The sequence below is a fragment of the Molothrus ater genome, chromosome 1, assembly GCF_012460135.2.
Source record: "Molothrus ater isolate BHLD 08-10-18 breed brown headed cowbird chromosome 1, BPBGC_Mater_1.1, whole genome shotgun sequence".
Classification (NCBI taxonomy): Eukaryota; Metazoa; Chordata; class Aves; order Passeriformes; family Icteridae; genus Molothrus; species Molothrus ater.
Genome location: NC_050478.2, coordinates 146,334,528 through 146,406,616, shown reverse-complemented (window position 1 = coordinate 146,406,616; position 72,089 = coordinate 146,334,528). Strand labels below are relative to the sequence as shown.

Here is a 72,089-nt window from a genome sequence, read left to right as displayed (position 1 = left end):
CCCGGTCCTCATTAAGGATCCGGAGACCTGGAAAACGGAAGGGCCATTTGATCTCGTGACCTGGGGTAGGGGTTACGCTTGCGTGTCCACTCCCTCAGGTCCGAGATGGATTCCATCAAAGTGGGTCAAGCCCTACCGCCCTAAGCGGGGTGCAAAACCGGAACCGGTCCCACAGGTAGCAGAGGCGTGCTGGCGGCGGAAACGGCGGAACTGGTGGGCGAGCCACCATTGACCACGGTCCTGACCCCCCCCCTCTCAAGCCAGACCTTCTTAATTTATATTTCTGTTTCTTTTTAGTTGATCTCCCGCCTGCATGGACCCGATGACCATCATTACCCTCCTGACAGTCCTCCTTATCGAGACTCTACCACCACCTGCGAACCCCTGGATAGTTCCCCAGCCAAAGGCGAACGTGTGGAGGACCCTCGCTCAAGCCATGGGGCAGGAGCACATCTGCCTGGACCTTGGCTCTGCTGAAGACCCGATGTCGTCCTGCCTAGTGGGGATCCCTCTCCCTCCTTTTGAGTTTCCTTACCCCTTTAATGTTACTTACAATCCGCCCCTCATGGTAGACGCCCAGAACGCCTGGAGGGACGGGCTCAGGAAATTGACCCCCCTGCAGTCCGACCCCCCAGAGCTCCATCTAGTCGGCTCCGCTAGAGCATCGGCTTGTATCTGGTTTCAGTATTCCCCCCTTTTCGGTTCCTCGAGGTACTCCTTCATCGGGCCGCCTAGCCCGGAGTACCAAGCAGCGCAATGGTGCAATTTCACCATCCGGTTGCCCTTTGCATCTACCTCAGACACCAAACCGCTGGCGCTGCCCCGAGGAACATTTTTCATTTGCGGAGACCGGGCATGGGCTGGCATCCCCCCTCGTCTGGCCGGAGGCGTCTGTACGTTTGGCAAGCTGACGCTGCTTAACCCCAACGTCACTCAAATTAGGGATTGGAAATATAAGAGATCGCAGTCTAAATTGGCAATATCCAAAAGAGATCTTCGTGATTTCGACCCAGACTGCGACTCCAAAATTGAACATTGGGCCAAACCAAAATCGGTCGCGCTCACTCTCTTTTTGCCGTGGGTGTCGATCGCGAAGTCTCTGGGTGAATTGGGCCGCCTGGAGTGTTGGGTGGCAAAGCAAGCAAATTTTACCTCGGCTGCCTTGACTGACCTCCTCGCAGACGAGGAAACAACTAGGAAGGCGACCTTGCAAAATCGGGCGGCCATCGACTTCCTCCTGCTACTCCACCACCACAGCTGTGAGGAATTCGAGGGCCTGTGCTGTTTAAATCTGTCATCCAAGGCAGAAGATGCGAGGGTCTCCATACGCAAGATGAAAGAGCTCGTCCACGAGGTTAAGAGTGAGACATCGGACTGGCTGGGGAACCTGTTCAAGGGCTGGGGACTGTCAGGATGGGCCGGGTCCATAGTTCGGTCCGTCTTATATTTTGTTTTAGTTATATTCGCAATTGTCATCGCCTGCTCCCTAATGTGGGGATTGGTTAAGAGACTTCTGCTGAATGCCTCAGCGGCCAACATAAACCATCTGGAGCTTTCAGATGTCGAGGAGGACCCTGCCTCGACTTCAGACTCTGAAAGCGTGAGCGGTGGAAGCCTGGACTTTAAAACAGCACAAGAGACAACTGCCGCCTGATTATAAGGGACTGTTTGTTTTCTCCCTTCCTTTTCTTTTTAAAACAAAAAAGGGGGAGATGTTGTGGTTTGTGTTTGGTTTGTTCCGTTCTCCCCTCTCCTAGCTTGGCAAGTTGGTCTGGCTCAAACCCCCAGTTATGTCAATCACGGTTTTCCCCTCCTCATTTTCCCTCATTATCCCTTATTTGTCCTTGTATCCCCTCCCCAGGCCTTCTGCCAATCACTGGCACCCCGCCCCAAGTTCCAGAATCTTCCAGCTAGGGTGTCGAGTGACTGGCTGGTTGGCCTGGGCTCCTCCCCTGACCTATCCCCATTGATCCACACCACCCATCAGTCTTCAATGTATGCAAATTTTCGTTCTGTGATTGGTTTCTTGTGTACCCACCCCTTCCCTGTAAAACCTGGTCCCCGGAGGGGCCCGGGGCTCCTCCTCCGCTCGCCACCTTTGGGTGGCCACCCTGCACTTCCCCTACCCTGGATTAAACCAAGTTAATTCACCCAGCAGAGGAGGGCCGTCTCTTTTCTTCACTCCTGCGGCGTGGTTGCTTCAATATCGGTGACTGTTTCCTCTCACCCCACCCACGGTCGGCACATGCTTCTGGCTTCGTGCCAGGGGAGTGCCGGTGTAGCTGAAGGTGGCTGGATTCTCTAAATCCCTTCAGCCGGGCCCCCCTTAAAAACAGCCACAGCTTCAGACCATATTAGGTCTTAGAGCACAAAAGCAGCTGTCATTCATAAATTTCTCTTCTCTAAGAGCTACTCCATGAGGTGACCTGCCAAGAAAGGAATGGCTGTTATGGAAAAGTGCTCTATTTCCTGTCTCCTTTCTTCTGTGCAGAGGGCCCTGCATCCTGGCATGGTGGTAGCTTGAAAACATGACAATATACCCTCATTGCATTCCAAAGAAACAGAACACATGGTACCCAAGTCAGAAGCACACAATTACCTTTAACTCCTTCCCAAGAGCAGTTTTCCTGCTACCTCACCTTGGAATTGCAAGTGTTATTGCTGGGATGGCCATGATGTAATCAGGCACCCAACACGGCCTCATCTTCCATTCCCTTCCTCCTAGCTCCATTTCATAAGTTTCCTTGCATCTGCAGACAAAATCTACCAAAATTCATTATATGGAAATAAAGATCTCCCTATCTGTATCATAGGAACAGGTTGGCTTGTTCTTGTTTGGTTTCAGGTTCTTTCAGTAGCTTGCTATTTGTGACTTACCTCTAGGCTTGTGTTTCCTATCATGCTTCCTCTGGTGTGTAAAGAACATTTCTGGCAGCTCCTTTGCCCTAATAAACCCCTGTGCCAGGACTCCCAGGTAAGGTGCCTCATCTAATGCACCAAAACCAGAGCTCCAGGGCCAGATCTGCCTCTCATGAAGGATAGAGAGTGTGCTTAGTTACGGTCCAAGCCATATATCTGGTCAAAAAGGGTCAAGTGGAAATTCAAAGAACAGTTTCATTAGCCATAAAGCACTACAAATCCCACTTAATATGTGGTTCTGATGTTTCCCAAAACATTGCTTTGGCTTTGGGATTTTTGCCTTATTTTTAACCTGGTATTAATTTCATTAGCAAAATTTTGATAACAAAAATTTTGTTCTTTGATTTACTTCATCCTGGAGGTGATGCCAGAAAGGCAGCAGTGCTGTGTGATAATGGCAGTTCTCAAGCATAACCAGGGTGATTTTAGGAATCAGATGATACTTCCAAACCCCAGATTCATTTTTATGAGTTATTTCCATACTGTTCTCATTCAGAAAATTTCCTTAGCCTTTATCATGATATTTCAAATGGCAAAATGGACTTCAGGAGAAAGTTGCAGGAGCACAAGTGGGTCAAAAGAAAGAAGCAGCTATGGAATTTTCTGAGATAAGGTAGAAAAGTACATCATTAAGTGATGGTGAGAAAAGTTAAAAAAGGAATACCCTTCCTTGAGGTTTTTTTTTCTCTGTCCAAGTAATTAATATATTATTGGCCTCAAAAAAGAATTGCACAACCTTATCTCTTACTCAGAGCAACCTTGCTAGTAGATATCTTGCCTTGAAAAAAGCTAACACTGTATATCTCTAGAGCTTTTCACCACAAAAGCACATAGTTGGCAGTCCTTATTGCAACCAATAGGAAGAGCAAAACCCTTATGCACCTTTGAAGGACAAATATTTTGGCTGGGACATAGCAGTTAATTAACATTTTTCTTGTTCACAGCACTGCAGTGTCCCAACCAAGGTCAAGGCTGCATTGTGTGAGGCATTACACAGATTCATGGAAGGAGCAAGCTGCTGCTCAAAGCTCAGAAGAAAGCAGTGATAAAAGTTAGAGGACAGAATGGGAGTGCATTCAAAACAAATGTAGAGAGGGCTCATCATGTGAGTTTTAAGCTTGGGTTCTGCCCAAATTGTTGTGCTGCCTCATGGCATGAAAAACAACATGTAATAAAACCTCAGTGACTTCAGGTTTTTCTCTGAAGAGGAGAGGTGCAACTGCAACTAAATTATTCTCCTGAAACAGGGATTGATAGTTATAGTCACAAATCAGTTGGAGCTTGCAATTGGGCAAAGTGACCATAAATGGCCTTTGCTAAGTTGAATGCAACATCTTTTATTCACAGCAGAACAATCTAAGTTGTGTGTGGAGGAATTGTATGATTTCCTCAGACCTAACACTCTTGTGCTGAAACCCTGGCCCTGAATCAAAATGAGGTTTGCAAGCAATATTGAAATGGAGATTCTTATATAATGTATATCTCTGGGAATCTGGGTAATGAATGTAATACAATTTTAATGAGAATTTCATTTTATGACTCAGGATACAAGAAGACATAACTTCTCCTAATATAATTACCTTTGATTAATCTGTGGGAGTTATTAATTTCAGACAAAAGTTTTGCTTTTCTGAATGTCCAGACTAATGAAATTACTCTTATTAGTTTGACAGTAGATGATGACACAGATACAATAGGCACTGAAACAGATGTATTGGGCAGCTTACTGGAAATTGAAAATTTAGCAAATGAATATTGCACATTGACCCATGAGCACAGTGGTCACTTTTTCAACAAGAATTCTTTTATCTCCCCTCTGTTTGCACTTTAACATACACACAGCACAATCTGCTTCAAGCCATCACCAAGCACCTCTCAGAAACACAAAGTGGGAATGAGATGGAAGCACCGTTGAAGGAATATTCAAGTATTCCACCCAGGCATATCAACATTATAATTTATATTCTGTTATGATAGTGGTCAAGGGAGTGAAAGAAAACTGGTGTCCATTATGAAAGGAGTTGTTCTGACTTGCCAGAAAATAAGGTCTGCGCTCACAAAAATTCAAAATCTCATTTACAGCAAAGCAAAGAAATAAATATAAGAAATCGTGGCAGGGAATTCCAAGAGGTCTGACTAGGGAGACAGTGTTAAGGAAGGACACAGTGATGGATTGAACTACTCCTTAATCTCCTTTCTTGCAGTCTGATCTATTTTATGACATGTACTCTTCTGCTGAAAAGGGGTGCAGGAAGGAAAGCTGCTCACCTGCCTAAGCCGACAGATACTGCCTGCATGAAGTGCTGCTCTCTGGGTTCAGGGGAATTTGTGCCCTTCCTGAGAACAGCCTGAGTGAAGCAGTTAAAGTGCAGAGACTGTTTAGGGCAGCAGGAAATCTGTAACAAAGAGTGAGACTTGTAAACTTCTAAAGGATGAGTGAAAAGATTTCCAAGAACCAAATGCAACTTACTCATGTGGAGTTTGTTACAGCCCAGAAAGGTTCTGAAAACCATTGGGCTGAGGCCAACATTTTAAGAAAGAAGAACAGAGGAATCTGATTTCAAATCCTTTAATTTTTAATGTATTTTACCCAAAGGATCTTAGATCTGAAGTATCATTTCAAAATTTCACTTACAAAGTTACTTCTTTCTCATGTTTCCATAAGCATATCTGAGATGATGGAGAGCATGCTTGGTGTTTGTGGTGTGCTTCAAGTCCACCTCAGAGCTCTGACTTACTTCAGGTCCCCTTATACCCATGCAAAATTCAGGGGCAACAAATAATACAGAGTTTCAGAATTTTTGCACCATACTTGCACATAATGCATGTAGAAATCAAATTAATTTTATATATTTCATATGTAAAGGACCAAAGAATCTGCTTAGAGGATGAAAGGCCAAATGAACATGTTACTAAATGAATTAGTCTCTGAAATAAACTAAATTCTCAGGTCCTCCCATACACAAATCTTGCACTAAATTTTAACAAGTTTGACTATAAAGGGTTGGGAGAAAATCAAATACTATTTTATTGGATTTAGCAGTGGATGAATATTTCTCATTCTGTCACAATAAGATTATTTACTCACAAAGAGGTAATAAAATAAAATATTATGAAAGATAAATGCTTATATATAAATGGCAAATACTTTCCCTATATATTTTTACTTTGAGGCACAAACATTACAAATATGTCTTCTGTTTTAAGCATAATTTTTCCTCTAATGTTTTTACCATTATTTTCCCATATTTATCATTTCAAGCAAAATCCCTGTGCAATTACATCTGCAGTCCTGGATGCCCTACTTCCTCCTTTGGTGAAGATAATACCAAAGTCAGGTACTTGCTTTCTTTCTGCCCTTCATAGCAGAAGCTTTCTTTTGGGGTCCAAAGCCAAATCACCAAGAGATGTTTTCTGCAGGGAATATTACCTAGATTTATGCTGTTACATGCTTCTTCTAGGTGCCTACAAGGAAAGGTGAAACTAACCATCCTACTTGGAAAAATGCAAAGATCTTTCATTTCTACCATCTCCCTAATAAACATCTCACTGGCACTCTCCCTCCTGAATTTTAATTATGGGTCTTTTTAAGTTCATAAGCATTAAACAGATACAATTTCTTACTTAGGAAATACCACTACAAGTGATTCACATGTACCTCACAACTTTGTGATTAAAGCAATTGTGAATTTTCCTTGTCAGACTCGAAAAAAGCATTGTATAGAACAGTCCTACTCTGTTTTCCAAATTACAGGGCAATAATTGGCTCGTGGTTCCAAGTCACGACTGAGTTTCTGTATCTCCTACATTGTTTTCTTCTCTCTTTCATTTCCATATCTACATCTTTACTTTAAGAAGAATTATTCATCAGCATAAACCAGCAATTTCTCTTCACTGTAAAACTTTCTTTGACATTTTAGCACAGTATTAAAGATGCTGAAAAGTGTGCATTAAAGACTGTATGTACAGAAAAACAAATCTTAAATCTATTTTTCAGAATTTGTGTCTGTTCTTCCACCCCAAAAAACAACTAAATGGCAACATTTTATTCCTGAATATAGATGGTGAAAATTTGACAAGTAGAATTAGCTGCAGATGATGTAGATATTAGAATAGTTAAAAGCATAAGAAAATATGCTACCTTTAAGATATCACACTGATTAGGATGGCCCTAAGGCTAACTAAAGATGATCTCCAATTATAAAAAAAGCACTGCTATGTATAAGAGATCTTAATGAGCAATGAAATTAGACAGTGTAGCTCAAAAGAAAATGATGATATATATGCACAAATCTCATTACTGGTACGGAACATTCAACATAGAAACATCTGAAAGTGAGAAGGTAATAATTTATCTCTAAGTTTTCCCTTCAAATTAAAACTTTGTCACATGCTGATTTTTTAAGACATCCTGAAATGCATAATTGGCATCATATCATCAAATGTGTAATGCCACTTGTTATAAAAGGTATATAATTTTTGTGTCCCACAGTGTCACTCGGCATCATAAAATTAGCCAAGGATTTTTTCTTTCAAAGCAAAGGACTGAGCTCCAGCATATCAAAGCCATCTGCTGAAAGAATCAGACAGAAACTGCCACAATCACCAAACCTGAGACACTGCCAGCTTTACCTAAAAGGAAACACAACATCACACTCGTCTGACATTCCCTGTTGTCAAAGAATACAGCTTGCATACTGATCCAGCAAGCATCTGAGCAGCTTCAGGCACAGAAATGATTTAGACTGATTTTGTCATTTGGATCAAAATAGAAGAAAAGGAGAAGGATCTAGGATCAAAGTGTTCCAGCACCAGATTGTGGAGCTACTATTCTCAGCAAAGGCCATTCATCTTGCATGCCTTGTTTCAGGCAAAGGTCCCAAAAATGAAACTCTAAAATAAGTTACAAATTCATCACCTTTGGAAAAAAACCATCTATTCTGTCATGGCACAGTCACCAAAGAGTCTGAAATAAAAGCACTGAACTGAAAAGAAATTGTCTGGCTTCATTATGAGAGGTTTACAGTGTTGGTTCTTTCAGTTTTGTCTATCCTATAGATTACCCATGGCAGAGACATGGAAACAAAGCTGGTCCATGCTCATCCACACTTTTTAATGTTGTAGTATTCCTGTGCCAGCTGGCAGATTTTCCTTGTTCAGCTTGGTATTAGCATCAGTCATGGTCTCTTCTTGTTACTCAGTACAGTCATCCTATTTGAGGGAAGAAAGAGAAGGGCTTTATCCAGACAGGTATGACCTGTGCCATGCTACCTGTCCACTCAGCCAAAGAACAAGCCCTTCTGTATCAGTAGATGTGTAGCCTTTCTGTCCACAGAGAGAGGAATTGCACACATGGTTCTGTATCACAGCTCAATGGTATCTGTGTGTTTCCAGGGACAGGGCACCCACCACCCCTCTGGGCCACCTTTTTCAGTGTTTCTCCACCCCCACCATACAAATTTTTTCTTTATATTTAGTTTAAATCTACCTTCTTTTAGTTTGAAACAATCTGCCTCTTGTCCTACAGCAGCACACCCTGCTAAAAACCTTTTCCCTGCCTTTCTTGTCAGCCTCCTTTAATATTGAAGGACTGCAGTGAGGCGTCCCCAGAGCCTCCTCCAGGCTGAGCAACCCCAACTAGCTCAGCTTTTCTCCATAGGACAGTTGTTCTCTGATCATTTTTGTGCCCCTCATCTGGGCTTGCTCCAAGAGATTCAAGTCTCTCTTGTGCTGGGGACCCCGGAGCTGGATGCAGCACTGCAGGTGAGGTTTCACCAGAGCAAAGCAAAGGGGCAGAATCTCCTCACTCACCTGCTGCCCAGAACATGGGAGGTTTCTGGGGGTTTCTGGGTCATGTCCAGCCTCTCATCCACCAGGTCCTTCTGGGAAGGGCTGCTCCCAATCCCTTCATCCCCCAGCCTGGACTGATAAGGGGTTTCTCCAACCCAGGTGGCAGCACCTTGCCCTCAGTCTTGTTAAACCTCATGAGATTCTCATGGGCCACTTCTTGAGCTTGTCCAGGTCCTTCTGGATGGCATCCTGTCCTTCAGGTGTGTCAACAGCACCACTCAGATTGCTGTTGTCTGCAAATTTGTTGAGGGTGCACTCAACCCCCTTGTCTGTCATTGATGAAGACATTAATTAGCACTGGTCCCAGTGGGGACTCCTGAGGGACACCACTTGTCACCAACCTCCATCTGGGCAGTGAGCCACTGACCACCACCCTCTGGATGTGACCCCCCAGCCAGTTCATCATCCACCAAACAGCTCACCCACCAAATCTCTGTTCCTCCACACCAAACAGCCCATCCACCACATCTCTGTCCCCCCCAACACGGAGGGAAGGATGTTGTGCAGGGCCATATCACAGGCCTTGAATGTCTCAGACAATATCTCTGACTTAAGGAAAGTCTGTGCCCAGTGTTTTCAATTTAGAGAAAACAAACATTCCTTACATTTTCAGAAGAAAATATTTCTCATCTGCAAATCAGTAAAAAGCTAGAGACTTTTCCATTCCTTGTGTATTGTTCCAGTGACATTGCTGTATGTTCTTTGGAAAATGACTGAGCAGTGAAAAATGGCCTTGTAAGAGCATTGTTTTTCATCTGCAGCACATAAGTTGAACATCTTGTGCCTAAAATGGTGCTGGCCTATGTCTTCTGTATTGTGAGCAACTGTTTTTCCCCAAGAAAAGAAAAAGAAAAGAAAAAGGAAATAACCTGTGGAGAAGCTTCATTAAAAGACACTAAGCAATGGGTTACAGAACAGTCCAAACCAGGGCATTATTGAATTTGAGACATCTCTGTAGCTCCCAATGGGCCAGTTTTGTACTCTTAGAACTCCTTGACAGCACATCATGTGTCTTGATTTTCTTCTCTCCATACTCCAAGTTTTCTTTTCTGTAGTTACTCCTCTCATCATGTCAATGAAATAAAAGCATGGAGCTATTGCCACGTGCTGCAGGGCTGCCTGTGCTGCCAGCACTCTCCTCACTCCCCTGCATAAAGCTCTTAGCCTCACCATGTCTCTGTTTGAACTTTAAGTTCTGTAGGGCAAAGATCTCCTACCACTGTATGCTTGTAGAATGCTTAACATAAGGAAACCGTATCATTTATTGGCTATTAGGCATGACTGTAATAAACATAATAAATAATAATAACCTTTTAAGCAGTCCACCAATTACCAAAGATCAGAGTAAAACCTTACAGGAAATGGGAGAGCTGCTGGCCCTGGGGTACTTTCTGTGCCATTCTTAGCACAAATTATGACCAAAAAGAAAATTGTTCCTAATGAGATCTAGATGAAAGTCTTCACAGGGAGGGAAGAACTATTCCAGAAACTAGGGGGAGGGTTCCTCCTGGCCTCATCTTTGCTATAGGCAAATGGTCTTGACCTAATTACATTTTTTTTCTCTTAGATTTTGTCAGCAATTGTGGCAAAGAGCAATCTAAATGGGATATTGTTAGTAGTGCACTCTTCTCCCCTTTGCCCAATTTTTTTGAAATAGGGTTGTCTTTTTTTTCCCCTCTGTGTTTTCTCTGTCTCTCTAACTCCCCAAACAGCTCCTGCAGTGTCCTTTCCTCTTCCCTCCTTGATCTACTTCTGCCTCACTTCAGTCTCTCACTCTGCACCCCAAAATCATCAGTCACACCTCCACACAACACACAGCCTCCCTCCCCTCTGCTTTTCCTCACAAAAGCTCTGAGATGGTGTTCCCAGGTGGTGATTAATGAGAGTTCTGGCTGCAGCTAAAAGCTGGTATGAGTGTAGATATAATAACAAACATTAGTGCAGGAGAGGGAGGCAGAAGCACACGTTTCTCTTCCCCAGGCTGCCAAAACTTTTACTATTTCAGTACAACTGGTTTGAAATACTGAGTTCCTGGGCCTCATTCCAGCCAAGGATGCCTAAAGGTCCTGATAACTTCTGAGGTGCAGGAGAAGATCCAGACCAATATCACATTTTAGGAGAGGATCTACATTTCCCCACATTGGTTATCATGTTAACTCTGCAACAGCAAAGGGATTTTCTTACTGTTCAAATGCCACAGAAAAAAAATAAAAAAGCAGGAGAAGTTTCTGCATCTGATGGTGTGGTTTAAATCCAGCTGGGAACTAAGCCCCACAAAACAGCTCACTCACTCCCCACTGGGTGGGATAGGGAAGAGAATCAGAAAGCTAAAAATGAGCAAATCTGTGGGCTGGGATACAGGCAGTTTAATAGGCAAAGCAAAAACCATACAAAGAAGAAAAACCAAAAAATTCATTCACTTCTTCCCATGGGCAGGCAGGTGTTCAGCAACAACACAGCCTAATACTGAATACTATGAATAAAATTAACTTTATCCCATTCAAACCCAGCACAGATGGTAACAGTCCAAGTAGAACATCCCTCCTTCCACATGGTGCTGCACAGGGCCTTGTTCCAGGGGTCTCTGCTGGGGCAGAGCTGCCTTGACCTGCCTCAAACACCCTCCTGCCAGTCTCTCCTGGTGCTCTCATCCAGTGAGCATGCCTGCATTTCAGACAGAAACCACTCAGGTCCCATCCTGATGGGCTCCAAGGGAAACGGAGAAGTGTGCAAACAGAACAAGTGACATTTAATCCCCACTTCTGCACTTTTATCTGAGAAGCTTGACAATATACTGTGATTGGGTAATGATTCAGGGAGAAACATTGTGGGGAGAAAGTGCAAAGAAATATGTGAAAAGGAAAAAAAAAAGCCAAAGGAAGAACTGTGTTCTAAAGTAGATATCCATTAGGGCTAATTTTATGCTGAGCTGGGAAGGAAAATTTTACACTGTTATGAGACAGCCACAAAGCAACAGCTGAGTTTCTGTATCAAGAAGAAAAGTTTTCCTATGGTTGCACTGATAATGCTGAATTAAAGTAAAAGTCATTATGTGAAAAGGTTATTTCTATATAGATACTGAAACATTTAACAGGACAGAAAACATACAAAGCGCAGACAAGGCTTGCATTTATAAAGTACTTTAGATTTGCAGTTATAGAATATCCTAAGTTAAAATGGATCCACAAGAACTATAGAACCCAACTCTTGGCCCAGGACACCCCAAGCATCCCATCCTGTGCCTGAGAGCATTGTCCAGACAGTTCTTGAGCTCTGTCAGTCACTCTGTCTGACTTCTTGAGCTCAGTCAGCTGTGATGACTTCCTCAGGGATCCTGTTCCAGTGACCAACTCACCCTCTGAGTGAAGAGCCTTTTCCCAATACCTGAACTAAATCTCCCCTGATGCAGCTTTATTCCACTCCCTTGGCTCTTGGCACTGTCACCACACATTTGTCCCTACCACCAGCCCCAGGGCCAGGCTACACTAAAACTGCTCTATTGTCCAGTACAGAGCCTGGTGAATGGCCACACTGCCCTGCCCGATATTCCATCCAGCCTGTACCCAAATGAAGACAGGATGTGAGTAAAGCACTAACCATTGCTCTGGATTGCTTTAAATTGACTACATTAGATCCTCTCACATAAGTTCTAACCTTGTTTTCCTATATCTGTAGTTGTCATATCTGTTATTGGCCTATTATCTTTGCAGTTTGGTCTCTCTTAGCTAACCCTTATGCCTCATTTTCTTCCCTCACTTGCACTCAACACTGACTTTGGAACATGGATTTGAGATAGATGAGAGCTGAGCAGAGATCAGAATCTATTGTACTCATTAAAGAAACTTTCTGGCTGCTTTGCTCTTCAAGTAAATAGTGTATAACAAGTTGTCTGCTAAAAAATGAAGGTCTGGGATAATGGAAGACCTTGTGCTGTTGTGAGAACAGTCAGCAAGATGATGAGTCAATGTCCCAGCCTGATACCAAGGGACACACAGTTTAGTCTTAGCCCTTATGTCACAAATCACACTCATGGCTGTGCCCAGGCTGATCCTTAGGACAGAGTAAGAGCCAAATTACATCCCCCTTAAGGAAAGGTGTGATGGGGTCACTGAAAACCTGGCCTTGTTATCCCAAGTACTGTAACATTTATTCTCCCCTGTGAACATGTCTGGATGGATTCTGATTGCATTTTGCTTTCCTGCTCCTAAATAACCCCATTAGGAGACGACTGCAAAAGGAAATTGGGTGTTTGGGGCTCAGGCTCCCTCTGCTCTAGATGTGCACTGGATGCTTTAGCTGTGAGGGTCCAGGAGGGCTGAAGAATTTCTCTGCTTTTCCTCTACACCTACCTGAGTCTTGCTACTCCTTAAAAACAGTCCCTTCCTATGTCCTACTCTTCAGGCTGCCAGCAGAGGGATACTGGGAGAGGGGAGGTCAGCAAGAGAGGGAAATGGGCTAAGCATTGCCAGAGGAGAAGATTGCTGTATTCTTCCTGTGGAAGCTATGGCCTGGCTTGAGTCTGAAGGGAGGCAGGGAGAAGGAAATTTGGGAACATCAGGGCCTGTCTGGAGAATTGTGCAGGACTTCCTTTTCTAATATCAAATTTTTTTCGTCCATTAAAGGCCCAAAACTACTGAGAACAGTCACCACCTCAATTAAAATGCTTTATTCCCAATAACTTCACTGTGGAATTGTCCATCCAGTTCAGGAGAAGAATTTCTATCCAGGCCTGAGAACTTTGGCCTTTCCAGAGCAAATCCCGTGCCAAGGGCTGTACTGCCTCAGAATGCTTTTCTCTACATAGCATTTGACAGATACACTGGTGCCTAAAAAAATATTTCCACAATTTTATTTAGACACATCTCAATTTAAAATCTGAATCTGATGAAAATATTCTCATCAAGGCAGATATGTCCAAAGCACAGCTTCAGCCCAGCTGGATCATTTAGTTTTTCCCCACTGAGTTATATGATCTTTGTAATGGAAATGTCATTTCCACCTTAATTGTTGCAGCACAAGGAGAAGATATTATAATATCTATCCATGACAGCAAGTAAAAATTTACTAGGTTCAATAGATGGGAATATCTATTTTCTAAGATGATTAACCTCTGTGATAGAGGTTTTTGGCAATATCCAGTTCTGGAATTTTTAACAGTGAATTCCAAAGAAAAATAAGCAGAGAGGAAAAGCCTTATTTAAGCATTTGGTTTTGAAGAATTCAATCAAAGATTGATTCTTCAAACACATAGTGTTTCAGTATTTGTTAGAATCAGGCACTAAAATTCTTCAATCTTTTCCTTGTGGCTTGAACCTATGTTTATAAAATCTTCTTTTTACTCCATTGCATATCTAGACAATAAATAGACACTTTTTGACAATAAATATCTACTTTTACCCACTTCAGAGCCTAAATTCTGTCTCTTTCTATTATGCCCTGTTTTGCTTAAAGACAATGGCAGATAATTTTACTTATTTTATAATATTATTTTATATTAATTCTGTATCCTTTGAATATTACTGATTTTTTTTTCCTTCAGTCTGATGGTTTTTTTTTCCTTCCAGTACTTCAAGCTCACTGTTTCTAATCACATCTTTTATCTTTCAGATTCTTACATTGCAATTAACCTTCCCCTCAGTCGTGTAAAGATGTAACAATACTGGTTCACTTTGTCCTTCCTCATGGACTATTTATTCCAGACCTCCTGAAAAACCAGCCTGAAGCAGCTGACAAAATTGCCCCTTAATGAAACTGCCCTATGAAATTACTCTAGAATAAGCTCCACAGTCATAGGAGGATTCAAGCTTTATGAGTGTTTTGCGTTAAATTTATTTTTAATGTGAGCATTTTAAATAAATCATTAAAAAGAGAGTAGTGTATGGGAAATGGAAGCTGCATAAAGGTTCTACACTAAGAGAGTCATCCTACCATAGTAAAAGAAAATCAGCTCCTACTTCTTTGTGCAGCTTTATTAATCAGTTATTTGAATAACCTCTATCAGAAGCAGCATATTGAATCTTTACTAAAAAGGTACCACAGAGAAGCACATTACATTAAATGACATAGAAGATTCTCATAGATAAACAAATACTAAAATCCAATGGAGATAAAATACTACTTTTCACATGTGTATAATCTATGCTTATTTATTGTCAGCATACAAGCTCTGCAAACAGGAGAGTAAGTTTGGGCTGGACACAGCCTATGTGGTTAGTTTCCAGCTTACTCTTTCAGATTTCCTAACTGGTAATTATTCAGACTTTTTCCATGTCAGGAAAACAGCCATGCTTCCCACTGGAGAAAACACAGATCCTTAAGAGGGACTTTGAACTTGTAAACCACGTGTTGACTTCTCTCAGTCACCTTTCATGACAGCTGTTTAGGAGTAGTCCATCAAACCACCAGGTTTCTCAGATCACAAGTTTAACCCTGTGTGCAGATATAGTCTAATAAAAAGGCTCATCTAACCCAGAGAGTAGTTTGCATTTGGTTGAAACAAAGCCATTAGCACTTATGAAAAAAAAGTTACTAATGGCTTTGTCTATTATTATTTAGCAGGTTTTTTGTTTGGGATTTTTGTTGTTGCTGCTGTTTTTTTTTCAGCCTGCTTTCCTTTCCAGACTTCCCCTTAAATCTGACCTTATACAAGGAGACAAGCAAGATATCCTTCCTGTTATCCTGTTTGCTTTGCACTTTTAACAACACTTTGGCATGTGTTTGCACTGTGGGGACGTATCAGGTCGCCAATCTATCACCTACTGTGCTGAACAAAAAAGGAAAAAAAAAATTCTGCCCCAGATTTAGCACAGGTACAACACAAATTATACCAGGTATGTGGTCTGGAAAGACAAAGCAGGCAACAGAAGAAATGGCAAAACAGAATAATGAATAGGCTGTACCCTGTATCTTCTTCTGGCTGTTTGATTTCCCCTCTTGTCTGTGCAGGTCTCCAAGCATTGCTAAAGAATAAGAAAATAGGATTACAAAAACCTGCAGAAGTTGACTACAGATTTTACTGAAGACCTGTTAAAGCCTAAAATACACATACAACAAGCATGGGTCAGGTACATAAATATGAATGTAAAAGACCACCTACACCTTTAAACAGGATTTTCAGAGCATCCCTCATTCATGTGCATGCCCTGCTGTACCTTTGTGTGTATTTACCAGAGAGACTAACACAGCAGATATAGAAAGCTCTCACAGACAGGTATTTCAGTGGCCTCTGTGCCTGCTGCCCCAATTTATCCTGCAATGCAGTTAAAGTTGTGCCACCAGCTCTGTGTTATCATCTGCCTACTGGTGAGTAACAAACACAGAGACACACTCTTCTGGCTGTTCTTATACCCCCTGGACTGGAATATCAGACCTGCATGTTTCTGCTTGAAATGCTTGAAATGCTGACAAATTGAATCATTATGAACCACCCTCAGGAATTTCATTGTCTGAGTCCTGACAAGTGCTGGTGACATGAAAGCATTAACTCTAGCAAGAGGTGTTTAAATGGTTTTAAATCTCCAGTTCTCCCTCCTTCTCACTTGAAATATAAATGGTCAGCTGAACTTTAGTGCAGACATAATCAATAGCAAGCGAGCAGAAAGGAGGAGGCTGCGGCAGAGTGGATGGACACTTCAAAAGAAGCCATGTCAATATGCTTATCTCTTCCTCACACTGCACAAAGACCAATCTCCCTCATGGATAACAGAGTATTCTCCATCATGAATTACTGTCTCTTCCACTGTGGTTCAGCACCTTTTTGCTAGTGCAGTGATATGTTTGCAGTCATGCTTGTTTAGCCTTTGAAAATAGGGAGCACGTACGTGCTTTGTAACACTCCGAGTTTCCTGAAAATATTCAGCTGAAGCTTCAGGCACTCTCACTGCAAACAGAATTCTCCAAAACTGTGGACAGTTTTGAAGAGTGTGGACTGTATAAAAAAATCCAGATGAGCCAGTCTTGCTCTTTAGCTGTCAAAGGGTGTAAAATTTCTCCTTTTATATCTGTATGTTTATTTCTACCTGTCAAAATCATTTTCCTGTCATACAAAGAGATTAATCTCTGCAAGCTATTAACATGAAGACTTTCTCCCATGTTCCAGTTGGACTTTCATTGAAAATGAGGTATGTTTGGCACATGTACAGAGGCAAGAAAAAGTACCCTTCAGTGGTTACTGCAGGGCAAACACATTTTTGTACCAAAGGCATCATCCAAAGGAGCTCACCTGCACATCAGGGTGTACAAAACCTCAACAGAAAACTGAGAGATTTGCCAGGTTAAGGATAACAGATCCTCTTTTCGCATCTGCTACCTGACCAGGCAGAAGAGTTTTTTATCAAAAATTCTTTCCTGTTGCTGTGGGAGCAGGCTGCAGGTACTCTTAGCTTTCCAAATGCTGCTGAAAGAAGAGTTATCCTTGCACTTCTCCCTTCCATGTTGCCAGAACTCTAAAGTTTAGAATTCCAGAAAATGAAGATTAAATACAGCTAAATAAGACCCAAATCTAGCCTGAATTTATCTACATATTAGTTGCAAATTTGTTTTCCTAGTACCAGAGCTGTATGTAGAAGCTGATGCCTTATATTTTTCAAATCCTGTAGTGATCCATTAATAACTCTAAACTCCATATAAAAAGTGTTAGTTATCTGTCCTCACATCTGGGTCAGACAAAACAATCCCTCCAGGCCTGAGATCCAAGGACACTCTCAGCCTCAGGCCCTGAAAAGCATAAACAAAAGTGAAACTGGTGGGGGAGAAGCGAACTGGGGGTACATGACTTCATTACCTGAAGCTGTAATTGGAGGATTAACTGATGTGCTACTAGACCAAACTTATATCTGTCTGAAAAACTCATGGCCTCCATCCACCTTGGATGTAGCCCCTCTGGGAGGCTTTTGACTGCCCAAGGTGTATCTATTGAAGGCCTTCAATAAATATCCACTTTATTCTGTTAATCTTGTCTATGCTTGTTCTAGATAGCCACTCCAAGGCATCAAAGTGTTCCTTACATTATCTCATGTTTGTATGTGTTTAGACAAATTCTGCCTGCCTGTGCAATTCTGCTTTTTCTTTTCAGATATGTAGTGCCAACCACTTATAATAGGTATAAAAGATCAAGAACAGAGGAAAATCAGAGGCAACACCTATGAAAGAAAGGGTCATACAGACATCAAAACCTTCTCCTTAGTGCAAGTTGGTAGAATGTAAGGTGAAGAGGGGGAATAACGGTGTTGACATGGCTTCCAGTTTTACCCCAGCATGGTTATCTGGAGCTTTTAATTCAGGCTATAGATGTCCACCCTAATTGGCTGGGCAAATAGTAAAGTTAATAAAATTTCCAATATAAATGTGAACTGGTCTTCCTTTCCTCATAAAGCCTTAATCTTCTTCCTCTTCAATGATCTCATCCTCCAGAAACATAATTTTGTCTTCCTTGATAGCTTTTCCCGTCTAATTCTTGTATTTTCTGTCAACAAAGTCTTCACAGTATCCAAATCACTCTAGCTCTTTGTAACATCTTCATCAAGGGAGAAAATTTATATTTTTAGTATTTCTTCATGAATCACAGCATATTTGGAAAATTACCCAACCTCTCCTACTTAATTTTGGCTCACTTTTCCCCTGAGATATGCAGGTGACTGTATTAGGAAAAGAACAGATGAGGTCTCTCTGGGTACCCTGCACTCCATCCAAAGCTCAGACTGTGCAATGAGAAGAACTGATCTTCCACCAGTGAGTGATGAGGCCATGGAAGTGTCTCTGCAAAGGGCAGCACACAAGCTTTGAACACCGAGAGATCAGAGTTTGATATTCCACTTTCATGGTTTTAAGAGTGAGAATGAAATGAAAGTGTAGGAATGGCTATAACAGGTCAGACTAAAGGTGTGTCTGGTCCAAAATTCTCTGTCCAACACTGTCCAAGAAACACAGGGACATGCAGGGACCACATACCACAACACCCAAGGAGAATTTCACAATCTCTAGTCGTTTGTAAGTCTCAAACTGCCTGAGCCAGTTTACTTGCATTTCATAATTTGATTTTAGTTGGTTTTTTTTCTACTCCTGTTAATTTTTCCAATGGTTTACTGAAATTGTTAACTTTTATGATCAACACTTCAGTGAGGAGCTCCCATACTACAGGAACATGCAGATTGCTTTGCTTTCTTTCTTTAATCTGTGAGTTCCTTTTGATGTTTCCTACAGCACTCACTGGAAGGCGCAGTGAACATCATTCATCTTCACCTGCCACTCATGGTTTTATAGACCTTTATCACCCTTTCTGTAACTCATCTGCCAGCCTGAAGAGTTGCCACAAGACCCTTTCTGTGGGTGACACAAGTGCTACTGTGATGTGGGCACACAGGATCAGGCAGAGAAAGGCGCTGCCATGCTGGGGCAGAGGCTCCTTGGCACTGGGATGTGCCAGGCAAGGAGCAGGGTGGGACTGAGGTAATGCACAGCTGAGCCTTTCAGCCAAGCTGGGGGCACAGGGAGGAGCAGCCCAGAGAGGCTGACAGGGACTGAGCACAGCCCCCATCCCACCTTTGCTGTGTCTTGAAGCATGAGATTTCTCATCCTGTTCCCCCCTGTTCCAAGGAGAAGGGCAGTGAGGGAACCCTCAGCCCTTAGCCAGGGTTAACTACCACAGGGGTCAGGATGAGGCCTAGGGAGTGGAAATCATGTCAGACAGAGCCTGGGATGGCTGGGAAGAACTCCTGGGGAGCAGACTTTTCTCTTCAGGCTGGACCAAAATGGGGTTTGACACCCACAGGAAGGGAAGAGAGAGGCACCAGGTGGGGCAGGTCAGGGCCAGCATGTCCTGGGAGTGCCCTCAGACCCAGGACACACTTCCTCCAATTCAATATCACTTGGAAGGAGCCCAAGTCATGGCCTCAGAGCTCTGCCCAATGCAAACCAAAGGGCACAAAGTGGAAAGAATGAGATTTGCTTCAATGACACACTCTCAATGTAAACCTGCTAAGCTCTGCACTCCAAGATGTTTGGATATGACCTCATCCATCCACCCAAGTGCAGCCATAGCACCTCCCAGCTGCTCTGACCAGAGCTGGGCAGTTTAGCAGTAATTCCTTACTCAAGGCTAGGTCTATTGAGCATCCCCACGCTCCAGAGCTGTTCAAATCCTTTTGAAAAACCAAGCATGTTCCCTTAATCTTACCTTCCATAGCAAAAATGCAACATAGTTCTTCAAAATAAATTAAACAAGACAGTAGCAATAGCAACAAAATCATCAAATATCAGAATGAAATGGAAAACAAAGAAAAAAAAATAGACCACAACACAAACCAAACATTACCCTGAGAAGGAGGGTAAGAAAATAAGGAACACATGAAAGGTAATGTGCTTCCCAGTGTATTCCTGGGAGACACTCATGCCACAGGGAGAATGGTCTGGATGCTTTGGCTCACACGCCTGCTCTCAGCAGAGGAAAAGTGAGATGATAATAACCCCTCTCTGATGTATAGGCAAGGGACATGAGCTGACAAACAGTGTGATTCATGATCCTTGTGTTAGAGAGGAGTGACAAATGATTGATAATATATTTCCACATTGTTTCTGACAGGTGGCTTGTGGAAGGAGAGATCAATCCCTTGCTCTGAAATGCACTGAGATCTCAGCACAAGGTAAGAAGGAAGCAGCTAGCACTGTGAATTATGCTCCACAGTGCTTGAGACGGTCTGAGCATCAGCTATGCTTCCCTTTGGGCATTTTATACAGTAAATGCTCTATTTTCCAAAGCATTCAGCATCCTCTGCTTTTCCCTGATGCTCCTGTGTGTTCAGGATATTGAATATCATACTGGAATGGACCTTCAGAAGACCATGCATTTTTTAGCAGGGATTTTCAATAATTCACAGGATCAGGCCCTAAGTATGCATGGTATTAGACAAGAAATTTTCCAGTCTCTTTACCACACAATTTCAAATGCAAAGAGCCTCTGGTTTCCATGTAGTAACAGTGTTTCAATCTCTCAGCCATATAAAATGCCTGGCTAATTGGACTGGTAGAGGAGAGGGGGATTTTTGTGTTTGATAAATTAATCAGTGAGCACTGCTGTACATTTCCCACTAAAATCCTTAATTAGACATAAAATGCCGAAGAATGAGATTCTTTCTTTAGTTTTTAATTGAAGGGATGACTTTTGATCCTCCATTAGTGAGAAGAGAAGAAAGCCTTTCAAACAGAAGCGGCACCCCAGCTGTTGCTCAGCGTCTGAGAGGTTCAGCACTGCACTTCCAGGATTCCCAGGAGACTATTGATACTTAGCATGAACATGTTAAAAGGATCAAATTGACATTCACACAAACTAGAGTTCACCAAATCACAAAAGCTCTTAATCCAAGGCTCTGTGTAAAAAGATCGCTTCTAATTACCAGTCTAGACTAATCATCAATGTTTAGCTAATAAAAATGAAGCTATCAATAACAAAAGAAAATTCTGAAATACTGGTAGAGTCCAGGCATAAGCTAGAAGATGATTTAGTCATTCATTGCAGCATTTCTTTCTTACTCAGTTTTTCAGCATTTCCAGAGCTTTTGTTACCAATGAAGACAGAAATCCCTGAGGCTTCATTGGTTACAGGTTTCACACAAACACACACACAAAGGCAAGCAGGGCAAGAAGCAGGGCAATTGAGGATATCCTGTTAGAATTCTCTGTAGGTCTTTGCTCCTGCCTTGTACTGCTCAGATGGAGCTAACACTTAGCTGGACCCTTAGGCAATGTTATAGGGCAGCTGCAAGTCAAGGTGAAATGCCACTTCTGCTCTTTCATTAACCCTCCCGGGCCTGTCATTAAATATGGCAGGCTTAGCACTTTTCAGTTCAGATGGAAAAGCTCTGCCAATCCCAGGAGGCAGAATTTTTTCGATGCCTAAACTGATGAACAAGACAAGGTCAGCAATTTTCAGTTTATTGACAGAACTCTATTTATCTTTAGAAGTATTGAAATGGTATTCCAGGTGCCCTGGAGCAGAACTGTGACCAAACCAAAAAGAGAGGGTTTATGAGAACCAGTACCACTTAACTACCTGAAGTACTGTGAGGGGCTTTAATTTAACTTGCTACACTAGGAGTTATTTTGTGATTAGAAACATTTTCATAAGAAAAGAACTCTAATAAATGCAACAACACGCGATAGATGGAGACAAACACAGAGAAGCAGAATAACAGAGAAAGAGCAGAAACTGCAGCCAACCACCCATTTAAAGTTAAATATAGGTTCTCATACAAAAATTGTGCATGGACTATGGGGTTTGTTTGTTTGCTTAGGAATGATTATCACTAACAGGCTGACTAACTGATCTAGATCTCAGTGGGAGAAACAGAACTGACCATTTGAAATCTGTCCATCATCATAGCAATTCACTCATGACAGATACTGAAAGCCACAGCTGAGCTCCACTTTTTTTTTTATAAACCTAAATAACCTCAGTTTATTCATAATGAAGAATAATAATAATGGGTAACATATTGCTGCAGGAGCAGTTTGCAAAAACTGGATTTTCCCCTTTAACCATTGCTGGAAGGGGGTTGCTCTGAAAGGCTCTGCCTTCAGCTAGAAAAAGTGTCTTTTTTTGTCTCCCCAAACAACTGCAGATTGTCTAAAAGTAGGTCAAAAGAGAAATGGAGGTAATAAATGTTTCTAGCAAAGACTAGAAAGTTTAGCTAAAATCCAAAGCCTACTGAATTTAGTTCAGCCCACTAAATCAATGGCAGACAGGTCTGACCTGAGCAAGGGACCTGCAGCAGAGATGATGTGACTGCATCTCTGCCACTTGGGCTGCTTCATGAATGAACACTTAGCCTTTGTTAAAACTGCAAATTAAACTGTTGCCTTCCCAGCTTTTGCTGCAAGTGAACTAATTTCTGCAAGTTAAAATGAGTGAAGACCACACTTTTGTCAAGGAAGACAGAGTCTAAAGACACACCATCTTTTCATTAAACAAACTTTATATATTTAGGGAAAAGCAAGCTGGGATCCCACAGTACCACTAAGTTAACTTCCTTGGGTGAGGTTTTATTTTTTGGAGAGGTTGTACTGCAGAAACCCCAGGTGTCCTAACAGAAATGGTCTGGTTAGTCAGCCTTTGAAACAGGCAGCATCTCTGCATTCTGCAAAAAAATAAACTCTTCTGGGTGCCAGCAAAGAAAGCAACACCAAAAGTGTATGGAAAAGCAGATGGGATTCAATCTCTCAAGGCTGAAGCATGATTCCAGGGATGCTCTTCTGCTGCTCACAATGATAACTACCAAAACTGGGGCTTGAAATGAATGTGGCTGCAGGGCTGCATCTCCAACCGCATCCTCAAAACCACTGAGGACATTTAGAGATAAGAATGGGTCTGATGAAGTTCTGTAGAATCCAAGCTGCTAAGGCCCAACAATTTAGATTTGCACAGGAGCAGGAATTTCTTGCTAAAAATGCAGGCATTAGCAGGCATTGAGCACCCAGGGAGCCAGAGAACCTGGCAAGGTTGCACTTTTCCCCAGTTCGCCCTTCAAGGACCCCAGATGGTGTTGAGTGGATGTGTATGCATGGAAAATGCCAGTTGGCAATTAATCTCAGCGAGATTTCTGAGGAGGAAAACATTACTTTCATCCTAGAAGACTAAGGATATTAATGATTTAAACTGAGTTTCTAGGTAACCCTTCAAAGTAAAACTCTTATAGCTCCTCCAGACTAGATTTGCAATTTTTAGAAGGTGGTCAAAGGATCAGTACCTGAGATTTGTGCTTTGAGCAGAGAGTAGCTAAGATTTTATTGATAATGCCAGAGTTTCCTGATGACAGTTTCCTTTATGTCAATTATTCATGTCAATTTTAGCTAAATTCTCATTCCATTTACCCTAGAGTACATCTGTGGGCTTAGCAAGTCCATGTATTTTTCATTATATCTTTCACATGTGTGTTTCACATGAGCCTGCTCTCATCTGGCTGCAAATTCAACTTGGCAGTGCAAGTGTTAGCCACCAAGTGATGTTTCCACCAGAAAACATGGCCAGCATCCCTCCTACTTCCTGACTCCTCTCCTCCTGCTGCATCAGCCTTCAGTCCCCACTCCCAGCAGCTGTGCCCTGGGTAGGAAATGCAGTGGCACCTTTAGGCACAACTTCTGTGCACAAGGAGGTCAGGTGAAAGGCACAGTATCTCACAGTTTAATTAATGTAGCCATAGCATCAGCCCCCAAATCAGCCACAGACCCTCATCTCTCACTGCACACAGCCACTGACACCTTCACCCCACTTTCCAGATGCTTTACTCCCCTTACCTCTCCAGGCATGTTGGTGTGGCTCCACGCTGTTCTATGCCAATTTTGGTTCTATGCAAATTGCTTATGGTATGCAAATCAATGCATTAAATAACTAACATAAAGTGACACACACAGAGATGTGCATAACTTGGCAGCTATAAATCTGGAATCATTCCACTGACGTCAGTGGTTTCACTTCAGATAAGCTCCAGCATGGAAGGTGTTGAAATCTGGCCCTGTGATATTTTCAGTCAGCTTCTAAACACAAACTCAGGAATTAATGATTTCAAAGGTGTCATAATTATTACTGCCTGTGGTTTTTGTTGTTATTTAGGTTTGTATGACTGAACATACACCAAAATGGGGTTGCAGAATGTATTAAAATTTCAACAGGGCTCACGTTGATGATAAATAGAGCACCTGTGGTCCATCAGAACTTCAGGCAGTTGGAACCTGATCCACTTTGGTCCTAGTGGCATAATAGTTTCTATTTTAAAGTAGCCAGGGCCTAAAATGCAAGACTTATGCCAAAAAAGTCTTCAGAGGCAGATGTACACCCTAAAGTATTTCAAATCAATTTAGAATGGGGAATGAGTATAGATAGTTCCGCGCTACATTCCATGTATTTTTGATCTGGGACTGGGAGCCTGGAAGCATATGCACCATCTTGTGTAACCACCCCCTGACAAGGATCTGCTGTTATTGTGTGCAGGGAAAGCAGAACATGCTAAAGGTTAATGCTGCACATGGCAGCACCACAGTGCTGAGCAGGGCCCTGGCTGTGACTGCTCCAAAAGCGCTGTGCAGTCATTTGCACATTCGCAAATGTCGCTTTCACATGGCAGAATTTCCACCCACTTTTGCCTGAATGTAAATGACTTCAAGAGATGCCAGGCATTAAGTGTTCTCACAACTGCCCCCAACATCCCACTGCTCAAAAACAGTGCTTCAAAACACTCCTAGAAAATCCTGTAAGACTTTCAAAATAAATCTGTTTGTGTTTCTGAGCCTTCTTGGCCACTAGTGGGGTTAGGCTTAGATTTACCAGGATATACTGAATTACAGGACATGTGAAACGATGACAAGGAGATCCAGCAAAGCCTGATAATGAGAGACTGGAAGAGCCAAGCTCTGCTCCTGCTGTCTATTTGATCTGTTCAACTCACCATAAATTCTGTTCCACGCTGCATGGGTAAAAAGCTACAGGAGGTTTGTATTGCATAGAGAAGCTTCCAGATTTCTTATAAGTCAACTGAAATAGCATCAGAGATTATGGATTTAAATATAGAAGCAGTCTAAACTGGAAATGCCTGTGTCTAACTGTACAAACAATGCAACAAGTGTGTATTATGTTTTTATCAATATTTTCTTTTGGTTTTGTGTGTGTGGTTTTGGGGTTTTTTGCTGACATTTTAATCATGATATCTGCATGTTTGTGTTGCTACAACTAACTTCAACTGACAAAATTAGAAATGCCTATTATAGCCATTGCTCTGGAAATGCTTTTCAGTTTGTTTAGGTTTTTCTTTTTTAATCATAACAGCCTCCCTGCAGACCTGAACTGACATCAATTTACCAGTGTCTTGACATCTTAAAGTTGTTTCTTATAAAATTTGCATTGGTGTCATTTTGTTTCAAGCTGATATTGTGACAGTGTCTCCCTGGATTTATACTGACAATTTATTTTTATTTTGACATCATGTCATCCCTAGAGCCCTTCACTAGCTTCTATCCTAAGTCTTTGGGTTTAAATGAAAAGAGGTTTCTTTGTGCAAACTACAGTAACTAACTGAACTTTTTCAGTAGCTACTTTTCTGACCTCAATATCTAGCTATTGATTGCACTTGGGTTTTTATAGAAATGTCAAAAGCTCCTGCCTGGTGCTTTAGGCAGCTCTTCCATATGTACCAAATAAGGAAATGAAACCAAAGCTCCCCTTGAAACTAAAAAGTAATTGCCTATAAAAAAAAGGTGAATGCATGTTTATAACACCAACATCAAAAAAACAACTGGGCCCCGTGGGTGGCATTGCCTGGAGATCTGCTGATCTTCCTTTGCTTTCACTGAAATGTTAGAAACACCTTTTTGGGACTGAACATAACATCTGCTTCCAGGTGTTTCCTTGGAAAACACAAAATCCTCAATATCTATATATTTAATATGCTGTTGCTACTTCATTAAATATCAAAAATGGCATTAGGCAAGATCTGGTGTGGGCCAGTGGAGGTGAGATTTTAGGAAAGTTCCCATGTGATAGTTATAGCTTTGAACCTGGTTTATTTTTTCAGCTCCTTCATTTTTAAATTCAAAGAGGCAAAAAGGATTGTAAGCAATGTCACAAACACCTTGTGACCCTTCCTGAAGTAGAGCCATTGCATGGTAGAGCTAAAATTCCCAAGGGGATATTTGTGAATTATAAAGCAAAATCCTGCCAGTGACTATTGAGTGTTCCAAAGATTATCCATGATCCTGACAGAGTGGCCTGTGTATGTGATTTTGCAAAAGCTATTTTTCATCAGAGTATGTGCATGGTTTAATGAGATATTTGCAGCAGTAACATCATTTCTGTGCTCTGGTATAAATGGTTCAGCTTCTATATATCATACCTGGTAAATCACAGTATGGGTTCAGAGAAAAGGAGCCTTCAAAAGCAAATTTTTCTCATTTTTATTGGATCAGAACATAAATTCTGAGAGATGGTTATGGTGATTTGCTTTCATTAACGTCTCACCAGCTGTGCCTAGGCAGAAACCCCTCATGGTTTAACCAAAATTAAGAACCTGGATGTGAATCTTACGTGTGTGGGTGAGTTTATTTATTCTGCCCCATTTCACAAAGAGTGAAATTTGATTGTCTGAACAGGGTAGTCAGGCATCATTCGAAAGGACTTCCAGCTCCTGTTCTAAAAGCACCCAGGTCTGCCAGAGGCGCTGTGTGATACCTGTCAGCCTCACGTGGAGGTTTGGAAAGCACAGCAGGAGATCTCACCTCCAGGCAAGGAGATCAAGACCAGGACAGGAGACATTTTGGCAGCAGTGGAGATGGAGACCTGAGAAGACAGTGTGTGGACACAAAATTTATTTTTAAACTCATCAAAACAAAAATTATGACTTCATTATAAGTTTAACTGACACCTTGAAAATTAGATGGGAATTACTTTGAACTTTATCACCAGAATTCAAAGGGGAACCTTGGGCTTGAAACTACATAGACAGAAACTGAATGCAAGACCTGCACTAAATGTAGATAAAATTTCAGATATCTATAAGAGCAGTGTCAATTTCTATAAATTATTCAGAAAAGGAAAAATCATAGTGTATAAACCTATCAGTGAAGTTTCTTCTAAATCCTTAACTTTTTATTAGGTATTCTCTTTGCACCCTTCTAATATTGAAATATGTTGCTGCCGCCGTTAGAATTAAATCAGTATTTCTGTTTATCTGCAGAAACACTCAATCTGCCTTTGACTTCAGCAGAGTTTTATATGTAATTAAACATCTGTCAGATTGGAATGTCGCTTTCAATAATTCTTTTGGGGAAGGGAAAGACCACCGCTGGAAATAGCGCTGTGTGCATTAAGCATGGCAATGAGCACTCATATTAATCTTGCATTTTAAGTCTTCCAAGCACTTCTTACCTGACTTTAAAGCCGGTCTTACTGGGTGGACATTTTGCAACTAACTTTTGTTTTTTGGTGCCTGTCATTATGTGCCAGTTTTTCATAACAGCCAATTAGTCAATCATTCCTGAGCGATGCTAGCTCTAAGCATGGTTTGAGGACTTCAGCGTAGTGCTCAGGGTGTCCAAAAATGTAGGACCCTTTTTGAAAATGTAGCTTTGCTCAGCTGCTATTGAGCTTCCTGCCTGTGGACCATGGTTAGTAATACTGATGTAGTTGCAAAGGAGGCTCTATGATGCTCTGCATCTTGCTACAACCTGTACGTGTCAACAGAAGCACCTAGAAATTTCTGGCAGCAAAATCAGTGATTAGAAACTTAGAAAGTGTCTCAAAAGGTATGATTGCCTGAAACTTGGTTTTTCACTGCCTTGGGCAGTCAACACAGCCAGACTCACCCTACCAGGGCTGGAACAGTTCTGTGGATTCAGAACTGGTTAACAAGGGATCACAAGTTGTGAATAGTCCCAGATTTGGGTTTCATACCTGTGTGACAAGATACAGGTGAGGGCTGGTCTTGTTATGCTTCCCACAGAGATTTATCCAGGCTTAGAGTTTATTATCCTCAAAATGCACAGCTCTAGAGATTACAGTTAACTGTTAATTAGCTGCTCTAAATTGGGAGTCTTTCTTACTGGGAGAAAAGAGCTGACAGTGGGTTTGCTTATCCTCTCTGCAGAGGGTATGCTCCCTTTATAGAAATTCCATGGTGCCCTGTGAAGTGAGGCACTGAGAGTTGCTGCTCATCCCCACATTTGGATGAGTTTGAATACAGATTTCTGCTTCACCAAACATGAAGGGTCAGTCAGCTATTAAACCAAGGGCTAACACCACTGGCTGTGGAGGGCTGCTTGATGACAGTGGTTTGTAATGCTTGGATAAGAGCAGAGGTGTTGCTGTTCTTTACAGCATGAAAAATCCAGATATGTGCAAATCCAAGCATGAGTATGCACACTGCTCTTCTGATGGTCATGTGATAGAAGGGAAAATCAGCTTTGCAAGAAAATTGCATAAGGTAAGTTTATTTTGAAGTGCAGAAAGCATTGGGAAGGATATATTGAAACCTTACATTCTAATTTCAATATGTAATTGGTAACAAAGGAAAGTTCATGATGACCCTTTGAAGATCTAATATTTTTTGGCTATAATTTAAAAGTTAATCATATTTTTCAACCATTATTTATTGCACTTTTAAAATGCACTTGGTGTTTTCAGCACGCTCCATCTTTTATTGATATTTGAGTAAAACCAGCACCTATTTCTCAATGATCTACATATTATACTCCATAAGTTTTAACCTTGTGAAACTCCCTTTTAAAATGTCAGCAAGCATCCCAGACAATGTGGAGGAAGAAGGGGAGCATAACCCAATTCTACATAATATCACTTTGACTTCTTATTCCATTACTTAAAAACTCAGCATCAATTAAGTGTTAAGAAAATAGAAATGTCTTGGTCAAGAAGAACAAAATCTACAGTAATTAATTGCTTTGATATTTCTCACAGCCATTCCCCTTCCATAGGAAATTAATTTTCATTCATACTTCAGACAAGATACAGGACGTGGTGAACATGGGTATACAAGGGGAGAAAATTAATTTGGTTGATGTCATTCTGTAGTTTAATCCCATCATTAATATCCTTTGTATAGTGACTGGGAATGATATCTGAGTTTAAAAGTAATTCTGTGATATTTGAGGGTTTACAGATTTGATATTGTTCTGGGAATGAAGATGTTGCAATCTTCCTGCCATTTGCAAAAGCCAGTAAAAGTGAAGAATCAAATGAGAACCTAAAATTCCTGTCTCTCTCTCCAAAAAAACACAGCTGTCATCATCATCTCCCACTCCCCTTTTGTAATGATCACACAGACTTGCCAAGATAGTCACGTCTACGATTGTCTGTGTTTTGATGGATGAGCCCTTGAAATAAAAGAAAAAAAGCTGAAATATGCCTGAAGGTGAAAAAAAGAACGTCTGTGTCTTTGTGCAGAACTTGCAATGGGGCCTAGATGAGAGAAAATTCTGGCCAGAGAACTTCAGAGATATCTGAAGCATTTTTCAACCCAGGGAGGGAATCAGGAGAGATGGGTTTAGGCTCCTACCTGCATCCCCATCCAAAGAAGCTTCCTTAGGAAGGGAATTCTCCCACTGCTGAGCAGTATCTGGGGGCAGCTGATGTTTTGCACCCTGTGCTGGCCTGATTAACATTGGGGTTCGCACCTCAAGAGTGAAAGGACTCCTCTGGAGCTGTGCTGGCAGAGCACAGGCTGCTGGTGTTTGGCTGGGGCAGCCAGATCACAGAGGGGAAATGTGGCTCCCATTTTAGTACATACGAATTTTAAGCGCCCCACCACTGAGATCACCAGAAGCTTCATACTATGAATTTGGTGCAAACTGATGAAATTTTCTTTTCTTGACTTTGAAGAGAGCCTTAGCTCTGACTTGAGTCTGATTTCAAATCCATTTATTATAATAGCTAGTGTTTGAAGGGTAACTCTAAAGGGATTTCACTTGTGTTTGCTGAAGAGATTGGTGTGTCTGCTTCTGACATTCTGATTCAAAAAATCATCTTTGGACCCAGGGTATCTATTTCTGTGTTCCTTTTGTGGAACATTATGGAGAATAATTGTTTTGTGAAAGCATTGTCATTTACATTATTGTATGTTATTCGACCTTCCTCAAGAGCACTGGGACACCTCCAAGCACAACACTTAGCTTCGAATATTGGCACTTGTGAGCTTGTTCTTACACTCTGGTAAGATGATTAATGTACCTTGGAAATTACCTAATGGCTCGATACACCTTCTATCCAGCCTCTTGTAAGAGAAAAACAGAATAATATGAGATCCAATTTATGGGTATGAAATGGAGGAGTTGAAACAGAGAAACTCATTCCAAGGTATTGACAGGATATCTGTAGTGCTGAACATCCACACAGCAGAATTTAAAAGCATGCATGGAGTGCTGTTGGAACACATCCTAAACAGATGGAGACACCTGGTTGACAAGGACATCCCCTCTTTAGAAACTGGTGGAAGGAACACGGAGAGATTTATCTGGTCAAAATATTGGCATGCAACTTTGCCTTTTATTAGAAGATGTACAGGATTGGATGTCTGTGACACCAAAATGTACTAAATTAACTTTATCGACCACTTGGAAGGAATGGATAGGCTAAATGTTTGGATCTGTCATTCCTCCTTTTTGGACACTGGACTCATTTTTAGCAGAAGGGAAGGATGTTAACTGGCTCACACTCTGATTAATAGTGTAAGTAATGGCTAGAATACAACCAGAGAGTGTTTATCTGTATATTTCATTTTTATGCTGAGGTTCATGATCTCAGTGGCATTTTTATTGACATTTATTAATTTGAGTGGCTCTAATTCTATAAGTTTATAATGGCAATATAAAACCATCTGTTCTAAGTAACAGCATATTTCTGTGATTCATTTTTTAGTATAAGGACTTGACAGAGACTGGTTATCTGCACACTCTGGATGCCCTTGATGTAACTTCAAAGTACAACTTAAGTGCAACAGTACAGTAAAAAAATACTCCAACAGGAAATTTCAATCTCAAATCTCTCATGTGCTCAAAAATTTCCCCACTGTTGCTATTACAGTTCCTGTCCTCATTTTCAAAACCCTAAGAGACAAATGAGCTTTTGTTAAGTGCCCTAAATCATCACTTATTTGCCTGAAGGTGTTAATGATAGGTCACATTCTTTTCATACACAGAGTAGAACATTATTTCTAGAATTCTGCTATTGATTTCAGTGCTGGCAATATACAATGATTGCTACTGAAAATTTGTCACTAATCATAGAATTTCCAATTCTCTCTCCATTGTTCCAAAAATAATATCTTGCAGGAGTGCTCATATCACTGTCAGTTTATCGAAGAGCAACTTCCACTTGAAAAGCCATGAGATGTTATTAGCTTATATTGTAGATGAAAGTTAAAAGTAGTGTGTCATCTGGAAGGCAGAATACATTACACTCCAACAGTGTCTTCAAGAAGGGACATGAAAATACACTCCCAAAAATAGTGCAGTCCATGGGCTTATTCAGCTGATCTCTAAGTATTGTCAGTATCTTTTATTATTGCCATTATTATTATAGCACATTGGGTATTTTTTCTTCCATTTGACAAAAAAAAAAAAGTAATAATCAGTTTCTTTTTATTGGCCTGAGACTATCTAGGGGCGACACAGAGGATCTTTCATAATGAAAAACTACTGAGAGGCACAGCCACTTTTGGCAAGGTTAAATTATTAAAGCAATTCTACCAAACAAAATTCATGAGTCACAAACATGCTGCCACTGCAAAAAAAATTAAAAAATAAAGCTTTCTCTTCCCCTATGTCTAATATACGTACTGATACAGATTTAGGAATTCAACTCTTTGCTGCAGTCAGACTTCTGGAACAGCAATCAGTCCCTTGAGATTGGAGAGAGACTATTTACAAGAGAATGTAGTGACAGAACAAAGGACTTCAAACTGAAAGAGAATAGTTTTAGATTAGATGTTAGGAAGGAATTCTTCACTGTGAGGCCCTGGCACACATTGCCCAGAGAAGTTGGGGCTTCTCCATCCCTATAAATGCTCAAGGCCAAGTTGGATGGGATCCTGAGAAACCTGGTCTGGGGGAAGGTGTCCCTGTCCATGTCAGGGGGTTTTGAATGATGATCAGATGATCTTTAAGGTCCCTTCCAGTCCAAAGAATTCTATGATTATATGAGAAGTTTTTGGAAAGGGAAAGGGAGTGTAGTTTTTCTCTGGTTCTAGCTGAAAAGATGGCATCCTTTGTTGGATGGGAGGAGGTAAATTAAGGAGAAAACAGGTTTTATTTTTACAGTAGATGCTGATATCTAGTCAGTCTGGAAAACTCAAAAGTGTTAAAAAGACAAATCTCTGTGCCCTGTTACAGGTTCTAGTGTTTTTATGGATTTCAGCAGGCTTCCTTCACCATAGCAAGTCAGTCTCCATGCATAAAGCACTCATTTGTGTCAATGGATAACTTCAGTAGTGCAAACAGTGGGTGAACCCAATTGAGAAATTTGCACTATGCAACAGAAATAGAGTTTTTTGTTTGGCATATTTCACATGTTCTATACAATCTTTCAAATATACTGTTTTCCCCTCTCCCTGTCCAGGTACCCCAGGATCAAAGTTCCAGGCTTCCCACTTACAAAAGCAGGTCTCAGGGCTCCACCAGCTAACAAACAAACCAAAAAAAAAACAACCCCAAAAAAGAAAAAAAACCACAAAACCAAAACAAAACAAAAAAAACAAACAAAAACCAAAACCAAAAACAAACAAAAACAAAAAACCCACAAAAACAAAACAAAACACAGAAAACCAACCAAACAAAAAAAAATTTAAAAGGCAGGAAATTATATCTATTTTGCTAAGAGGTTTTTTTCTGAGTGTAGTTAGAGAAAACCACAGACAGCTATCTTCTGCTTCATAATATGTAAATATATTGCATTATATTGAGTAAAACAGAAAGAAATTACTCATCAAGAATTTTCTCTGCAAGCATGCAATTAGAAATGGTTTCCAAATTAAAACACCACCAGAAACTGCAGAAATCCACATCTAGAAGTAAACATCTTACAACTGCTTTAGGATAAATATTCTGTTACACTGCAGGAATTTAAAGAAATGAGAAAAAAGGGCAAGAAATACAGTGCACTGCACCTGTGGTTATATGGACTGTGGTTAAGCTGATCTTATGACACTCAAAAATTCTGTTTGTGTTTAAAGATAAGCGTTTGAAAGAAGAAGAATTGATCTTCACCGATATCCATCTGTGAAGTTCTGACCTCAGCTTTCATCAGCAAGCCTTTCTGCCAGGCAGCTGAGAGTCAAAAGAAAGCCTTGCTGTGAGATCTACCAAATTCACTGTGACCCTAATTCATCCTGTCCTATGTTGAGAGTTTAACTGCACCACCTTCACGAGGAGTGCAGTCCCTCTACACTCCCTTGAAGATCTACAGAAAGCTGTAGAATCAGGCCAGGCATTGGACAAAACTCTTCTGCTCGTAAACCATAAAAGATGCCTCAGTTTGAAAATGCAAAAACATAAACAAATTCCAAAATTTGCTCTAACCAGGACAGAGGCTTTAACCAGGAGCCTGTGGTTTAGTTCTGGAATGAAGATTCTGGTGAGTATTTAACACTGTACAGTATCATTTGCTTTTGATATATCCTCTCATCCTATTCCCTTCCCTGGCCACGGTGTTTATTAAATAGCCATGGGTAGACTCTGATATCTGCAAGGAAATGCTTAAGCTGCAACTAAACCTTTCAAGTCTGTAATTAACCCAAACTGCATCTTCAGTTTATTGAATTGAGCTCTGTGGAAGGATCTTGTTCTGTAGGAAAGATCACACACATCTACAAAGGCCTTTTAGCCCTCCATCCATCACCAGTCTTCATCAAGCTCCACCCACTGGCTTACCGAGAAGCTCTTGACATCTTACAAACTTCTCCATCTCAAATTTGTGAGTCTCACCTACATTCTTCCTGATTTTTGTAAGAAAATGATGAGCCACTAATGTCATTTCAGACCCATGGCTCAGCCTGAGGGATATAATTTCCCATCTTCAATCAAAAGCATTACAATCCACTGAAGTAACTTGTGCTGGATTTATTGGCTGTAGGACAGTGTCAAGTACTGTGTTAAGTCCACTGCTTGTGAGAATACCCATGAGGAACTCATGGAAAGGCCAACTTTAAGCCTTTCCAAGTAGTAAAAGCAGAAGTAGTAATTCAGACATAGCTTTGTCTGGATGCAGGCAATAGCATGGCATTGTAATAATATGTTAATAATACTGGCTAATGAAATTCTTCTGTCAGCTGATTAAAGATTTTATTAGAGGCCTCCTAAATCCTTTTGCAACCTCTGTTATTGTCAAGCATAAAATACTGCTCCACACTTGAGAAACATATTCAGAAAAATGTATTGAAATGGCTTGACATCTTCCCACTCTGTTGAGACAGAAACTGCTTTTCCATTTCTATGCAGCTTACTTGCAGTTCGCCACTAGTACCAGTTCATGCTTTAGCTCTAAACAGCAGCCAGATGAAATGGCAAGTAACAATAACCTTAGACTCAGAAATATGGAAAGGACAAACTGTTCTCATTGATCATTTCATATGAATTTACCACCATTAACAAAATTTTACATGATGGACATTTGCATCAGGAAGAAAAGGGAGTAGTGGAGTGCTTTCTTTTGGTTTTTTTCTATTTATTTTTTTTTCTCTAGCTTGATGTCAGACATACCAGGGCATATTTAATACTCCCAGAGCTGGAAAAGAAGGTTTATGAAATGTGGGCTGGGATCTATCTTCAATAGATTAGATGACCCATTCATGTTCCAAGCAGCTGAACTGAAGGCAAATAGCACCAGGGTTTGAAGCCTGAAACCTCCACCAGCAGTGATGGGACAGCAGAGTTCCCTGTAGACACTGATTCCTGCCCTTTCATCTTGATCAAGTTCTTCCTGTGCTTGTTCCTATAGGTATATGTTGTATTTTCACTGTCTCTTGTGAAGATCCTAACAATATTTTTACTTTACAATATATTGTACTTTTCACAATATCTCTTACTTTGCATCTCTTTTAAGGATATTCATGTCCCACCACAGGGGCAATAAACCACCAACAGGACCAAAAAGGAAATAAACTTTTCCTTTACTTTGCTCCTTTAAAAATCTTAGCTGGGGCTCTATTTTCCTGTGCTGTGTATTTTTTCACTGTGGTTATCTTGCTGCCATTTTTCCTTCTTCTCTCCCAAAACAGCTGTCTCTCTAGGATCCTTTATCCTGCATCCAGCTGTCTTGCTGGCACCACAAATCCTGCTAGAACCTCTCAACAGTAAACAAAATCCTTTGTGATTTCACATGTGCACTTCGTTTTGCTGCCTTTAGATATTACAGGGTTTTCTCTCTGTCCCTTGACCTCCCTGCTTTTCATCAAACCCTAAACTGACACACAAGGCATTAACATGGGCCTGAATTTACCTAATCCACAGGGTTATTTTAAATTTTTAATAGGCTGATACAGCCTGATGACAAGTTTCCCAAGTTTGCCAAGGAATCTCTACTGTTAAATGGATATATCCAGAAGGATGTTAGACAAATTTTTAAGGATGAGTTTGAGAATGAAATTTAATATTACTGGGTCTGACATGCCTGAAATGCCTACCAGGTACACATTGAGGAGCTGAGGAAGGAACAGAGCTCCAAATTAATTTTGCAAATGAGATATGAAATCATGGCTGTGTGCTGGCTTTAGCTGCTGATTTGGTCCCCCTTAAACAACAGGAATTTGGGGTAGGCAAAAGTTCTGCTGGTCAGGTGATAAACTTGACAGCTGTGCTTTATAAAGGTCAGAACTTCAGTCCCCAGCATGATGCACACATACATACAGGCTCCTTCTAGGTCTATTTTCATGAATAATGTGCTTACTTCATTAAATTGTCAGGGAAATATAGAGAAAATTAGTAAGACTGCTATTCTTTTAATAATAAAATGAGTTCAGAAAAAGAACTCTTAGAAAAATGGTGTTTCTCTTTTTCCTTTTTAATCTTTATTTTTTTTCTTTTTCACTTTCTCTTTTTCTCTTTTTCTTTTTCTCTCATTTTTCCCCTTTTTCTTTTTATTCCTTTCTTTCTCTTTCTCTTTCTCTTTCTCTTTCTCTTTCTCTTTCTCTTTCTCTTTCTCTTTCTCTTTCTCTTTCTCTTTCTCTTTCCTTTTCTATTTCCCTTCCTTTTTCTCTTTCTTTTTCCTTAGGGTATTGTGGCCATCATAAATGACAGTATTTGAAAAGGAAGCTACAGAGGATGTCCTGTGTATACCTATGTGTATATAAGCACAACTACCCCTTTAGTGGTGTTCCAGGTGTTGACATTCTCCCCACTCTGCTCAGCTCCGTGCTGCTTTTTTACTCACACTGCTCATGCACTTGTAGTTTCCTCACTGAGGATTGGTCCAATGCACGGGGCTGAGGTTAAGTTTGCATCTTCTCCAATTATAAAAGGGCCATTAAGTTCAGATAATGTGAAATATAAATTTAAGTGGAATTCTGGGGAAATCATAATTACGTACAGAGACATTACATGAGTTTAATGACTGAGATTTAATTTCAGTTTTCAGGATTATTAATTGAGAATCCTTATTTAGCTCATCTTCTTTTTTTTTTCTTAATTAATTGGAAATTTATTTTCAAGCAATTAAGGCAGAGATTCTTTTCAATCCTCAAGAGTTTGTGAGCTATATACTAATGTTCTCTACCTTGCTTTAAAAACTCTGTCCTGTAAATTTCTTTGAGCTCTTTCTGATAACATAATAATGCCTGCATGTGTTATTTATACAGAAAGAGCAATCTCCAATTTATATATTCTGTAGGAAATTGAGTTACTTGGGACTCAGAACTGAGAATTTCATAAATACTGATAGATTAGAAAGATAGTCTGCCACAAAACCAAACAGAAGGAAGAAAATTAAGAAACAGCATTCTTCTGTGTGCCTCTGCAAAAAAATGGCTGAGTTGTTCTGCTGTGGTGTTTTATGGATTCTAAGTTACATGATCTCAACAAGTAAAATCCATTTAATTTGACTGCAGCCACACACGTGATGTGCCCACCCTAAAGCAATCACCTTCACTCTCAGGGGAAGAGTCACATCTCCAAGTAAGGGAAGCTGATTCCTTTCAAAGCAAATGTCTTTTTGCATTTTGTATCTTGATGGTAGAGAAACGGTTCCATGTGCCAAACCTGCACACCAGCTGGGTGCTGAGGTGTGATATCCAGTGGGTTGGTACATCCATGCAGGAATTCAGCTGCTGTTTCCCTGTTTGGCACCATGAAATCCAGCTTTCTACTTCCAAAACTCTGCATCTGGATGCATTTAAAATGTGAGAGCTGGTACATCAATTTGGTTTTTATTTTCCTGAAGCCCTGGTCTAATCAAACATGAAGGCTGACTTCTAACAACATAGAAGATAGCACTGACTCCTAAAGACTTAAACCTCACAAGAAACTATTTTAAAAACTAGAGATTGTTTTGCCCTTATTTCTCAGAGCTAGGTCCTGCCTACAATGTGATTTTCTCCCTCTAACTCTCTAGTCCCATTTCTTTACTCCACAGCACTGAAATGCCTACTTTTCATTATTCTCTTGCTTTCCAAAAAATCACCATCAAATCTGCCCTGGCACCCCAAGTCAGAGGTAACTCTTTGGCCAAAAGTCCAGCCATAACACAGAACCCTCAGGCTCTGAGACAGAGAGCTGTGACTTCAGAGAAAGAAGCTTTATTGCACAGAAACACCAGCATTTTTTTTTCTCAATGCAGGTGAAGAGGCCTCTTGGGAGGAAAAACATAAGGGAACAAAAATATCTTAAGGTAATTTCCAGCCAAAAAAAGTCCATGAAAATATACATTAATAAAAAACGAATTTTAGAACTGATCTGGTGTCCCCTTTGTATTTGGGGTCTATCAGAACTGTAAAAAGTAAGAAAAAATAGTGATGTTTTAGATCAATAAAATATTATGCAGCAAAAGAAAGTACAAAAAAATCTGCTTTTCAAAGAAAAATTAATTGGATGGTTTAGAGAGCTAGTGGAAGGAAATATACTTCATGCCTAAATGACCAGTTTAACTGAGAAAAATCAAGCTGGTCTACAGTGGATGAGTGTTTATAGCCTCTCTGCCAACAATACACCAAATTCACAAGAAAAAAAAGAAAAAAAATAATCTCCTGAGGCAGCTTCAAAGGTAAAAATTATCATTGAATTAAATGTAAATGAAAATGAAAGTGAAAGTCTCCTGGGGAAGCTCCGACTCAAATTATTTTGCATTTCCAACTTCAGCTGACACATGGCTGGCTGCTTGGCTGTGTCTTTGACTCATGAATTCTGGGTCTCACACCCCTTTTCTTCTTTATAAATTGTGATTCCTGGGTCAACCAGGAGTACACCAGTGTGACATTCAGGGTCAAAGTGTTTCAAATTTTCATCAAAAGGTCAAAATCTGCCACAGGAAAACCTGATTCTGAAAGAATAATTTCCCAGACAGCTGAAGAGTGTCAATCACTAAGTCAGACATAAAGCAGGTTATGGGACCTCAGTTATTGTAGGGTTGACTGTTTCAGTGTTCATATGGTCACAATGTGCAAAATTTGACTTTGATGCATTATAAATGGTATCTGAATAAATAAACACATTCAGAGTCATGATAATGAAGTTTCTGCCTCAAAAGAAACAGAAAATATTTGAAATAAATAATTATCTTCTGCTGTCTTTTCAAGCAAGTTAGTGGCAAACAGGGGGTCTAATACAGCATGGCTTCTGTTCATTGCTGAGTTTCCAAGGTTAAGAGAGCAAATGACAAATATGATTGTTGTTTGCTATCAGCCTCCATTTCAGTGAGCTCTTGTGAGGAGCACCTTGCTTCTCCTGCTTTATTCACAACTTCAGCTCAATTAAATGCATCTTTCTCAGGCCAAACTCCTTTGTACAAACACACCTTTGTCCTATAATGACTTTTTAAACATGGAGCTTTCTCAGTATTTCTAAAAAACAAAAAGAAATCAGCTCTCTGAGAATCTGCTGTGTATTGGTAGAAGCTCCTTATGTCTCTGTGAGGTTTTTTTACGGACAGAGGTTTTAGTCATGTATCATCACAGTTATTTTTAAAGCACCTTGTACTGAGGCCTAGTATCAGTTGCAAGATATAGAGTCCTCACTTTTAGTCACAATTGGCCTCAATTTTTTTGACTGCTTTCTTGTTTTCTTTAGAAAGTAAAAGTAGTTTCTAAGTTTAACTAGATTTTTCTCTCTTCCTCTTTTTGTCTTCTGTGACTTATTCAAATGATTAGTTTTCCCTCTTAATTAGGAACAATCTGTAATAGTGGTGCTAATATTAGCTAGGATTTACAATGATGGATCACTACATCATCTTGCTTTGTTTTGAAACATGGCTGAAAATATGCTTATATGAAGAAATAGGAGCCCTGCAAGGCAAGATTTCCAGTTGAGTTATGAGGGTTCTAAATGTTATAAGGGTTAGAAGGTAGGAAACAGCAGATGGATTTGCAAAGGAGAACACAAGGCAATGATGGCAGTTGCAATTGCAACAGTTTTTTCAAATTCTCTTTAAATATAAGGTAGCCAATTTGTATTTTTTAGTTACATTTAGCACCATTTTTGTCTACCACTGGTGAAAGGTTACTGGGCTCCAGCAGGTAGATCATCAATTGATGCAAATGAGTGTAACTCCATGGATATATTCTGTGGCATTCACATTCTCTGAAGATTATTCCTTTGCTCAGGGTTTTTCTCCTAGGAAGCTGAAAGGCAGCAAGAGGCCTCAGAGAAAAAGAAAACAATTCTTATCTCATTTGCTTCTCCTGTGTTGTGCTGGTCTGGAAGGTGTTTGGAGATTGTTTACCCACAGGTGATTGCCTGAATGGACTCTGGTGTGAGTTGTTTTAACTCATTGGCGATCAGTGCCAAGCTGTGTCAGGACTCTGGAAAGAGTCAGGAGTTTTCATTATTATCTTTATATCATTCAGTAAGTATCTTGTCTGTATTCTTTAGTATAGTATAGTGTTCTTTAATATAATATAGTACAATAAACTAATAAATTAGCCTTCTGAGAACATGGAGTCAGATGCATCTTTCTTCCTTGCCACGGGGCTCGCTGTGAATTTACAATAATATTTCTCCTGCCCTCATGTCCCAACAAGCCCCTGCAGTGCTCCAGGCTGGGGACAGTGTGGCTGGAAAGTGCCCAGTGGAAATCAGGACCCAGAGTGTGCCCAGGTGGGTAGGGAGGCCAGTGGCCTCCTGGCCTTCTGTGTCAGCACTGGCGTGGCCAGCAGGACCAGGGTGGTGATTGTCCTCTGTGCTGGGCACTGGGGAGAGCCACACCTTGAATCCTGTGTCCAGTTTTGGGACCCTCCATTCAAAATGTACATTGGGGTGCTGGAGCATATCCAGGGAAGAGCAGCAATGCTGGGGAAGGGTCTGGAGCACAAATCTGATGAGGAGCAGCTGAGAGAAATGTGTAGCCTGGAGAAAGGGAGGGTCAGGGATGACCTTATTGCTCACCACAGCTACCTGGAGGTTGTATCCTGTTGGGGGGCAGTCTCCTCTCCCAGGTAAAAAGTGAAGGACAAGAGGAAATGGCCTCAAGTTACACCAGGGGAGGTTTAGATCAGATATTAGGAAAAATTTCTTCACCTAAAGGGTTGTCAAGCACTGGAACAGGTTGCACAGACTTCTGGTTGAGTCACCATCTCTGCAGATGTTTAAAGGTGTGGCATGTAGGGACATGGTTTCATGGTGGACTTGGCAGTGCTAGATTAAGAGTTGCATTTGATGGTCTTTAGATGTATTTTCAAACCAAAAAAAATTACAATTCTATGACTCTACACTGATTAAATTTACCAACTTATTCTCTGAAGATCCAAATTTTTGCTTTTAATTAACATTTTGCGATTTTATAGATTTCCAGAGTCTATGACTTTTATGTTTTCCAGTTGTCATGTGCAATCAGATAAAGAAAGAATCGAGTTTTTTCCAGGAAATGTGTGAATTGTTATCACAGAACCTACGTGTAGTCCCATATTCTCAGACTTGTACAACAGCAGTTTGCTAGCACTGTTCACCTCTTCTTTACTGTGCCTACCAAGACAAGCTGAATATGTGGGGTTCTCCTCTTTTCAGAAGCAAAGTAAAACAAATCCATTTTCTCCTCTTTGCACAAGTGTCTTAGACTGGAACAATAGCTGTTGATTTCGATGAGCCTGGTTCAGTTTGCACTTTAATTTGGAGAGTTCAAGCAACCATTTCTATGTGTTAGCTGTGAGGATATGATAAGCATCGAAGGGTCATCAACTTCAGAAACTATTGCAGATGTTCCAGGGAGAAGAAAAAAAATGGTGATTATGCATTTAGGAAAGGTATAATAGCTATGTTTGCACAGTGAACATCACACATAAAATTACAACACCTAAATGTCATGTAAATGCAAATGTGAAGATGTAGCACATTTTCCAGTAGTGTAATTTTGGCAGTATTAGTTCAAAAAGATTTGCAGTGGAGTCTAACTAATACTGCCAAAAATACATGTACTAATGAAAATTGGGCAACCTATTGAAACAAAAACTTAAGAGTTCAGAGACTCTGCCAGGGAGCTGTCAATCTGTTTTCTCATGTAATCAATTTAATATCCCTTCATCACATGTATAGTTTATCTGCTTCATGGGATCAGACAGTTTGCTTCCATGTTTCTTATGAAGTTCAAAGTAGGTTTCATTTGGTTTTCTTCTTCTTGGTGGAATTTTTGTTGGTTTCTTTAGCATCACTTACAGTTCTCAGTTTTTGCACAAGTGTTTTCCTTCAGCTATTGATGATTATATGATGACTCCATTTTAGTTCATCACAGCAAATATAGTCATTTTATAAAAGGCATTTTAGCTCTATTATTTTCAATTATGCAGATCCTAAGCATAGCATTTCATAACACATCAGCATTGGAATTTTCTTTTTTGTTTGATGGACTGCTTGAATGAATCTTGAGGCTTGAGTCAGTTGCCTATTCAGAGGTGTCAAGTGTTATTTGCAACACCCACAGAGAGCTGAGACATCTTCCCAGGGCTGGCAGCTGCTGCACAGAACCTGTGGGATGGTGGTGCTCGCCTGGAGCAGCAGCTGGAAGTGGAGCAGAGCTGCACATGAAATGGCACCAGCCACCCACTCATCCTGGGCACAGTTATCCTGCCTTTACCAGGTGGGATTCATTTTAATACTCCTAATTGCAAGTATTTACAAATAAAAGTTCACCTCTGCTCTTAGCGTCTAAGACTTCACTGTGGTTGGTTGAGATTTATGAGATTCATTTCAGTTGCTTGAATGTCATCTCCAGTGGGATGAGACATTCAGTGCACCCTGCTTTTCCTCTGGGTGCCACTGCCAGGAGTCATGCACTCTTAGAACTTCTGTGTCATAGGTTCTTGGGTGGTTCTGGGTACCTTTGAGTGTCCCAGGTGCCATCAGACATTCATCTATAGGTATCCCTTTGCCTGGCTCATCTGGCCAGCTCAGCCAACAGAGCCCAGAGAGTAATTCAGCTGCCCCATCGACTTTAGGAGCTAATGGGATCTCCCCTCTGCTTGGATTGGGTAGTGGTAATATTCAGACTCTCAGGTAGATGTGGAGGTGTTTAAGATAGCAGGGGCACATGGGACTGGCAGATACCACATCAGACCCATGACATACCCATCTTCTGGACCAGCAGCCAGGCAAGGTACCCTACTGCTTCTCAGGTGTTTGGGTCATTAAGCAGGGCTCATAGATCACCATCAATTACAGTGGGAACCCACCACTAAACGTTAAGAAGCAGACCCTTGATGCAATTTTCTTAAATTGGGTCCCAACACCCTCCCACACTGTACTTGGAAAAAAAAAATCAATTTTGAAAACATTAAATAAAGTGTATTATGTAAAAGAGAATGTGCAAGGTCCTCTGCCCTTGTCCAATGTGTTCTGCCTCATAACAGCCATAAATTTCCTATTCTGTAAGGTCAGTTGTGATGGGTTGACCCCAGACAGCATCCAAATACTGACCCTCGCTTTCCCTCACTCCCCTCTTGGAACGAATGGGAGCTGGAGGAAGTTGAAGGAAGACAAAAGGACTTGCAAATTGAGATAATGATAATTTATAAGAAAAAAAAATAATAAGAAAAACAAAAGCTGTATGTGCAAATAAAGCAAAACTGTGAATTAATTCACTATTTCCTATTGGTGGGCAGATGTCCAGCTGTCTCCTGATAAAAAGAGCCTCAGCTTGCATAACAGGTGCTTGGAAAGACAAATGCCATAACTCTGAAATTTCTGCTTCCTTCTCCTTACCATGAGTTTTATTGCTGAATAAGATGGCATGGAATAACTCTTTGGTCAGTTTGGGGCAGCTCTCCTGGATATGTTTGCTCCCAGCCTGTTGCTCAATCCCAACCTTCTTACTTGAGAGGGTGGGGGAAGAAAGTGAGAAAACATTGATACTGTCTAAGGGGTGCCCAGCAAGAGCCAAAACACTACTGTGTTATCCACATGCTTTAATCCCAAGGGCAAATCCCCACACAGGCTGTGACAAAGGAATTCACCTGTGGAACTTCATCCCAGCCAAACCCAGTTACACCATTGCTCCAGGACATGCAGATTGCACAGGGTCATACCCGTGCAATACTGCAGTAAGTCCAATATTCCACTGCAATTCTTCCCCATATCATTGTTCTCATTAATCCTGAAGGTCCCTGTCACTTCGAGGACACATTATAGTAGACAACTCTACTTTGAAAAACAAACTTGGCCGACAGCCAAGCAACAGAAAAGATTCAAGTATTTCATTTAGGAAGATGGGAGAGGAAAAAAAGGGGTTTTCAAAAATGAGATAGCTGACATTCATCCTAGCTTGACTGTTCAGTCTTCACTGCCAAATATCTCACTGATGCAGTATCACCAAATCTGGGTGTTGTGTTTAAATTTTCTTAACTGGGAATCAGTAATTTCTAATTCTGACATACATTTGATACATGCACTTTTCATATTCCATAGCCTTTATGAGCTACAGAACATTGTTAATATTGTAGATCCAAAGTTGTCTCCAGGTCTATTTTAGACCATCATAGCTGGGTAGAACAGAACTTTTAACAAAAGTTTAGACTTCAGTCCTACACCAGTACTGCCAGGAGCCAATCTGTTATTGTGTTGTCTAAGCATATTGTGATACAGCAAGTATCAGGTTTGAATTATAAAACCACATTAAAGAGGGGCATAACTAAGAATTAACTAGAAAGTGTAATGAGATCAAAACCTGGAGCTTTTGACCACATCAACAACTTCCCTAGAGCTTGTGTGAAAAGCATATTTCACAGGGGATTTACAATTCATTATCCTCTATCCACTGCATACTGACAAACTTACCACTTGTCAGTTAATTCAGGCAAATTATTTCCTCTTTTAGCAGAAAAGAAGCAGTTTAATTTTTCTTTGTTAATGCACAGCAGACTACTGGTTTGAATGTTGCTGATTGACCAAGTATCATATGACACACTTGAAACTTGGGAAATTAAAACTGGATTACACAGCACATTCTTGAGTTGAGTTTTCTGGCACGAGCTTTCTGTTAATATTTCAGTTCTAGTCTTTTGTTCCAGGGGTGCTAAAAAGTGAAGACAAGAAAATAAAGGAAGAAAAGAACAGAAAATGAGTTTATATTGGATTTGGGTAACTGACAGTGATTGCTATCAAATCACAGAATAAATAATGTATTCCTGAAGTCTTCGGTGCATTTATGTTTACAGAGTAAAATTTCCTGCCTCTTTCTCAGTCTTCCTCACTGTCTGGAATACACATACATTAAAACTATTATTTAAAGACAAAACCCACGTCAACATTGAGCACTTCAGTGGTGCAAAAATGGTGAAACAAAGATGGCTCACAGAGACTGACTGGATACCATATGTTGTTTTGAGAAGATGTTCCATCCAAGGTTAAGACAGTGATGTCAGGAAGTTTCCTGAAATTTCCTGAAAATTCATGTGAATTTCCTGAAAAGGAAGCTTCTTTAAACATCCTGTGACATTGACCACTGACCCATCCATGGGAGGGAGGTGGGGCACTCTGTTAAGAAGGAAAATATCTAGCACTGAGTCTTTCGCCAGCCTACTCCTTTATCATTGCTAAACTGTCTGGTTTTATGGCAAAGTCTTAGCAGAATTCGAAGCCCTGATTCAGCTTTCCAATAACTGCCAGCTCCAGCAGTGCACTGCTGGCACAGGCCATGGCAGGTGAAGGATTTGCTCGCTGACTATGCAAGATGGGCAGATGTTGGGTGAGAGACTGAGAAGTGACTTGCCAGAGTCAAACAAACACAAGACTCCATGTGGTGCCCTGCCAACTTTCCCTGCAGGATCCTGTCTGATAAACTCATTAAAGTTCACAGCAGAATTTGGAATTGAATTTGCATAGGCTTAGTAACACAGAAGTGTATTAATTAGCAGTGAAAACTGCATTAAATGTAGGAATGGTAACACCAAAGTTTATCAATTGTGACATGAATGTATAGGAACAACAGCAGTTTAGTAACCTGGAAAGAAGCGAGCCAAAAATATAAACCTCCTAATGAACCTAAACAGAGCAAGAGGAACATTAAATACTAGATCTTCTGTCTCCTGCATTAATCACACATAATGAAGAAACTCTGCATCTATGGGGAACTGGCACATATCAGTGATATTTTAAATAAATGGGATATATCAGCAGTAATAACACTACCATTACTAGCCTGGATATGAGTGACATGTAGCTCTTACATCTAAAATCCAGCCCTGATATCAGTGGAGGCTGCTCTGTCAGTGTCAATGAGCTGTGGATGGCATGGATTTACCCACTTCATTTCAATATGATGGAAAGGACATATTTTTCCTTATGAAAATTAATAGATATTAAGGTGACTGGATGAGCAGTATTGAGTTTTAGTCTGTTTTGTATCCTGGGACTTTCTCCTTTTTACATAAATAAAAATGAAAAAGAAGTTTAGGAAGTTTGGCTTATCTCCAACATATATTGACAATCCAGCCATGCAAATATTTATGTCCAAATGGTTTCCAGCCTGGACAGACTTACAGTGCTCACCTCATCAAATGCCAATATCAGAGGAAGGAGATACTCAAATACCTGTTTATTTTGTAAAGCAGAGTCAACCCATTCCTTTCTAAAAGTTTATCTTGTAGTGAAGATTTGGGTACATAATTTAATATTGTACAACAATTTTTATTCAAGGCTGACATTTGAAGGGGAAATAATGAAAAAAAAAAAAAGAACATAACCTGACAATAAGTTGACATTTAGATTAATTGACTTTATTTTTAAGCTTCTACTGTAAAAGTTGTGATGATAATTATTTGCCTTGTATTATCTCTTTCTTTCTGATTTTGCTGGTGAAAAGGCAGAAATAGGTGATTGAATTTGCTGACTTTTAAGGCATTCAGAAATAATTTAAACACTGAAGGTGTCTTTTAAGAAACAGTCTATTACATTTTTGCAATGAATGTATTCTGATAAGACAGCAGAATGCAGCATTCGTGAAAGCAAAGCAAAGTTTCAGAGACAGATAGCAGAATCTAAACAAACTTTGATTACCAATGAAAGCCTACACATTGGTAAGGGTACAATTAAATCCTTATGAACAAAATTTTTCAAATTGAAGATAATGATAATAAAGGGAAAGTTAATGTCTTCAAAATAGTGTCTCATAAGTGACATTCAGACTAGTTATAAATGAGAGTGAATTGTACAATTAGTCCCAGTGATAATTGCCAAATATTTACAATTTGGGTAATCTAGTACATATATAAATATTCTTGTTGCTGCACTTTCACAGTTAAGACTTTTTTCCTATCATGTTGTGAGCATGAGAATGTAAGTACATTTTTATCTACAAATAAACTAAATTATATTACTGGCAAAAGGTAAACCATATAGAAGATAGCATGAGTTGTTTCTTTACATGTTCATGCCACTTACAAAAAAGCATGAAGAGGTCAATATTCTCTGGGTTACAAATGGCTGAGGCCCAATTTCATCAGGATTGAATAAAACAATATGAATTTACATGCTGAGGTTCCCCAAGAAAAAAAACCAATTCTGATGACAACTCAGATTGACAGGGTTTCCCTATCCACGTCAGAGCAGATTCCAAGGGGAAGGATCTCCAAATTTACACTCAGACAGGAAGGACTGAGGTGCTGTCTGACTACTACTCTGTTCCTCCTCCTCTGAAACCACAGTGAATGGAGGCTGTTGGAAGTGAGCAAGGAGCACATTCTGAAATCAAAAACTGCTGGAAGTTGAAAAACTACAGGCTGTGAACTCATCCTATTGCAGTGCTGCCCACTGCTTCACACAAACAGCCTGGGGGGATCCAGGTATGCATGGAAATGAGTGCAATAAAGAAGGAATTTGTCAAGTGGTGAAAACTGTAAAAGATCAGATTTTCTTCTTTTGGCAAGGAGAAAAAGGAAACCCAAAAAATATTTGGAAAACCAAAAGGAGAACTGAAACTGGAGGAAATAATGGTACTCAAAAAAGGACATGAATTTCTGATTGGGCTATGAAAATCCTTGCCACAGTATTCTATGGAAGCAAGAGTATATCAGGGCTGAGAAAGCAAGATGATATTTCAATGGTCATCAGAATAACCACAATGCTAATTGTTAACTTGATGAATATTTTATGCTGCTTGATAACTATTTATTCTGTAATGGATTATTGTTAGCAAACATTTGCCTTTCAAAATGTCTGACATCTCCTGTTATTTTCGCTGGAAGCGAACCAGACCATTAGTAAACATACACCTTTCAATAAAGACTTTGGAATTACCTTTCAAGTTTCACATGGAAATGAAACTACACTCCCTAAGGGAAAGATGGTGGACATTATGACTGAGAGAGCAGGTGTTTAAAATGGTTCCTGCTGAGCTCAGTACAGGATTAAAATTTTACTATGTTGGGAGAGGTATAAGAAAACATTTTGCTGAATAGAGAACCAATATGATAAACTGAGACCTTTTCCAATTATCCTGAGGTAAATACAAGCTACAGCTCCTTCCTAATCCACATTTGGAAGCTGCACTGAATATTTCTTGATGATCAAGTCCTTTCTTAAGTGTACTGGAAGGCAAGTTTAAATTTTTTCACTTTCCCTGTGTGTTCAAGGATAGATGCCAGTATGAAAATACAGGGACAATTACTAGCAACCAAAAAGGTAATTAGCTTTCAGAAAGGTTAGTGTTTTAATTTTTTATTTCTTACTCTGTAATGAAAAAAGGGCTAATAAAAATAGTCACATGGCTGTTCAAAATGTTTTGAATCTTGGTGGTTAAGTCAAACACAAGGAAGAAACATTTTTCATAGACACAGCGAGGGTAAAGTGTTCTGAAGGGTTTGCACAAATACATCTTCAGTAAGTAAGGTCAAACTATGTGCAAAGCAGAGATGTTTAGCATGAGACCAGTATTAATAATTCATGTGCTGAGCTGAATAGTGGAATAATAAGATACGGTGATGGGGGAAAAAAAAAAACCCAACAATAAACCTGACCACTAGGCAGAAACACGGGAAGAAAAATCTCATATAAAACAAAAGGGCAATAGGAGAGGTGAAAATACTGGTTATACTGATTTAGACTTTCCTTATAATTGTACACACAGATTAGGTGTCACAATATGACAGTGATTCTGATTTCTCTTATTTGCTTGCTGGTTATCTCAAGCTAGAGTGACTCAGTGATGAACCTCACCTTGTATCTCACCAGCCAGCTACACAGTGTTTATCTTCACTGGAGCTCAATATGGAGAAACAAAGCTCTCTGGAAAAAGCAATACATTAGTACTATGTGAGGAAGAGAATGGACAAGGTGGTTCAGGCCTAAAAAAGATTTTGAAGTCTCACACAAAGTATCCTGCAAGAGCTGAGTGAGCTGGTACCTAATTATTGCTATGCCTTTCAGGGATTCAGAAATTATGCCTTTTCCCAGCTTACAATCCTGAAGAAATATCAGGAATACTTCATGTATTCCTGAAACAAAAATCCTCATAAAATGCAGCTTCTCCCACTTTCTGGCACTTGGGCAGAGCTACAGGTCATAGTCTCAAAACAACACATGTAAAATTAATGGGAGGGAAGCCACTAACAGCAGGTGAGACCAGTCAGTGAGAATGACCAGGGTACTCCCTGGTCCTTTAAATAAATAAACTCCCTTTCCTGCTCCTCAGGTTTATATATCAGTAGTCTTTCTCACTCAACTGACTAGTGCTTTAAGATAAGGGCAGAGATGAGGAGAAAACAGAGATGAGGATCCACTTCAAAGAAGTAATATTTCTGGCCCTTGTGTGCCTTCTTTCATGTTTCTCTGAGAAAAGTAGTAACTCCCTTCAGTGTCAATTCCAGGGGAACCACATTGTGTGACCTGCTGAGCCTCCATTTCATTAGAGGTCTCTCATAGAATCATAGAAGAATTTGGGTGGGAGGGAACTTTTAAAGGTCATCAAGTCAAATCCCCTGCAATAAGCAGGGACATCTTCAATTAGACCAGGTTGCTCAGTACAACCTGACTTTGACTGTTTCCATGGATGGGCAAACTACCACATTTCCAGGCAGCCCGGTCCAGTGTTTTACCACCCTCATTGTAAAGGATTTATTCCTTTTATCTAGTCTGAACCTACTATCTCTTAGTTTAAAAACAATACCCCTTGTCCTGTCACAAGAGTCTCTTCTAATAAGTCTGTCCCAAGCTTTCTTAGAAGCCTAAATGAAGTATTGAAAGACTGCAGTGAGGTCTCCCTGGATCCCTCTTTCCTCTGAACAACCCCAGCTCTCTCTCTCAGTCTGTCTTCACAGCAGGGGTTTTCCAGCCCTCTGATCATTTTGTGTCCCTGCTCTGGACTCGCTCCAACAGGTCCCACATCTTGTCTGCACTGGGGGCTGCAGAACTGGATGGACCCTGCAGGTGGGGTCTCACTAGAGTGAAGTGAGGGGCAGAATCCCAGCCCCCACCTGCTGCCCACACCCCTTTGGATGCAGCCCAGGATGAGGTGGCATTCTGGGCTCTGAGTGTGCTTTGCCGAGTCATGTCCAGCTTTTCATCTACCAGTAGCCCCAAGTCCTTCTTCTCAGGGCTCTTCTCAATCTATTCATGCCCCAGCTTGTATTTATACCAGGACCTTGCACCCAGCCTTGTTAAATCACATGGGATTCCCTTGGACCCACTTCTCAAGCTTGTCCAGGTCCCTCTGGGTGGCATCCTGTCCTTCAGGTGTGACAACCTCCCCACTCACCTTGGTGTCTTTTGCAAATTTTCTAAAGGTACACTTGACTCTACTGTCCATGATATTGAGGACGAAATTAATTATCCCTGGTCACAATACAGACCCTTGAGTGACATCATTTGTGTCCATCCAGACACTGACATCACCACCCTCTGGATGCAACCACCCAACCAGTTCCTCATTCACCACAGTCTACCCATCAAACCCATCTCTCTCTGACTTAGAAGGAAGGATGTTGTGGAGCTATGTGACAGCCTTCACAGAAGTCCAGGTAAAGGACATCTGTAGCCCTTCCCTTGTCCACTTATGTGGTCACTCCATCATAGAAGGCCCCTGAGTTGGTCAGGCAGGACTTTTCCTTGGTGAAACCATGCTGGCTGTCCCAAATCACCTCCCTGTTCTCTGCATACCTTTGTATGGCTTCTAGGAGAGTCTGTTCCCTGATCTTTTCAAGCACAGAGGGGAGTCTGACAGAGTGGTAGCTCCTAGGGACCTCCTTTCTACACCTTTTAAAAATAGGTGCAACACTTCCCTTTGTTCAGCCACCAGGGTCTTCACCTGAGTGTCATGACTTTTCAAACATCATGAAAAATGGCTTGGCAATATTAGGCAATTGCCTAGGGCAACCACATCAGCCAGGACCCTGGGATGCACCTCAGCAGGTCCCACAAGTCTCAGCTTTCTGCTACCCTTTTTTAGCTGAGCAGAAGCTTTGGGACCTTTAATTTTGGGGCAGAAGGACTCTCTGGGTTACATTCTTGCTTCACAAAATATTTACAGCCACAGATGAATGGAGGGATTTCTGGAGGTCATCTAGATACCACCCCTGTCATACAAGACTAGCTTTAAAGGTACCTCCAGCTGTCTGTTAGATCAGGTCCTTGTCCAGCTGAGCTGTGGCAGCCTTTAGGGATGGAGAGATCTCTGTGGTTAACCTGTGAAGAATAGGTCTGTGTGAATAAGCATTCCCTGCATTTAACTGAAATGTCTCTTGTGGCAACTCTGACTATTTCCTCTTTTTCCTTCCTCTGCATCTTTGAGAAAAGCCTGACTTTGTTTTTCTTATAGCTACCCTTCAGGTAGTTGAATACAGCAAATAGATCTCCTCCTTGCCTCCTCTTTTTAAGGCTAAAGAAACCTCATTTCTTATGCCATTCTTTGTTGATAATGGAATCCAGAATCACAGCTACACCTTTGAGCTTGACAGTCTGGTAAATTTAATACTCACCAAACAGTGCACCCATCCAGTGCACATATTCTCATTATGACTGCAAGCATACTAAAGAAACTGTGTTGCAAGTTTTCTTAAAATTTATGTAAATTATTTAAATCCCACCCCACCCATGCTCATAGACAGTGCTATTTCAACCTGGAAAAAAATCGCTTTGATCAGGAACAATTTACCCTGATTTATTACACATGATTTATCCAGACTCTGTTCCCAATTATTTTGTCCCTCATGTACCTGGAAATTGCTTCTACATGTAAAGCTTTTTTATCAAGAAGCTCTGGAAAGTACCTGAAGAAGCAACCTCTGTGATCCAGCTCTGATCTATGTGCTCCAGCAAGAAGATTTCACACTTTTCACCACAGCAGAAATAAGAATAATAGAAGTGTTTGGATTGGAAAGGATCTTAAAGGATCATCTAGTTTCAATCCCACTTCCATGGGCAGGGTTTCTATCCACTAAGAATTTCATGTGAAGTGCAATACCAAGAAGGGACAAGCTGCATGACAACTTGCAGCTTGACTTACAGTTTCTCAAGGAGTTCTGTACTCCACAGTTCAGAAGCTAAAAGAAAAAAGGTATAATTTACAAGACACCCTCACCTGGATCATTGATTTTTGTGAATTCTGGTTTTGGATCTTGAATTCAATGTGCACTGGCATTGACATTAGGGCTGTGAGTCCTCTAATATATCTGGTTATTATAGAGCCTAAATTTGTCACTTTAGTCCTTAACTTTAGGATTTGTGTCCCATATTGATACTTGGGATGTCCACTGTGTGCTTCAATGGTACTCAGAGAGTAGGCAGAATTGAAGGTGACATAAACATTTATTTTAATGATGACAGGAGAAGTTTGAAGCTGGAGTCAGGAAGATCTGACATAAGTGTGCCTCAGTAAATTTGCAGCCTTGAGTCACACCCTCAGAATTCCCACACATTGTCAGGCAGATAATACATCTCAAAAGCAGTAAATACAGACAGAAAAGATTTTAAAATAGCAAATAGGAAATTCAAAGAAAGTAGCAAGTCTTAGTTACCACATACATTATTGGTAGCCAGGTGACTCAATACAGGAAGATGAAGCTCAGTTGTTATGATATATCTAAAAGAAAGCTAGGGGAAAATCTCTTGTTCTGAAAACTTACCAAAGTCCTGGATTTTGTTTTGAAGTTCCCATGTTCTCTTCTTGCCCTGGAGGTAGATGTTCACAATTACAGACCATTGCTTATGCAGAGCAAAAGATTGTGCATTTCAGAAATCCTTTTTTTTTTTTGTAAGAATATTAAAGTATGTAAGAGTGATAAAATAATTAGAGAGGTATTTTCTAGCAAGTGTAAATGCCTGGACAGTAATCAGAGGAGACATGACTACAGAGAGATGTTTCTTCTTCTTTTCAGTGGTCTGGGCTTATTTGGGTTAAAGCTGAACAAAAAAGATGTGTTTTTATTCCATTTCTTCCTCTGCATTCTGTGAGTGATAAAACTTGAGCTGTGCTGCCAAAATAATCACAGCTTAAAAAGCTGCTTTAAGGGATGAGGATTATCTCAATTATCACAGCTCTTCCAAAGGTAGGAGCATAGAGGACATCAATCGGATAAGACAAAAATCCTTGTATGTTGTGTTCCCATATCTATAAATTCTATAATACACCCAGAGGCACCAATTCTAGTCACGCTCATGCTGTGCCTTACCCGTTCAAGTAAGAGATCAGGATAATTCTGCGTCCTGAAGCCATGGAATTGTGATACCAAGAGCAGACTGTAAATTATCTGCCCCTTTATTGGAGGTTAACAAGGGGGCAGCTCTGTTGCACCTCCACCATGGCAAAACAGACACCTCGACCTTCCTGAACCCTAGAAATGCTTCTGGTGGTAGGCCAGGGTGTAGGCAGCATGCAGAGCCATCCTTTAGCAGTACAGCAACCATTGAATGCTGTGCCCTGCAGCATCCACCAGTTTCCTTTCCAGACCCAGGACTACCAACAAGATGGATCTCACAGAGGGCTCAGCTGATCCTGAGCATCCTGCACATCTCTGATTGTCACTGCAACTGCTCCTTGGTGTGCAAGGGAAAGATGCACACATTGCTGATAGCCTGTCAGCAGAGTGCACGGTTTCTTAGTGGGGACATGTCTGCTTAATTGTATTACGTGTGCATGACTTTCAGGCAGCATAAGAGCTCTTGACTCTGTCTCTTCTGTTCAGATACTTACAGTGTCTTCACAGCACCCTCCTGCTCCTTCTGACTTCTGCCCCATGTAATTAATTCTTGCACCCACTTAAAATCACATTTTGACCCTTCTATAAATACCCTGAAAATCACATTTGTGGATGAAGTCACAATGTGACTTCATGTGACTTCAAAGTGACTTTGTAGAGTTGGAGGACCAGTGACTACATGTGACTGCAATACTTTTACCTTCCATGGGCCCCACCTCTGTCAAAGCTTGGCTGTTTGACCATCACACCACAACCCCAAGCAGGCTAGGATGGGCAGAAGCAGCATGGCAGGCTCACTCCACTCAACAGGAAAGTTGGTCTTGCCTGCCTGTTGCATTTCTTCTGTTGTTATTCTTTTTCAATTAAATAACTATAATAATGGGAAATGACATAATTGGTTGATTTGCTTTCTGGAAACATAACACATGTGTCTTTTGAGCTGAACAGACTCACAGAGCCAGCAGACAGCAGAAATGGCAACAAGAGACAGAATGCTGTACTGGACTGGAGTCAGGACAGAGCAGTTAAAAGTTAAAGGGCAAAAAAATTTCCTTTATGGACTCAAAATATGTATCCTGGTGTTATTCTGATGTCATTGTCAAGTCTTTTGTGATCAGGTTCCTCAGTTGCACGAGGCTGTCAAATTAAATAATTTACTAATTTACTAATTTACTAATCCTGTCTCTGTTTGCCACTGAGTCTGTCTGGCTGAATTTCTAATCCTGTTCTCGGGTATTACTGCTCTAATGTTGCTGTGTTGTCTGAGTAACAGGAGGTTACCTTAGCCATTATAAAATGAGCTGATTTTAAAAACAAAAAGAAGATAAAATAGGCTGGAGATTGCAATTCATAAAGCTGGGAAACCTGATGAAGAGAATTGTCTTTTCAAGGATCAAGTGCAGCTATTTGCAGCAAAATTGCAGGAAATAAGTAGGTTTTACTCTCTCTTGTGTGGTGGTTCCGAGCAAGCATCCATGCTTGAATAGGGTTTTAAACAAGTGCATTTTCTACCTTTGCAGAGGCTGCTAAACTGGTTGGTAAGCTGAGGGGCAGTGTGGGAGCAACTGTTTAAAGCAGCAACATTGTTCCCTCTGCCCTTACCCAGCCAACGCCTCTCACACTTTGCAAGGAAGGGGACAGGCACAGGATGGAAAAGAAGCAGAAAACGCGTAGGTCATTAAAAATATAATGAGGTGAAGCAAAGAGCACTTGAAAGTTGGGATCTGGCAGACAGGCCAAACTCTTGAAGCAGCAGAAAGCATTATTGATAGGTGATATCAATAATAAATGTGAATAGGAGGTAAGAAACAGCAAGGAGGATGAGAGTGCAGATCTGTACTTAAAGAAGAGGGACGGCACATGCTTGAGCTAATGAGACAGTGGCTGCTGCTGCTGCACTAAGGGCAGGGGGTTACTTGCTTCAACTTCTCTTCTGGCCTTGCAAATGCAGGAAGGAAGTGGAAAGGTTATGGGATCTTCCTTTCTTGTTGTCCTGCTGGAGAAATCACTCCTTTTCTTTGCTTCACTTAGGTCAGGGTAGCAGCTCCTTTAGAGAAAAAAGCAATGCTAAAACCTCCAAGAGCAGAAGGTGGAAGAGCAAAGTCAAATTATAGAGCTGGAGATGCAGACACAGCACCAGCTCTGTAGGGAGATGCTGCAGTTCATGTTCAGGAGAGGAGTGTGGGGTGGTTCTTAGGGCCAAACCATGCACAGCATCTTAACCAGAAGGCAATGCTTGGATGTTTCCTTCAAGCAGGGCAACCAAACCATCTCTTTTCTTGTCCTGTCTTCCATGTTTGTGCTAAGTACATCCTAGCACATCTCAAATTACCGTTCATGCAAAGGTAAAACAAGATTACTATCAATACTACCCAAATAAGATTCACAGTACTGTACTGATGAGAAATTGTTGTTACTCAGATAGAACTTGATCCTGTTGCTATTGACTTTTGCAGAGCTGAGGAATCAGTGTCTGTAGTTATCTTCAAACGTCATCTCAGTGCATTTCATCAAGTATCACACATCTTTTAGGAGCATCTCTGGAATTCCTGAGTGTTCCAAAGATACAAAATGTCCCTGGAAATCTCATGTGATTTCCACTAAGGATTTCAGAACCTCCTCTCAGGATGGAAAGGTAATGAGTAGGTTGCTATTCTTGTCTTGGTTTTGAATTTCTAATCAGGAATATGAAAACAAAATTATATATTGGCTGATGTCTTCTTCAGAACTCCCCAGAAAGCAGGATTAAAAAACAGAATATTGGTATCTTGGGAGAAAACATTCTAACTCTATAGTGAGTCACCTCTATTTAACTAACTCTTATGGGTTTTTTCTGTTTGTTTCCAAGCAACACTGACCCTTCTCCTCCACTCCAGATCACAGGATATTCTGAGGAGGAAGGGACCCACAAGGATCATCAAGCCCAGCTCTAAAGTGAACAGCCCATATGAGGATTAAATCTATAAACCTCGGTGTTATGAGCATTGTGCCCTGTCCAACTGAGCAAATCTTAGCGTCATTCACTTGGTAAGTACTGAAGATGTGAGTTCTGAAAGAGACTGGGTGCACCCATCAGTCTCAGACAATCTCTGACAATTAAGGATGAGTTCCCCTCTGTGTAAGTGCAAGGCATATGAAGAAAAGAGGATTTGAAAATATAATCAATCTTTCTAAGGACTGAAACAATTAGAAGTGATAGTAATATGTAAAAAAAATAAAAAACTGCTTCCAGCAGCTGTTGTAAACAGATATTTTTCTCAAAAAAAAAAAAAAAACACTAAAATCACATATTTTTAATAGGTGTTTAGTTTAAATATATTCATTGAGATTTTTGCCTTTCCGATTTTCTTTATCCTTAGACTCAGGAGGGAAAGTTTGATATAAGACCACAGTGCGTGATATTTTTTTCTGTTTACAGAGTATTTGCAACTGGATATCCTTTAGGGGAGTTTTCTAAGGTGTAATTTCCATGAAACTAGGGAGAAATGGAATTATTTCCTGTCTCAAACTAAACTGAATTTATCTATTACAAAAATCTCAGTTGTTTCTTAGTGTTGCCTCCAGGTGCTGCAGTACTCTCTCCTACTTGTGAGGGCTCATTTTCACCCTTGAGAACTTCAGATAAGTTACCCCAGAGAAGAATTAGGTTATATAGGTTTTAAACAATGATTTAGAGCCTGGTCCCTAGAAGAAAGGCCAGCAAACCCCTGCAATATCATTTAGTCTGGGCACCAGTGAGTGCAGTGTTGTGCCTTGTAGATACTGTTAAGTGCACATTATGTAGTGTCCATCCCCCAAGAGCCTCCTCCACAGTCCAAGTGCCTGCACTGCCCAGGAGCATTTCTTGACACTGACTGTACCACTTGTCTCACTTAATATCATCCCATTACTCTTAGTTATGGCCCCTTGATTCACTTCTTTTAAAACCTCACATTTTGGCTGCATAAACCTGCCATGCATTTAAAGGCAGATTCATATTGTGTTAACCAGCACACAGAAAGCACAGCACGCACTTTGCAGGGGATAGTGTCCTCACTTCAGGTTGTGAAAGGAAGTAAAGAATAAACCTTAACAGATTGTGTTTGGCCACAGGTGGTGTAACGAACTGAGTCTTGGGTGCAGTTCCTCTGATCCCAAAACACACATTTAAAGAACGTTGGTAAGTTATGTAAAAGTCCACACTGCAGATGCTTAAACCAGGGTGATATAGGACAAGGAGAAAGTTCCAGTTTAACTGAAAGAAACCAGGTTTAGATTAGATATTAGGAAGAAATTCTTTACTGTGAGGATGGTGAGACACTGGCACAATTTGCCCAGAGAAGCTGTGGATGCCCCATCCCTGGGAGTGTTCAAGGCGAGGCTGGATGGGGCTGGGAGCAACCTGGTCTAGTGGAAGGTGTCCCTGCAGGGGTGTTGGAACAAGATGATGTTTAAAGTTCCTTTCAACCTAAACATTTCTATGATTCTGTGATACATATTTCACTGTAGGTCACTGCAACAAACCATCCTCAAAAATGTCAGCTGTCTCAAAGGCTGAATTCTCTCCAGCACCAAGAAAAGCAGAGCATCGAGGAAAGGTCAACAGCACCTCATCCCTCCCCATTGTCACCACTGCATAGCCTTCCTGACATAGGAAATTGTCACCCCAATTTCCATAATTGTGTAATCATTGCACAAGTGGCTTTGTGTTCTAATTCCAGCCTGAAAGTGCCCACCCAGTCACTTTTCCTCTGAACTCCGTGTATCCCCTGGGCCACAGTACCTAAGGGACAATATGAACATCTTGCCTGGTCTGCCTTTGGACATCCTTCTTTATAACTCCCCAGCTGCAGGTTTGATGAGCACCCAGTGGTGCTTTCCCATATAATAAATGTATGTGTATAGGCATGAGTTTAGGCATTCTTTAATCTTAATTTTATATAATAATTAGTAAAGAAGGGAAGCTAAGCACCCATGTTTTATATCTTACAGTAGGGAGTTAAGTACTCAGACCTGTATTCTACTCTTGTTATCAACATGGAGAAAATAAACTGTTTTTTCTGACACTGTTTGAGTCATCTTTTTTTCCCCCTAGCTGAGCTTTTTTTGTGACTGTTATCTATATCTTCAAGTGTAAGCATGTGTTATTGTGGACAGCCAGAACCAAATGTTTCAGTATTGCCTCAGTGTGCTTGCCATCCCTCTCTGACTTCAGCCTATGTTTAGATTACAGCATTTGCTGCCATAATGCAATTTTAAAAGTAACTTTTTGCTTGCTGAAGGTCAAAAGGACAAAAGGTCATTCTATGGCAATTACTTTTCCCGTCATTTAAAAAGAAATATTCAGGTCACGTTACTTAAAAATTGTCTCCCCTATCCCCATCCCCCTCAGTATTTCATTTTTTTAATTCTTGCCAATTGTAGTTTGCCAGGGAGTTGCCAACATATTGTTAAAAACTGTGTGTTGTGTTGTTCATCTGACCTGTAGGCAAAAAGAAGTTCTCATCAAGAGAAAACAGCCTGCTTTTCTGTAAGAAAAAAATTTTCCTTCATGGGAAAAAAAAAGGTGATACTGGAACGATCAAGTATTTTCAAGAACATATTGGATTTTCTTCTACAATAAAGAATGTATCATTTTGGAAATGGAAAGTTATATCTGTCAGCCTCCTGGCTAGGAAATGTCATATTAATCCTGACTTCAGATGGACACCGTGACAGCCACTCCACCCTTGATAAACCATTTAGTGTCTGTTCAGTTTAGTAAAGAATCCTCAGACTCTCGTTCCACTGTGATGTGGCTTTAGCTAATAAATCAGTCAGAGAATCCTTTTCCTCTCTGCCCTCCCTTCACCACATTAATATTGATTATTTGGAGGTAAGGAGTCCCAAGGAGTGGAAGTGGATACGCCTCATTGCCTCGAACAATTCTTTTCCCTCTATTGGGACAGTACAAGGTAAATTAATAGTGTGCTTGCAGACACTAGATAATGTTAATGTACTCACTATTGATAGAGTGAAATAACATGAGTAACTTCAGCTTTGCTTAAAACAAAACATTAATTTTCCAAGGCCACTAGGATTTATGCAGCTGGTTGGTGTAACACATACAATCCTTGCTTTTAAATATGCAACATTTGCATTTTTAAACACGAGGCAGGATTTTATTGCCAGATGAAAGACAAAAGGGGATTTTAATTCATTGCTTATGCTCTCAGGCTCTTGTCTGCCTTTAATCTAAGTCCCTGCTCAACTTTGTGGGTAAGAAGATGCCTTTTCTACAAGGAAATAATACAAAGCAGTCTTATCCCCCTGTGATCCTCTGGCTATGTAAAAACGCACAGGAAATCTGTAAGTGCAAAAGCTGTACTTCCATATATGTTTCAAAAAAAGTAAAGGTAACTTTCTCATTTCACTGGGCTTGAGTTAATATTACTGTTAGTATGTGGTACAGAGCTGTGTTTTGCATTTAACATTAGAATAACATTGATGACAAACTGATGTTTTGGTTGTTGCTCAGTAGTTCTGTCTCTAAATCAAGGACTTTGCAGTGTCTCATGCCCCGCCAAGGAGCAGGTGCACAAGAATCCCTGAGAGAGCAAGGCCAGGAGAGGTGACCTGAACAGGACAAAGGAATATTCCACAGTACAGAATGTCATGCCCAGTATATAAACTGGCCCTGAGAGGACAGCTGCTGCTGGTGGACAGGCTGGGCAGTGGTGGTCAGTGAGTGATGAACAATTTTTATTGTGCATCACGTTTTTTTCTTGGGTTTTCTTCTACTCTCTCACTCTTTCTTGTTCTTCTCCTTCTCCTCCTTCTCCTCCTTCTCCTTTTCCTTCTCCTTCTCCTCCTTCTCCTCCTTCTCCTTTTCCTTCTCCTTCTCCTCCTTCTTCTCTTTCTCCTTCTTCCTTTATTTCAATTATTAAACTCTTCTTATCTCAATAACTGATGTTTTTCTTTTTTTTCAATTTTCCTCCCAGTCCCACTGCAGGTGGAGGGGAGTAAGGAAGCTGCTTACCAGTACTTAGTTGCCATCTGGAGTTAAACTTGACAACATGCTAAAAACAAAGGCAATGAGGAAAGCTCAATTTTCACATCCATCCATTTGGGTGCTCTGGAAAATTATAAGCATTAGTGGGTATTTCACAACAGGACCTCTACTAGCTGGAAAATCAGACAGTGTTTGAGCTTTTCTTGATCCTGAGACAGATCTGAAGTTCCTGCAGTCCATAGCATGGATTCCTCCCAGTCATCCTGCCTTTGGTGCATGAGGAACATCTCCCATGCTGGGATGGGAAATGCAGAGGAAACTGCTGGAGTGGAATGCAGGTGAATCTAATGTGAGGTTGGAGATGGCTGCAGATCTGCAGTTCAGCCTAGCAGGGGTCACAGCACAGCAGCCTGATGGGAGGCAGGGAAAGCATTGCCATGCAGGGTTGACCCCAGGTTTCCATTTCCCTTCTGGTCCCACCAATTTGCTGCACAAGTCTGTGTGACTCACCTGAACTTTGAGTTTACCTGCCTCTAACACCAGCATAAACTATGGGTAGAAATTGAATTCCAGCAATTTTGGCTCTGCTTTTCTCCTTGCACTCTGATCCTAATTTCTACAAATGTGTTTCTAGTTCATAAATACTCATGGAATAACTCATGTAAACAAATTTTGTCTGCACATTATTCATGCTCTGTTTGCTTTGATTGTGCAAGTTCCTGTATATATGAATGGTCACAGAAGTCACATACTGTTACTTCTGGTACCTGACTGGGTGACTGTGTTTTTTAGACAGGAATATAAAAAATTACAAACTGTGGATAATGAACAGCTAGTAATAAATAACAAACTATACAGAGGGAATATTTGGAGGAATAATTATATGTGCTGGAAATCACAAAACTTTCAGGATTTGCCAACATTCTCCCCCCCAAACAAACTGGTATTCAGTTGAAAGCTCATGAATGATAGATAATCTCATCTCACAAATAATGACAGTTCAAACCTCAATTAAACAAGCTTCACAAAACCCCTGGGAGATAGACAGCTATAACTAAATATTTAGTTATATTACTAAAACTGATACGTGAACATTTTCACAAAGAAGTTTGGCATTTGAGGAGCATTTTAATACCATTGAAAGAAAAGCACTATTGCAAATGAGTGAAAAATACTATTATTATATTTGTCAGATTCCATCATGCAAGAAAATTAGATGAAGGATACTCAAGGTACCAGCTTTGGTGGACTGATTAAGGAAAACAAAATCATTTACTTGTGACAGGTCAGCCCAGAACCTCTTCTACTCTCAATGAATTCTAGAGTTACTTGACAGTCTGCCAACCCGCAGAGCAAATGCCAAAAATTCCTTCTCACCATGTGTGAATTAAATCATGACTAAATATAGACTCAAAGCACAGGTAACTTACACATATCCAGCTTGTCAGGAGAGAGCAAGACCTGGTTTCTGTTTCAGTAGTTACAAATTTGTAAGTAGACCTTACAGAATTCCTTATTTTCTATTTTTGCTAAGGTACCAACAGTCTTCATGGTCATGGAAATGGTGAAGGCATCTTGAGAGCTCTCTGATGGGTGAGTTCATCCCTGTATAGTGCTGGTAGCTCAAGTCCTAACCACAGTCACATTTTTCTGATTCCACATGTGCCTCAGATGTCCACAGGAGGAACCTCACAGCACAAGTGGGGGCTGCAGAACATGATGTTTATCTGAAAGGACTTGTGTTCAAAGGATGAAGTTTATAGGAGCTAAGTTTTTAGGAGCTCACTTTTTATCACATTTCTTTTTATCATATTTCACTACTGTTGAGTTTGAAGTGATGAAGGATGCATGACAGAGTAAATTAGAGCTTCCTGCAATCCTTCCAGTAGTTCTTATGTTGGAGCACCTTGGATACCTACCTGCTATACTTTTACCATATACTTTATTAATGGAAGGTAGTGGGGAACCTCATTATCCAAGAGTTCCTCAGAGGGAAAACATCCTATAAGGCACCACATTACTCTGAGGTGGCTTTGGACATTGAGTGCACAAATGCAGGTACGAACTGCACTTTTGTTTGGGTGTTCAGCAAGGAGAGAGAGAACACAAGCACTTGGTGGGCAGAAGGTAGTGGAAAAAAGTGAGAGTGAAGCTGTTCATGCCAGTATTATTCTCAACTAAATCAGAGTATAGAAACAGGATCTGGATCAGGCATGCTTTCTCTACAGCTTTCCATCTTTTTCATCCTACTAAAGATCTGTTCTCTATGCTGTTACATTAACAACCTTCCCCATAAAACCAAAGGAACAGTCTCTGCAGCCTCATATTTGTCAAAAAAACACCAAGGACATAACCTTTGAATAAGCAAAATTATTGTTAAACTAGATCAAGAAAATCCTGCTGGCCTCCCAGAGCCACCAGCAGTTCACTTTTGGATGCACTGCCAACTCTCATGAACTGGCTTTCCCTTTTCCCTCTTTTCCCAGTAGGTAAGCACACTTACCAGCCTTCAAAGCAGCCAGACTTCTCCTTTCTTTCCTTTTGTAGGTAATGCTCCCCACTTTCAAAGTAGGAAAAAAGCTGGGGTAAGTTTCTATTAAGCCAACACAGCCCTTCTTTAAATCTCAAGGCATTGGTTCTCCTACCCTCTTGAACCTTTCATACTCTGAAGGGCTTGTGTTTTTCACTTTTCTTTTACAGCTGGAGTTTCTGAAAACTTACTCCTTTTTTTCTGCCTCATGCCTGGAGACATTTTTCTTCTCAGAATGTTTAAATTCCCTTGCACTGCAGGGTAAAGGAGCTGATGCATGTTTGCAACTTAATCAGGATATTGTCAGGTTTCTTCCCCAGTCCAACATGTACTAGGAGAAAAAGGCTTAGAAATGACAGAAAAATCTGTGACATGGTACATGGCAAGAAAGCACCTTGTGCTTCCAGGGCCACACTGGGAGTTAGACCCTACAGAGGTCTAGTTCTTTTTTTGGCATTGATTTCTGGTCTCACCTTTGCCCAGTTGTTAAATCACTGATTTTCAAAGGTGCTGAACGACTGCCAGTAGGTCTTTTTTGACTGAGGTCAGTAAGAGCTTGGCAGCTGGAAGCCAGAATTTCATCTACTCACTTCAGTTGCAGCTGTGGGTGTTTCAAAAATCATATAGCTGGAGAAGGCAGACTAGACTAGGGGAAAGGTTAAGTAAAAAACAAGTTGGAAGCAGTTTTAGCTGTGCTTAGTTACTTCAAGGTATGATTCTGGTCCAAATGTTGTCAGACAGATTAGTGACTAATCTGATAAAGAAATTAATTATTTGCCAGTAAAAGTTGTTCTATGGAGTGAATGGTTGATTAAAAATGAAATACAGGACCATAGCACCTGATGTAGCTCTTGTTAACTGAGGAGATCAGAATTGTCAGACGATGTCACACCACAAAATAAGGCCATACAAACTGTGCTACTGGGTCTTTGGTGGGATGTCTTACACAGTTTTGATACTGTCTTACACACTGTGGGTCCAGTATCATCTGTTAGGGAATGGATTGAATTTTGAAGTTTGAAATCCAAAACAATGTGAAGTACATGGAGTATTCCATGGAAGGCATCACTGAAATCTAATTCAAAATAACAATTCACTTGAAAGCTCAATTTCACATTTTTCTGCAGTCAAATACCATTCATCTATGTCTCTTTCCTGTTACATGTATGGAGCTGTGAAGTTACCCTCAAGGAAAAAAACAATATAAACCACAGCAGGCTCAAATCCTATAGCTAATCTTGTATTTAGTGCCAGAAAAATGCTTAATCCAGCCAAACATATGAATATGTATCTATAATTTTCTTTGACATTAAATTGACTGCATATCCTGAGAGCAAAGACTAAAAGAAACTGCATTTCTGGATGAAGGCTGAATGGAAGTGAGCTGCAAGCAAGGAGAGGGGATTTAATGATTGACTTACATACACCCAAGAGTGCTAAAAAATGGATATTACTGCCCAACACAGCAGCTGGGCTGTTAGAATTGAACTTGCTAAAGGATGAACTTCCTTCCTCACCAAAGGTTAGGAGTGTTGGAGTATTGTGAAGCAAATCTCCACTGATATAAATTGTCATAGGTCCAGTGACTTCAGTGTTGTTAAAACGGTTATGCTAGTAAAGAATTAGAACCTACCTGCTTGCCTCATGTTTCATTTTGGAGAAATCATGCAGAGCCTTCACAAACTGCAGAAATGAGAGCACTTCCTGCATCCACATTTAAATGGATCTTCTTTGCCTCTCCCCAGTTATAAATAGAACTGGTTTTGAAGAGTTCAAACAGTATGAACATTTCTCATTCACATTGGTTGTCAGTAAAAAAAATAGACTTTCATTTCCCAACCCCCCCCCCCCCCCCCAAATATTGTAGCCCTGTTGATGTTTTGATTTGTTTAGGCTTTATGTCATCATGCTCTCTCAAACAGAAATAAAAGCAAGCTGTCCTCGACATGGACTTTTGTTTCATTTCTACAAAGTGAAAAGCTTTTAGTTTTTCACAAACACTTAGTTTTTCTCATCATCACAAAATGATGCAGGGCATTTTCCTATGCTTCCCTAATCAGACAGATCATAGACATAATTCCAAAAGGGATTGGATGTTTAGATAGCTCACTAGGTCTAGGCTAATTTAATCATTAGCAATTGATAATTTAAGTGGGCAATTTCTAGTAAGGATGTTAATTCATATCAGATATCAGGAAACCAACTATGTGATGTGATTCTGGCTGAGGTGAAGTTGTCTTCCTTGGTGCCTGGATGCCTGGAAGTCCCAGATACAAAGCAGCAGGGAAGGGGAATGATGGATCTGACCCTGAATAACACTTCAGATCAATTCTTTGCAAGATTTTGTTTTTAAAAAAGCTAAGCTGTCTTATCTTCTGACCAACTCTAATTGCAAATATCAGTTGTGTTCAGAGAAGAATCTGTTCTGTAGAATGTTTTCTTCTAAAAACAGCAATTCTGACTTTTTTTTCAAAGCTTACATTTCCTGTGCTGGTATCTATTTTTTCATCTTCTTCTTTAAGCTGTTCTTCACAATCTCATTACCAGAAGAATCACATCTTTTCCTTGTTGTTTCCCTAAGTCAGCGCTTCTCCTGATACATCTTTATAATTATTGCTTGACCCTTACAATATGGAAAATTTAGTAGGGAGTCACCTGGGAGAGTCTCTTCAGGGGAAACACAACTCCTGTGTCATGGGGAGGTGGGACAACAATCTAAATGAAATTGCACTGAGTGGAAGATGAGTGTATGCACACAGCACTTGAACATGCTGGAGGCAGAGGCTTTCTCCATTACCCCATCCTTCCTCATCACCTCCCAGACAAACACATCCTCTCTCAAATTCCCAGATTAACTAGGCTGGGAGTATCAGGAAAATCTTCTTGCCTGTGGAGCTTTTTGTAGGTTTTTTTAGATTCAGCTTAGATTTTTCTCAGACTTTTTCTTTCTGTTATCAAGTGGGTATTTGGCATGAGTTTTCCCTCAATGCACCCAGATCAGATTTCACATTTTCCCCCATAAAATTTAATTGTTTCTCTTCCCATGTCTCTATTCTATCAGGTTCCTTGTATTATTGGCCTGTCCACTCTGGTATCCATGATTTAGCATCCCATGATTTAACATCCCTATCTGGCATCCATCCCTTTTAACTCCACCTGGAGATTTTATTGCAATGCCTTTATTCCCAGTTTCTGACCCATATAGACTGGGGGACCAATTCTATTTGCTCCACAACTGTAAAGGAGTTTACCTAAACTCAAACCCTTTGGTTTTGTCCTTTACAAATCCTAGCAAGAATTCCAATGCACATGTTTCCAGCAGCCTCAGACAAAGCCTCGCTTGAGTCATTCAGAAAGCACTATTTTTGGGAAATTCAGCGTTCATTCATTTGGGAAATTCACAGCTGACTCTTCAGTCCCATGGAGAGGAAAGGGTTGGGAATGGATATATGTAGGAAGAGAGACTGGCAGGAGCCATTTGTGGGGTTTTTCACACTGGAAGGGGTTATGGGGCACGAATGCAAAGAGGAACTCAGTATCTAAAAGGAATATGGAAGTAGAGCTCCTTCATGTACCTCGATGACTGTCCTGGAGAGGAGCAGTTACACTCCAGTGTGAAAGGAGGAGGCTGGGGGCAGCAAACCCTTGGAGCCACAGAATATGGAGGCAGTGGGGAGACCCCCACTGGGAACAGCTGTCCCTGAAGGACTGTAACCAGGGACACAGGCCAGCCCACTCTGGGGCTGTGAGGGACCAACCATAGCCCCATCCCTGCATTCTCAGAGGAGAGGAACTGGGAAAGAAGGGGGAATTGGGGTGGGAGTGAGGTATTTATTTATTAGTTTTGTCTTTGTTTCTGATTACCTCAATCTATTATAACTGATAATAGATTGAGCTACCTTTCCTAAGTAAAATCTGTTCTGGCCATGGTGGCAATTGGAAAGTGATAGTGATTTCCCTGTCTTTGTCTTAAACTGAGAGATTTTTCCATCCTACTACTTCCACCTGATCTCTTGAGGAGGGGGAGGGAGACAGCAACTGGATGGGAGCTTGGTCCTTGGCCAGTGCTTACCCACCAGTGTCATCTCATACATAAAAGAAAAATGTTGATTTACATTCCTCCAAAAGCCTCAAAATCTCAAACTATGCAGCAAGAATCACCTCAGGCTATGAAAACAGGGAAAAGAAGAACTGAAGGGGCAGGGATTCAATTTAGAGATGATAAATGGAAGGAGGATCAAATGAGTCCAAGGTCATGGTTTGCCTCACCTAGATGAGGTCAGCTCCTCTTCCAAACCCTCTGTCAGACAAACCATGCCAATCCATTCCAAGTAATTCTGCTTTACCTTCAAAAGCCAATGTCTATTGCTATTGTCAATAAAACATGGGAGGAAAAAAATTGAATTATTGCTAGAATTGAGATGAGTTGGTTTGACATAGAGGTTAGAAATGTTCCTAAAAAAGAAACAGTTCAGAAAATAGCACATCTTTGCTTAATTCTGTTTATTCCACATCTGAAAGGACAATGTCTGAAGTTTTTCTGCACAATGTATGTGAGAATGTATATCAAGTCATATCATAGAGGTCATTATTTTGCTACTCAGAGACACTTCAAATACATCAGATGACATCTGAAACCATAAAATACCAATTTCAGCCACCAGGAGACTCCCCTTGATGGGGTGAAGGTGCAGATGCTTTCCCATGTCACTCAGTGGCATACTTGGAAAGAGACCTTTGTGTTGGTACCCAGAAGTCTCAAGTATTTACACATCTGCACGAGCAGGTGTGGGGTTAAGTCCCAGAACACATTTTATACAAGGCAAGTGATAGACCAAGACATATTTGTTTCCTAACTCCATAATTAGGCTCCCAAATGAGTGACTGTTGATTGCTTAGCACTTTTTAAAGCCTTAAGGCTGCAACTTCTGCAAAATTAATGAAAGTGGTTTCAGGGGAACTTTACAGCTTGGACAGAATCTAAAAGATTGTAGTCCTCAGGAATTTTGTTCCTGCTAACCAAAAGCAAAGATCTGGATCCACAGCAAGATAAATGTAAAAATAATTCAGAGAAGCTACAGAATCTTTAAATTTGAAGCATATGGGGATCAAAAAAAATAGTGGCTGACAAAATGTAAACGCACATTTTAATGTCTAGATAGAATATGACTTTAGTCAATGATTTTCTCATTTTGATTTATTTAGTCATAAGTTTTTCATGGATATTGATCTCAAAAAGTTTAAATGGGTTTCTTTCTATCTCAGGACAGACAGAACATAGTAGGAGGCCTAAGCTGTCTCAGTTCTGTTTTTCATTCTTCTGCCATGTCAAAAAATAAAAACCCCAGCATGTTTTCGTTTTTCATTCATTTATTTATTGTTTGACAACTCCTGAAGTTAATACCAATATTAACACAGGAGCTGCCAGACTGAATCCATCCAGCAATCTCTCTTATTCAGTTCTATCTCCAGGGAAGCTCAATGCTGGAATATGAAGGTACAAAAAGACATATGAGCAGGCAGGTAAGGAATAAATTGGTTTCTTTTAAAATATATGTTATAATAAGAAAGATAGCAGTGATATCTAGCCAAGGGTTCATCTATTCAGTAGAATTATGCTCTGCCTTATTTTTGTCACCAGTATTCCTAGAAATTTAGAGAAGGAGTGCAAACAAGAATGCCCAGTGCAAGTGCCTCTGACCTTTGGAAATAATTGGATGTGGATCTAAACGTGGCAGCCCTATCATGTACTAAAGTCTCTTAAAATCATCCTATCCATCAGCCAGACAGGGAAAGAGAAACATGGAAGAAAAGGTCACATTAGCAGGAAGCAGCTGGCATGAGTCCACAAGGTTCATATTATTTAGTGGGACCAGTTTCTGCTCTTCAAATTCCAAATTCATGCCAAAATCTGGTGGCACAAACATGCACAGAATTTCAAACTTTGATATGTACTGTATCAGGGTGACATTTCAGAAATTATATGCAAGGACTTACACTCATGTGACTGTAAATAATAGCAGTCCAACTCCCCAGAGATGGCACTAAACTCCTACTACATCCTCTGCAAACACTGCCACAAGGCACTGCAGATTGGCTCTGCAGTGTACACACACATAAACCAATAAACCACCTTGCTGTAGTTGAAAGACTGAAGCATTTATTAGAGGAAAGGATTATAATGATGCAGTTTAAACACTGTTAACTAAACATGAATTGATGAGGGGGAAAAACAACTTAGTAAGAGATTAGTTCTTCCTTCAGCATAGGGACAGCAGTGCTTTTGCCATTAAAAAAATTCATTTTGTGTTTCCAGAGTTGTTTTTTCCTTGGGCTCTTAAGGAAAGGGGATTTCCCAAACCACTACAGATCACTCCTATAACCCAAAACATTCCTTCTATTTTTGAGCCAGTACATGAGGCATTGAATAATGAGCCACAAATCTCTTCTGGCAGAAATCCATGGACAGTAGTATGGAGATAGCTCAGCTAACTTTACGCCTGTATTACTGCTGGGGTGCAGACACTTGGAGGCCTTGTGGGAAGCCAGAACATCCATTTCAGGAGGAATCTTGCATGCACATAGCTAAGCCCTCCTTCAGCCAGTTTGCACTCTGAACTGACAAGGAGTGAGAGGAGAAGGGGAAAAGTAGATCAGAAAAGCATAAAGAGACAGAAAATTTTCAGGGGGTTTGCAGGTAAATCCCACTGATGCATTACCACCCATCACCAAGGTCATTTATTATGCCTTTTTCCAGCAATCCAGTGACAGGAAAGTGCTGAGTGCAGGGGGTTTATATCTGTATGGGAACTAGTTCTGTCCTCATGACAGCTAGTGAAGAATGGTGATAAACCTTCCAGATCTAAGTAGATCATATCAGGAAATATGATCTGAAGCTTGAGATGTTCATCTGAACATCTCTGGTTTCCCAGATGAGTTGTACCCAAACTCAACCATCTCAGAGTATCCTTTGCAAAACTCTTTGATTTTGTCTTCCTGATCTGTTATTTTATGGATAGAACCATAGAATTGTTTAGGTTGGAAAAGACCTCTAAGGCCATTGAGTTCAACCATTAGCCCAGCACCAACATGGTCACACTAACCAAGTGCCAATGACCAAAGATCAAAGGATCCAAATACTTAGAGGTCCCACAGAACCTTGCTCTTCCACCAGTCTCAAGGATCTCTTTCTGAGTGGTAACTGCCTCATCACTGCAGACAGAGAAAAAAATACCTCCAAAAGAAATCTAGAAATGCAATTTTTCATCAGGAGTGCTCATATCACCTTCCTACACAGATTTTAACCTGACATCTCTTAACAAGTAAAGAGAGTCCCAACAGAATATTTTCTTCTATACACCCTTATAAATACCAACAATCCTCCCCAGAGCAGCTTCCTGTTTAGATTAAACATCTAATTTTTGTTTTCTTCAAGTAAAAAAATTCTTCTTTTGCACTAGTCTCTGGGAGTGGAGTCTCTGTGTATTCTCAGACATTTCTCTAGATCAAGCTATAGACTTAAGGATTTTTTTGTTGTTGTTGTTCTGTGGCTTTTTTTTCCCCCTTCCACAAACTGATTGGAGACAAATCAGTCTCAAGATATACTGATGTGTCTGAAGACACTTTTTAAGCAGAAAGAAAAACTCATCAGTCGCATCACTTGATCTGAAACATTCACTCAAGTCTACTACTGACAACTTGGAGCTCATCCAAAGTTTCTGTGCTCCATATTGTGTTCAGAAGCAAATATTCTCTAAAGAAATGTTTTTGCATGTTAATTACTTACTTGCCTTCAGTAAACAGCTACACATGTCTATAGAAATTATACCAAGTTTAAGAATCTGTTGGTAACAGCTTTAATGCAACATCATACATTATATTTTCAGATGCAGCAATCTGTCTCATCCTAATTCTGGGACTGCTAAGATCATCCTTACTAAGTCTATAAATCACAGAGCAGCTGCAGTTACCTGTCACACAAAGGCTGGACAGGAGCTGCCTATGCTCCTCCTTCACAGCACTGCCAATGCACCTTAATAACAATTCCTAGGTAGAACTGAGAGAAATCACCAATCCTTTCGTTTAAAATGTGTATTCTCCATTGTGAGAAGTTCTTCAAAACATCTGGATGAGCAGAATAAAAAAAAAAAAAAAAAGAAAAGTTGCTTTGCTATTTGTTAAGGGAGAAAACGTATCTTGCAAGGTCCAGGTTCAACAAATCATAGTGAATCTTAAAGGAACAGGGACTAACGGAATGGGGTCTAAAGGAATGAGGAAAAGCTTTCCTGAAATGAAATATCCCAATGCTGCACTCTTTTAGGACAGTAAGCATCATGTGAAAATTCCTCTCAGATTCCTCTATGTTGGGTGTATGTTGCTTCTGAGAGCAATTTTGCTCACATTTTCAACCTGCCCTCCATTCCTTGAATGATTTTCTTGAGAGATGGTTTAATATGAAACATTCCTGAGGTATCCAGATTTATTTGTTTTTCAGAAAATATTTTTCCCCACAAAACAGGCTTATTAAACTAAGCCCAAATGTAAAATCATGCTCTGATAAATTTAGACCAAGGTTCTGAACCCATATTTCCATCTCTAATAATATGACTTTATGCTAATCAGAAAAACAACTTCTTTGCTCCTCTCAGTTGAGCAACTTCATTTCTGATTTGTTACAGAAATGTCCCATCCTATGCCATAGAAATTAGATATTCACCAGCAAAGAACTGTGAATAAGGCTCAGTTCACCTAATTGTAATTATCTCATTGAGTCTTCCAGGCATCTGTAGCAGAAAATGCATCCATTAGGGAAGGTCTAAACAGGAATAAAGGGTTTGGCTGTCTCCATGCACAGCTCCACAAATGGCTCCATCTAGGTGAAATATAGACTGTAAAATGCAGGAAACAAAATCTCTAGCACTGTTTTCATAGATTATAATTAATAAAAGGAAGGTGTTAAAAATGCTCAGTCTCTTTCAGTTATAAATATGGAATTACTTCCTTTTTGGATTACTCTTTGCTA

General features: G+C 40.5%; 1 protein-coding gene and 1 long non-coding RNA gene across 3 annotated transcripts in view; both read left to right on the top strand.

The window, feature by feature from the left end:
* LOC118684057 (uncharacterized) overlaps nt 1-2,157 on the top strand; it is an 8,565-nt gene extending 6,408 nt beyond the window's left edge. For both annotated transcript variants that reach the window (XM_036378740.2, XM_036378739.2), the window contains exon 2: nt 298-2,157. In XM_036378740.2, coding sequence (XP_036234633.1) covers nt 314-1,654 — 1,341 coding nt within the window. In that variant the 5' untranslated portion in view covers nt 298-313 and the 3' untranslated portion in view covers nt 1,655-2,157. The remainder of the gene's footprint in view (nt 1-297) is intronic.
* An 18,007-nt stretch (nt 2,158-20,164) lies between these two features.
* On the top strand, nt 20,165-56,550 carry LOC118696910 (uncharacterized). Its single transcript, XR_004981699.1, has 3 exons — nt 20,165-20,216; nt 20,348-20,408; nt 56,444-56,550. It is a non-coding gene; the product is annotated as an uncharacterized LOC118696910 (long non-coding RNA).
* The last annotated feature ends 15,539 nt before the right edge of the window (nt 56,551-72,089 follow it).